The sequence below is a fragment of the Cornus florida genome, unplaced genomic scaffold, assembly GCF_030987335.1.
Source record: "Cornus florida cultivar Cherokee Brave unplaced genomic scaffold, ASM3098733v1 CherokeeBrave_3.0.0_Hap2_Chr03, whole genome shotgun sequence".
Lineage (NCBI taxonomy): Eukaryota > Viridiplantae > Streptophyta > Magnoliopsida > Cornales > Cornaceae > Cornus > Cornus florida.
This window is the reverse complement of record NW_026775573.1, coordinates 24,557,155-24,624,972: the sequence shown is the minus strand read 5'-3', so window position 1 is coordinate 24,624,972 and position 67,818 is coordinate 24,557,155. Positions and strand designations below refer to the sequence as shown.

The 67,818-nt window shown below is 33.4% G+C and overlaps 3 protein-coding genes across 3 annotated transcripts; 2 read left to right on the top strand and 1 right to left on the bottom strand.

The window, feature by feature from the left end:
* Window positions 1-8,332: 8,332 nt before the first annotated feature.
* Window positions 8,333-15,362, top strand: LOC132299975 (protein DJ-1 homolog C). Its single transcript, XM_059796901.1, has 9 exons — window positions 8,333-8,663; window positions 9,713-9,913; window positions 10,853-11,002; window positions 11,098-11,277; window positions 12,047-12,124; window positions 13,609-13,809; window positions 14,325-14,462; window positions 14,543-14,968; window positions 15,053-15,362. The coding sequence occupies exons 1-8, from the start codon at window positions 8,406-8,408 to the stop codon at window positions 14,753-14,755; spliced, it is 1,419 nt and encodes a 472-aa protein (XP_059652884.1). The 5' UTR covers window positions 8,333-8,405; the 3' UTR covers window positions 14,756-14,968; window positions 15,053-15,362.
* Window positions 15,363-16,334: 972 nt separating this feature from the next.
* On the top strand, window positions 16,335-17,270 carry LOC132298706 (uncharacterized). The gene is made up of 2 exons (XM_059795088.1): window positions 16,335-16,856; window positions 16,962-17,270. Exons 1-2 carry the CDS (start codon window positions 16,376-16,378, stop codon window positions 17,045-17,047), a joined length of 567 nt encoding a protein of 188 aa, XP_059651071.1. The 5' UTR covers window positions 16,335-16,375; the 3' UTR covers window positions 17,048-17,270.
* Window positions 17,271-23,196: 5,926 nt separating this feature from the next.
* Window positions 23,197-26,567, bottom strand: LOC132298705 (phenylcoumaran benzylic ether reductase Betv6-like). Its single transcript, XM_059795087.1, has 5 exons — window positions 26,343-26,567; window positions 25,914-26,048; window positions 24,450-24,687; window positions 23,606-23,809; window positions 23,197-23,500 (listed from the first exon to the last, which is right to left on the bottom strand). Exons 1-5 carry the CDS (start codon window positions 26,523-26,525, stop codon window positions 23,334-23,336), a joined length of 927 nt encoding a protein of 308 aa, XP_059651070.1. The 5' UTR covers window positions 26,526-26,567; the 3' UTR covers window positions 23,197-23,333.
* Between the last annotated feature and the right edge of the window lie 41,251 nt (window positions 26,568-67,818).

Genomic DNA, 67,818 nt, shown 5'->3' with positions numbered 1-67,818 from the left:
ACGTAGTCTTTAAACACGGTTCTACAATGACAACCAAACGATCAACAAGAATACATGAAGTAGCTCAATCCACGAGCTACTGTGCTCACACTATTCGTTCGATAGGAACTAAACGTTCAGAAACATAGAAGTGATTAAGCCCCTCACTTATGTGGATCAAAACCTTCCGCAACTCAACATACAACACTGTCCGAACACTTAAACCCGTCAACAATGAAACCAATAAGTCACGCATACATCCACTCCTCAGTGGATGAACGACCACAACACGAATCTAGATGTACAACTACTTCCCAAAATAGGATCATATCTATCGTGCTCAATTACATACAATAAGAACTCATATACATGCTTTTAATTATAATTACACTTAACAATTAAGCACGTAGTCAACTCAGCATTCATTCATCAACAATAACAATTAACAATTAAACATGTAGCAAATCAAGTATGCTTTAGACAAATTTAATTATATAAGTAGCTGCACAAATACATTTAACATTAACAGTTGATCATGTTTTTCCATTCAACAATTAATAAACTTAATAGGCAATGAATACGGAGACATATACCAAACATAGTAACATGTAAGCACATAAGCACATAGCAATAAGTCATGTTTTTGAACCAAAAAGTAATAATCACATAAGCATGCAATGTCGTCAAACCCAATTCTAACTCTTCTAGGTCAACCCTACCCGTCATCCTTAGGCTTTCGAACCTAAAGCTCTGATACCATTTTGTAACGACCCAACTCCTCATGGATCTGGATCATTAAACGGGTCCTTGCCCGTTTCATAAACCTCCGAGGGTAATACGGTCATTTCACGTTAAATTTAAATATCAAGCTCCAAAAAGGACAAAATAGTAATTTGCCATAATTCAATAAATTGAGACTCCGAGGGTAAAATGGTCATTTATTTACATCACATAATAATTAAAATAAGATCCGGGGTAAAATAGTCTTTTCAATGGTCAAAACATAATTATTGCATTTATTTGGGTCATAAAAAAATTACGTGTAACCTCACTTGGGTACCAAAGTGTAATTTAAGAATTTAAAATAGCAATTACATACGAAACAGAAACATACGAAACAGATACCGGTCGACGTATAAGCTTCATACGTCGACTGGTTTGGGACATGAACAGTAATAACACACACTGCCGAGATACCGGTCAACGTGTGGGATGTACACGTCGACTGGTTTAAGAAGTGTATAGTGACAACCTCTCTGCCAGGATACCGGTCGACCGGTTCACGCTACACGTCGACTGGTTCACGCTACACGTCGACTGATTTCGGGTTAAATACACTCAGTTACTTACTGTCCAAGGGAGACCAATATACATCTACATTTAATAACCAACCACTAACGCCACTACTCTCACGTACCAATTTATATACATTTCAAAACCTAATGCAACACCAACCATCACGTTGTTAACGTAATGTGCCGCACGTTACTTAAAATACACGCAAATTGATTTTGAGTGAGTAAAACTTAATTTCATTTTCCAAGGACCATATACAAAATGAATCCAATCATTTAACTTGTTGCAAAAATAATACATATTGATAACAAAATTTTTGTAGGATACATAACACGTTCCAATACATCATTTAAAGATCGAATTACATAAGTCTCATTTTATACAAATTTCAAAGGAATTAAATACAAGAGTAAGGCCTCTATGGCCAAAATTTACATAGCTTTGGTATAAATAAAAGTGAAGTCCTATCTACATTGATATCCATGGATGTACATCAATTACCGGCTCATCTCCAAGTCTCTGAAAAATGTTAATATTGATAGGGTGAGCTCAACAGCTCAGTAGAGTAAAGCCTAAATCACATTCCTAAAAATCCTGTGAGCCACAATCAAAGAATGGGATTCAAAGAAAAGGGATCACGGGATTAAATCATTTCAACATTCATGAAATTCATAATTTACATTTAAATTATCCTATCAAACATCCAAACATATAAATTGATAACATAAATTATACTTTCACATTTTCTCATAAAAAAGTGGCATACTTGGCACATATACAAGAAACCATCATTTCCTCATTCTTCAACAATTAATTCATCACAATTCATGCATAACATCACAACCAATTTTTTTTTAAAAATAAGCATGCTTCACAACCTTAAAATTATCATGCAAGGAGGCATATAGAAACTCACCAAAACCATAGGAATTTGTAAGTTAGACTCCCCCTACCTCAAGATAGAAACTCAAGCTCTAAGCTCCAAGCTCCCAACTCAAATCCTTCCAAAAGCTTGTAACATCGGTACCAAAATGTAGCCGTTGCAATGGTCTACGATTTGCTAACAATGGCTTAAACCAAATCCTCTCTAGCATGAACAAATTTTAGAGAGAAGGAAGAGAGATATAGAGAGGGAAAGAAGAAAATAGAGGAAGAGAGCTTGTGGGTTGGTCCGAAAATGAGGGGAAGAAAGAAAGAAATGGGCCAAAAGCAGACACCTCATTGTCTCTAGAATTCTCTAGGCTATTCCATGAGTCAAAATGACAACAATGCCCCTTGAACTTCTTTGTAACTTCAATCTTGCCATAAAATACCTCCTTCCATAAAATACCACTAATACAACATACATACATGTATAAATATACACATACACATATGAAATGGCGACAATGCCCCTCACTTAAGGTGAGAAAACCGAGAGAAGTTCCCGAGTCCGAAAATAGTGCCGACCTTCAAAAATTCTAAGAATGACACCATCGCTTCTAATTGACTTAAAATGATTAAAAATACACTTCTAAAACCCTCAACTCAACAATTGACCAAAACGCCCCTCGGGCCCACGTGGCATGTAAAACGAGGCAAGGATTAAAATAATCTAGAGAAATCAAATAAATTTAGAAATAAAAAAATAGGAAAAATCAGTAACGTTACAGCACGATTCTGTATTGTTAAGCAGAGCTTCCACTTGGGTTGGGCTGATCTTAATCCCTCTGTTGTTGACCACGTGGCCAAGGAACTGCCCTGATCCCACGCCGAACGAGCACTTTATCGGATTTAACCTCATTCCATACCTTCTTAATACATTGAACACTTCTTGCAAATGCTTCAAATGATGTCCCTTCTGCTTGCTCTTTATCACCATATCGTCGATGTATGCCTCCACTGTTTTGCCGATTTGCTCCTTAAAAATTTTGCTAACCAACCTTTGGTACGTAGCCCTAGCATTTTTTAATCCGAACGGCATGACCTTGTAACAATAGATCCCTCGTTCGGTGACAAAAGAAGTCTTTTCTTCATCGTTCGGATCCATAGGAATTTGATTATAGCCTAAATAAGCATTAAGAAAAGTTAATCGCTCATATCCTGTTGTAGCGTCCACCATTTGATTAATCTTCGAAAGTGGAAAGCTATCCTTCGGGCAGGCCTTATTTAGATTTGTGAAGTCAATGCAAACTCTCCATTTTCCATTCTTCTTCTGTACTACAACCACATTTGACAACCAGCTCGGGTATTGCATTTCTCGAATGAACCCAGCCTCCATCAATCGGTTTACCTCCTCAGCAATGATTTGGTTGTGTTCCGGGGCAAACCTCATTTACTTCTGCTTCACAGGCCTGACGTTCGGATCAACATTAAAGGAGTGACAAGAGACAGAAGGGTCAATCCCTAGCATGTCTGAATGGCTCCAAGCGAACACATCTGCATTTTGAGAAAGGAAATCAATTAACTGGCGTTTTTCCTCATCTGAAAGTCGCGATCCTACTTTTGTGGTTCGGTCTGGCCTCAAATGATCAATTTGAACTTCATGCAGAGGCTCTTCGGTCAGCATCAACAGATCGGATGGGAGCCTTGCCTTTTCCTGCGGCCTTCAGGGTCACTGAATAGCATTCCTTTGCTGCAACCTGATCCCCATGGATATCAATCACTTTGCTCCCGTCTGGGCTTAGGCACCTCATCACTAGGTGTAGGGTTGATGGGACTCCTTGTACCCTATGGATCCATCCTCTCCTCATCAACAAATTGTAGGAGGGATAGATCTCTACCACCACAAAACTTTCGACCAAGTCCCTCTCAGCTGCTCAGACCACCAATTCCACTGTGCCGATTGGTTCGACTCGTTTGTCATCAAACCCCAACAACGGATTTCCAGTAGACTTGAGCTCCTCTGGCTTAATTTCAAGCCGATCAAAAGTGACTATAGGCATGATATTCGCATTGCTACCCGGATTTACAAGCACTCTGCGTACCAAGCATTCTGCCACTGTCAAACTGACAACCAAGGGATCCTCGTGCGGAATCTGAACTCGCATCAGGTCTGCCCTATCGAACCTTATCTGCATGGCCGAACTCTGTTGGTGCAAGGTGTTGACACTGCCTACTCGCCTCTTCATTTGCGCTTGGCGGAGGCGTGTTCGGAATAATTCCTCGGATTCTACGGTTTGCTCGGGTCGGCCATGGATTGCATTGATAATCCGTACGGGCTGAGCGTTATGGTGGTTCGGTTTTTGGTTTCTCTTGACCTGCTCAGCTGGACGACTTTGCTCTTGCGCCGGTCCTTAAACATACCCTGCAAACTCTCCCCTAGCGATCAGTATCTCCACTTGTCTCCTTAAGTTCCTGCATTCATTAGTCTGATGACCAAAATCACTATGAAAAGCACAATGTTTGGATTGATCCCGCTGCTTAAGCGGTTGTCTAATTGGCAAGGGAGGGTGAAACTTTTTTTTGTTCTCTTGATAGCCTTGTGAGTGTGACTTTGAGTGGAGTAATCAGGTCATCCTCCCTAGGCATCTTCTCTGCCTTCCAGGAGGTCTGACATTGCGTAGGAACTTGCTTCTGCCGTATTTTCGCTTTGGACTTCTCTTCCGTAGAGACGATGGATGTCTTCCTAGCGTTAGCTGTTTCTTCCTCTTCCAAGCGTACGAAACCATCAGCCCTCTCATTCAGCTCGTCCATTGTCTTCAGCGTGTTTACCACCAGACTGGTATGGAACGGTGTCCCTCGGGTTATAGCTAACTTGAACGCCTGAACTGTTGTGGAAGGATGGCACTCTATCACCATGCTCTTGGTTAGGTTAAACCTGCTAATAAAAGCTTGGAGATGCTCGTCGTCATGCTGTTTCATGGTGAACAAGCTGGAGATATCTTTTGTCGGGCGTTTATTCCCATAGTATTGGCTTATGAATCAATCACACAAACTACGGAAGCTGTCTACCGAGCCCCTCGGCAGGTTCTTAAACCAATTGAATGCTGGTCCAGCTAAGCTTGTAGGAAAACACTTGCATATCAAATGATCATTTTCTGTGTTCAGTGCTATCTTCAATTGAATATGATAGACATGATCAATCGGATCGGTCGTTCCGTCGAATAGAATAAAAATAGTCATGGAAAACTTCCTCGGGCTCGGAGCATTCAGGATTTCATCGGTGAACGGCAAATCAACCGTCCGCGCTGTCGAACGGAGGGCTTCATTCTCTCTTTCAAACCTTGTGACAACTCTTTGATCTGTAGATCTTCTTTTCGAACTCCTATAATCATATGTGCCCATTGAAGGCCGATAAGGTGGATCAATCGACCTTTCCTCCGTGAACCACGGCGAATTAACCTTGTGACAATCAAACTCCATATCCTGTTCGTGACTGTGCCTTTCCTGATGCGGATTGAAAGCTATATTGTCATCCCGCCTGATATGCTCACGATGAGGATCAAGATGTACAGATCCTTCTCGATCCTCAGCTCGACGAGTGTTTGGCAGTAAATTTTCCATCCTAACCTCCTCGCGGTGGAGATTGGCGTGGTTATCTCCTTCTTGCTCACCTTGATATGCGTCATCAGGTCGCACGCCTCTTTCACCTACCGGAGGTGGTCGCGTCGCAACTGGAACCTCTCGACGTTCCATTCCGGCTCTCAACTCTGCATTTTCTTTTCTCAGTGCCTCGATCATGTTCATCAGTTCATCAAGCTTCATCTGCTGGTTATTCTCCACTGGATTCGAACTCTCTTCGCCGATCATCATTCCAGATCGTAGCAAAGTCATCAACCGCAAATTTCTAATCAGATCTGAGTTTTGCCAATGCTGACGCTCTAGATCTGGATTGTAGTATAGCTGAATTCTGATCGTGAGCAACCAGATCTGAATTGCTTCGGCAACGAACTTGCCAAATTCGGCACTTTCAGCGACTCTTGACCGCACAACTCTCCAAAACGAGCACAAAGCAGAAATGTGTAGATTAAACGCCGATTTCTCTGGTCACAATTTCACCGACCTTAATTCTGCCTTCAACGATCAGGCTTCATCCTCAAGCGTTATACCATTAGATCAAATCAATCTGAGTGAATCATCAATGAATCCTCTTCGATTCCCACAAACGGCGCCATTGAAGATGCATGAATTTTATCTCTCTAAATTGACAAAATTTCATTACACTTCAAAAGTTTTCTCCCCCTATTCCTCCTTTCTCCTTTCTATTTATAGACCATTTGCATTATTCTAGAGCCTTCTTAACTAACTTCCACCGCTGGGCCTATCCTCAAGGTTCAGTGGTTATGGGCCTGAATCCTCTTTGTTGAAGGCCTTTTCTAATCAGTCCAATACACCCGGTCTGCTTTGTGGACGTCAAGATTGGGCCCTTGTAAATTATTAGGCCCATACTTTGTTATGTGAGTTGGATCTGGCCCAAGCCGTCTTTGGCATCCTTAAATATTAAATTTTTATTTATTTATCTAAACTCAAGTTTGTAGGAATCATTGCTAGATGGAAAGAAAAAAAATTTAATTACATTAGTGATACTATATCATTTAATTAACAACCGACAAATTAGATTTGACACAGTCATACTTCTTCGCTCAAGCATATGCATATGTGTGTTTTCCTTTCTTCTTAGGCAATGGATACGCGTTTACTTCAATGGTCTTTTTGGAAGGAACAAGAAAAGGAAAAAATGATGAATTTTTTATTTATTTATTTTTTTTTTCACCCCGACAATAATAAAAACAGTCATACAGTATCTACAAAGAGTGCCATAAATGATCGTACCAACACAAACAAATCATGAAGTAAGAGAATAAAACTGAAGAACAAGCTCTAGATTTGCTAAAAAATAACGCACCAGCGGAAACCACCAGAGGAAGAAAGCAGTAATGGGAGTGACCCACAGGTCAGGCCATCGTCAAGGCAACTGCTCCAAGGCTGCATTCACAAGGCGCCGCCAACAGAGAAGAAACCCCCAAACCTCGCACAAGAGGAAGGAACAATAAAACTCTCACAGAGACAAGAACCACAAAACCCACATAGAGGCGGGAAAAAGTGGTGAATGAACCATCTTTCTTGTTTCACAAATTTTCGTCGGAAGATACAAAGGAAGAAATGCAGGACTGTTACAAAAAAATTTTAAATTATAATATTACCCTTCATAAATATTTCCAATATTAGCAATTCCGCTTTTCCATTCTCTTATGACAAACAAAGATCTTTAACTCATTCAATCATTCCATTTTCCTTTTCTAAGATGTCTCGTATATCTATCTTTTCTTCTCTTTCTTTAATTTGTTTACGGAGAATAAAAGTAACATATTTATATTGAGTCACTTCATGGATTTTATATGATATATTTTATTGGTGGTGACATAACATCAATAAAATTACATGGTATTATTATTGCCAATAAACTAGACTTTTTATTTTTATTTTACTAAATAAGAATGTGTAATGCACCTGATTAATTTTGTTTAAATAAATTAATAGTGTAAAAACACAATTACTTCAACAAAGCAAAACTTATTAATATGAGGTTTTATTTAAGGGATAAAGGCTCCAGCTGGTATCTCATCTATTTTTCAAGATAAAATGTGAAGAATCCATGCTAATATATCATTGATAATTTTACTTACTTTCTATGAAATTTATCAATATTTTACATAAACCCTTTCATGTTTTATAATTTCACTTACCTTTACTAGTCTAACCATTTTTTCCTTTTTAATGTCTCAAAGGAAAATGAGGAAGTAAATAAGATTGTGAAAATATTATTATTGTAATTTTTTATTTTCTTTTTGTCTCATTACACCTTTTACAATTTAAAAAAGAAGTTACATTACACCTTTATTCCGAAATATTGTACAACTTCTCCTTTAGGTGATACTCCTTCCGATTCCACCAAAAAATGTTCGTTTTTTGGAATCTAATTCTTTAAGATGGTGACTTTTAGTGTTTTTATTTATTTATTTATTATATTGATAGCAAATAATGCAATAATGTATTTTTTATAAATTCAATGCAATACCGTTAAATTGGTATTAAAAAAATTAAAAAGTATTTCAATTTAAAGGATCCTATATCCCAATCCCACAGTCCCAAAACCTCACTACAAACACTGCATAATTGCCCAAACTGAACTGATTTAGGAACGAACAATGAAGTCTCTACAGTTACTTGTCTCACCACATCCTCTCAACCTCTCTTCTCCAATGGCCGTCTCTGCTTCAAATCTTCACTTCTCAACCTTCGCAATCATGCCCATCGCTCAACAGCGTAAAACACCCATTTCAAAACGGTCTTCAAAGCTCACCAAAACCCTATCACCAACACCACCACCAACAGCAATTTCAACTACAGAAACATCCACTTCCACAACAACAACGACAGCTACCAGTTCTCTCTCTCCCAAAAAGGTATTTCTAATTCCACTTCTATATCCTCCCTTCCTTGGATGTGTTAAACCCCTAAACCCTTTGTTTGGTTTCCTAGAAAATTGACGAAAAGGAAACGAAAACTCAACATGTTTTGTGTTGTTTTAATTGCTCAATACGTGACTAGCTCAACTCAACCATGTCAGAATGATAAATTCAGCTAAGCTATGTCAATTGTCATACATATACATATAAATTTGTTGTTTTTCTATATTTTCCAGGGATTTCAAGGTGGTCTTTCTAATTCCACTTCTATATCCCTCCCTTCATTGGACATCGTAAAGCCCAAAACCCTTTGTTTGGTTTCCTAGAAATTTGAGGAAAAGGAAGCCAAACCCCAACATTTTTTTTTGTGTTGTTTCTAATTGCTCAATACTTGACTAGCTCAACTCAACCATGCCAAAGGAAGCCAAAACTCAACATTTTTTTTTTTTTTTTGTTGTTTCTAATTGCTCAATACTTGACTAGCTCAACTCAGCCATGCCAAAATTGTTATGCTTTATTTTTCTTTTATTCTGTTTGATTCTTGAAAATTTGATAAACTCAGCTCAGCTATGTCAATTGTCATACACAATTACACACACTCCAAAACCCTATCTTCAACACCGCCACTACCAACAATTGCAACTATAGAAACATCCACTTCCACAGCAGCCACAAAAACAACAACCACCAGTTCTCTCTCTCCCAAGAAGGTCTTCTAATTCCAGTTCTATATCCTCCCTTCATTGGATGTCTTAAACCCCTAAACCCTTTGTTTGGTTTCCTAGAAAATTGAGGAAAAGGAAACGAAAACTCTTAACATGTTTTGTGTTGTTTTAATTGCTCAATACTTGACTAGCTCAACTCAACCATGCCAAAATCGTTATATTTTCTTTTATGTTGTTTGATTCTTGAAACATTGAGAAACCCAGCTCAGTTGTGTCAATTGTCATACATGCACAAATAAATTTATTGTTCTTCAATATTATCGAAATTTAAGAGAATTGTGGCAAAATTGGGGTTTAGTTGTGCTGTTTCTTTGTGTGCAGGTTCTGGTTCCGATTGGGTTTGGTACGGAAGAAATGGAAGCTGTGATATTGGTTGATGTTCTGCGGCGAGCTGGTGCAGAGGTGACTGTGGCGTCGGTTGAGCGGCAGCTAGAAATTGAAGCTTCTGGTGGCATTAGACTGGTTGCTGATACATCCATTTCCACATGTTCAGATGAAATTTTTGACCTTGTTGCGTTACCGGTTAGTTATTATAGCCTTCTGGGCCCTTGAATTCTGTTTGATATAGTTTTGCTTTACTTTGCAATGACTACTCATCACAGAAATTGTGACAACGTCCTTGATTTTAATTCAAATATAACTCATACCTCACCCTGATATTATTATAAAAAATAAATGACAACCCAAACTTATGGTACATAATTTCCAAACTAAATCTCAGTATCCCAAGTGTAAAGAACTATTCCTGAATGATATTGATCAATATTCCTGAAGTGTTCCACATGGTTACATGGTTAGAAAGAAATTCAGGTGCAATATGGTTTTTCCAAAAACCCCATTGGTTTGCCAGCAATGGTTTACTGGATGTCACGGTTGTGAAAGTCTCAAGTGTCTTTTGTGAGGGAGATATCACCAGGTGTCATCTTTACGTTTGAATTGAAAGCTCCTTATAAAATTATAAAGCAAAACTTCTTGAGGCTATGGCGCGGTAGCTGTTGATTATAGTCCACAGTGTTGGCAGTTATATTTTTTGTAAGCAGCTTGTGAGTACGAGGTTACCAAAAATAATTCTTAATGTTTAACTCCCGATTTTTGTCATTTATATGTTTTCTCATGCTGCTAGTGTAAATATAGAGAGATAGTTAGTGCTAGCAGAAATCCGGAAAAATCTAACTCTTGCAAATAAGTTTTATGGAATTCGCTATATGTCCAAAGGACCATTTTTTATGGTATTCCAACTCAATCTTGACTCTTGAGTGCCAAACATTCCAGCGCGAAATGATTCCCATGTGGGTCATATATAATATGTTATCATCTATGGGACAGTCTATTACTATCCATCCTCTACTCCACCAATCTGATGAAGTTCTTTCCCTTTTGCACGCTAGTTGGTGGTTCTTCATATACATTTATTTTGGATATTTCACTTATTCAGTTGTGATGTCATTTTCATTTGTCTAGGGAGGAATGCCTGGATCTGCACGCTTAAGAGATTGCAAAGTTCTTCGTGAAATTACAAGCAAACAAGCTGAGGGAAAAAGGTTATATGGTGCAATCTGTGCTGCTCCAGCAGTCACACTTTTGCCATGGGGACTTATCAGGAGAAAACAGGTACCTGGCATTGGAATTTTTGGATAAATTTTGACGACTTTGTACATATACATTCACATTAAACTGGCTAACTAGGATGTAGTATGTCCTGCAAGACGACTTGTCACCCTGCATTCATGGACAAGCTTCCACATTTTTGGGCTGTTAAATCAAACATCCAAGTTTCAGGAGAGCTTACAACAAGCCGTGGCCCTGGTACTTCTTTTGAGTTTGCTGTAACACTAGTGGACCAACTGTTTGGGGAGTCTGTTGCCAAGGAGGTTGGAGAATTGTTGGTAAGACATTTATTGCATGTTGTGGTTGTATTTAGTTGAGAAAATACTTTGTTGTGAGTTGGGAATAATGTTACTGTTTTTCCTATAGAGAAATATGGTATCTATTGAGTCATCAATTGTTTTAAAAAATGTCTCTTCCTAGACAAAACACCATGACTCATTAGCTTACTCATTACTAGTTTGGTGGTAGTCCTTTAAATTGTTTTCGTCCAAGTTAAAGTACATGTATGTATTATGGTCTATAGATTTTGTTCACATATTGAGGTTCCTAATATTCTAAAGTTCCCATAATGATCTGAGAGCCAGAAATGCTGTCTTTCAAAACCCTAGATTTTGTTAATTGATTCTGTTGATTATGAAATTACTAGTAACAATAGTAATAATTTATTTTTCTTGTATAAACATGTTCATTGTAATTTAAAGAAAGCAGTACGGAGGGACGTGGAGTATGAAAAATATCCAAGTATACCTCAGTATTCATAATAAAGAGAGGGAAATATTTAACACAAGTCTATACTTTCAAAAATCCCCTGTTATTATTTGTCTTGACTTAAGAGATTATTCATGATTTAAAGCAGGTGACATACTAACGAAAAATAAAAAATAAAAAAAGGAAATTGATGAAAGTTCTTTGTGACCTTAATACCATATAGTACGGTAAAGTATCTGCTATCAAGAAACTGATGTAAGTTAATATTTGATTTCTGTTTAATAATAAATCTACTTGCTTTCATCTTGTCAATTTCCTCTTTATTTTTTTTTTGGTCAGCTTATGAAAACTGCTCTTGACAATCCTAGAAAAGAAGAATTCAATGAAGTTGAGTGGGCAATCGGTCATAATCCTCATGTAAGTACTAAGTAGTTTCTCTTTTTCCACGCTGCTTGGTTATTTACTGCTATTAGTGTTGTGACTCGATGTCTTAAAGCTCCTCTATCCTCAACCATCTCTGATTGACGTGCAGCTGGTATGATATACATTTTTTGGTGTACTTTGAAGTATGATTTTTTCCATAGCTTTTTTCTTGAATGCACATATCTTGTCAACCATTTCTAGGTACTTGCAAACATTTTAATTCAATTGATTTTAGGGGTATTCTATTTCTTTTCCTCTTCCTGCTGCTGCTATTCTACTATTACCTTGACTTTGTGAATATATATAAGTTTAATTTTCTCTTCTTCCTAGAAATGTACTTAACTTTTATTTTTGTTTTTGTATACACGGAGTTCTTGGCATCTTTGCTTGACTCCAACAAAGACCATTTATCTGGTGCACTGGTGCTTAAAGGAAGTTCTCATGCAGTTCTAGTTCTGCTTATGATTTACTCGGTAGAAGACTTTTTAGTTTATAGTCAAGTGAACAAATCTTTCATTTGAATACTTGTTTGCTAATAAACTATTGTGGGGTTTTTGATATTGATCATCTTTCTAATTAAAGGCTGAGCTTCAGAAGATGTTTATTTGCGGTCCCCTTGCTTGAGGTGCAATAACAGGCATCATGTTAACATATGATAGGATTCTTTCATGGCTTGTTCTCCATTAAATAGTATCTGTTGTTTGCAAGGACTGGAAGTTTCTTGTTTAAGGGTCGTGTCCTGGAGTCATTTTTTTTGGAACTGGAATATCATCCAGTTTCTGCTTATGGTATAAATACGTTGGGATTTTTACTTGGGAATTGGGCTTTATGTTTTTTGAACATTTCTATATCATCTCAGTAGTTTTTGTTTTAGAGATTTTCTTTATTCCCAATTCTTGGTCTGAAATGTGGGAGCTCTGAGCTTGAATGATTTCCAACAAAAAAAAAAATCTCATATTGTTTTAATGCAAACGCTTCCAGTTGGCTGTGCCTCCCTTCTTATTTCATGTCCCTCCAACTCTCTCTCCCCCCACCCCCAACATCTATATACATGCACCTCTTTGAACAATTGGTTTTGTCAAACTTCCTTGTATCCTGCAACTCAACCATTTCCAACAAGTTGTTTGGCACAAATTTTTATGTCATTTTATTTGGGATTATTTACAGGTAAGAAAGAATTAAGGTTCAATGATGAGTAGTAATTCAAATTCAAATTTCTCCATACCCTACACAAAATTGCAATAGGAGGGGGAAAAAAAAAAAAAAACAGAAGGTTAGAAAAAAATGAGGCAAAGGATAGAGTAGTAGAGCAATATTGTGTCAGATTACTTGTCTTCTTGTAGTTGGATCTCCAAGTCTTTGGAATGCTCCAATTCATGACAATCCAAATCTGGGTCAATACTGGGAAAAACATTTCTGAATTTGTTTTTTATTAATACAGAATTCATGAATCATTCTCTTACTTCACCAACTCGCAGGTTCTCATTCCAGTTGCAAATGGTTCTGAAGAAATTGAAGTAGTAACAATTGTAGATATTCTACGGCGGGCAAAAGTGGATGTTGTGGTTGCTTCAGTTGAAAAATCCACACAGATATTGGCATCCCAAGGCACAAAAATTGTTGCAGACAAGTCAATTGATAGTGCTTCTGAATCAATATATGATTTGATCATCCTACCGGTAAGACAACAAAATTGGCTTATAAATAAAACAATCTGCTTATATTGTGTTCTTTGGCTTTTATCTTAGTGTTGATACTGTTTTAAAGGCTGGTGCTAAGACTTGAACATTTACTGTGATATCAGTTTTGAGAGTGTGGAGGTGTGCCTAGGGGGTCACTCCTACCCAAATGGTTGGGATACCCCTTGATATTGAACCTCATCAAATCGAAGAGTCTTCAAATTATAATATCAGGGTCAGCTTAACTAGAGTTTTATGTTAAATTGCTGTATTACCAGTCAACCATTTGATAAGTGGGTGGACCTACCAGTGCTGTTGTAACCTCATATCTTAGATGCGTGGCACAAATGGTCCTCCATGAATATTTGTTAGTGTCGCTCGTCTATAGAATTTTATTCTAATGTAATACAAATTGTTAGGTGCACCAGAGTTGTGTTAGTACTTCTCAAATTTGTTCATTTTGTGCTTGCTCACTGCTTGAGCCTTGAAGTCAATAAGAATTTACCTAATTGCAGGGAGGAATTGCTGGAGCAGAGCGGTTACACAGATCCAAGGTTCTAAAGAAGTTGCTTAAAGAACAAGAATCAGCTGGAAGAGCATATGGAGCAATCTGCTCTTCACCAGCAGTACTGCATAAACAAGGGTTGCTCAAGGTAAGTTGAAACAAGTTGATGCCTGCTTACTTTATTAACTGTGGGACATTAACATTTATTATTCCTCGACAAAAAAACAGGACAGGAGAGCCACCGCTCATCCCTCTGTCATGAGCAAGCTCACCAATGAGGTAGTTGATGGTGCCCGAGTAGTTATTGATGGTAAAATTATCACAAGCAAGGGACTCGCGACTGCAACAGATTTTGCATTGGCTATTGTGAGCAAGGTTTTTGGTCATGCAAGGGCAAGGAGTGTAGCAGAAGGACTGGTGTTTGAATACACCAGGAGCTAGACTTAGCATGCAATTGAAATGTATACGAAGCACCCAATGCTGTGATAAGTAGAGCTATATTCCCCAAATGAAACCAGTCAGGAGACATTTTTCTACCAAAATTTCACCATTGGTAGCTGATAAGTAGTCTTGTGACACGGCTGGTTAACCCATTCCTGATCCCGATTGTAAGGGGGCAATCGAGCATCTTGGGATTTCTGCAGCCTAACTGAAGTAGGTGTTTCAATGTTATACAGGATGGCATTGGTATAAAATGGTTCAACATCTTCATCATTAAATGTATGTCTCTTGTTGCAGGTCCGAGTATGGAGTTTGGACTGGATGATCAGGATTGAAGCTGATTTTGTTGCATCTTCGTCTTGTTTGAGCTTTTAAATCAATGGAATGAAGATGGCGAGGGCGGTGAGGGCAAGATGGTGGTTATACTTTTGTATTATTGGTTGCCTTTTACTCAACATTTGATTTATAGACTCGGGGTATGAAATCTTCATTATATGTTTGGAACTAAAATTCTTCAGATTTTAAATTTAAGGCGCTGATTTGGTGCTCTCAACAGTGTTATAAATGAGATATTTTATATGCATTGATTCACTTTATTTATTTTCAATTCGTATGCATTGATTTGATTACATGTCTTCTATCGGCTGCACATATTCTTGAGACCAATAATCCAACCAGGCGACAACTCATGCAACTGTGTGAAAAGCACCAAGTTCTCTCTTTTGTGTACCTGTCAAGCAACTACAGGCAGATACATACTTGGCGCCAAAGAAAGATGTTTTTTAATGCTAAAGTCAAATGCCTAAAAGGCCCTCCTATATATATATATATAGATAGATTGATAGATAGGTAAAAAGGTATAATATACGCCGGCATTATCTAGTGAACTTATTGGTAGAGCTCGGAGCTCTTTGAGGCGTCATTCGTGTTTGAGTTACCTCTCTTCCTAATTTATCAAGATAAAAAAAGTAAGAAATAACATAATTACACACCCCTCTTTATCCAAAATTTACACTGACCTTCTATATTAAACAAATTTATTGAGGGATGTTCAAGAAATGTGATTTCACTCTTTTCCTTTTCATTTTTCACTTGACAGTTATTATATTATTCTAGTTCAAAAGTAGGTTTAAAATAAAAAGAAAAGAATAAATTTAGTTATAGTTTGATTTTGTTGTTGTAAATAGATTATGTCGTTTGAATTTGTTAGTTGTTAAAAATGGTGAAATTTGTTAAGGAGAGAGTATTTACACGAGTGAAAATCCACGTAATTTTTAATTCAATTAGAAGAGAGCCATGTATTTATGTTCGTGTTCAATTTAACTCCCTAACCGTGGTTTAAAAAAAAAAAAAAAAATTATAAATAAACTTAAATATGTGATTTAATTTAACTGGACCAAGTGGACATCCTCGTCTAGAACCATCTAATACATAAAATAATAATAAAATACTTGCCTGTAAAAGGATTTGGAGTGGATAAATATCCAAAAGGCCCTTCCATTTTTCTCCTATTCCTTGTTGGAGGTGGGCCCTAGCCAGCCTGTACCACCATAACGGTTCTCCTGTATTGCAACTACAAGTTGTCCCACTTTGCATAAACAAAAGCTTCTATATACTTCTATGACGTGTCAAAACAGGACTCAGAGTCCAAACGAGACTTTAAAAAGACCTTCCCGCCGCATTCTCCGACTCAGACAGCGACATTTCTCAGCCGCAGACGGCGGCGAGTGCGGTGGTGCTTCAACCATGTCGGAATCCAAAGCTCCGCCGCGTCCGCTCTACAAGCACAATTCGTGGTCCCCGGACACGCAGCGGGAGGAGGTGTGGTCGAGGCGGAAGAGAATTCACCGCCTGCGACGCGGACGCAGCATGAGCGTTACGGACGAGGACTTGGAAGAACTCAGGGCGTGCTTCGAACTCGGGTTCGGGTTCGACACCGATTCGCCCGAGATCGATCCGAAACTCTCCGATGCGTTCCCTGCTCTGGAGCTTTACTACAGCAAAACACTGTCCAGGTCATCATCGTCGTCTTCCACAACGACGACTTCTGATTGCGATTCGTCATCGTCGATTGTGAGCCCTAGCACTATATTCGATTCAGGTACATATCAGCTTTGATCCTTTTTTTTTTTTTTTGGATCCAATGGTGGTGGTTTTATTGATTAATAATTAGTGTTTATTTATTTAATTTGGAATATGTGTGAAGGTGATGATCAGGAGATGGTGAAGACGAAATTGAGACAGTGGGCCCAGATGGTTGCTTGTTCGGTGCGGCAATCCTCACCAAATTAATTGATTTTTTTTTTTTTAATGATATTTTTGTCATATTTTATTTTATTTTATTTGACTAAATTGCTTTAAAAAATTCAATGTCCCTTTTAGAATAGTAATCAGTCAAATTTGCCCATGATTAAGTTTGTCAAATATTCAATGAAAGGAAGAAATTTACATATCAGGAATTTTTTTGAAAAATCTTTAAAAATTTACATGTTTGTATTGGATATGCTATTGGATGATTCGTAGCTTTATTATACATTCCTTATTCATTGCAGGTTAATTATTGGACTGGCCGTTTTTAATCATTTGGAACAATTTGAATACAAATAAGAAATTAAATTGCGTTTGAAACAATTTTTTGGTGTTGTGTCGGGAATAGTTGGAATTTAAGATAGTATAGTCCGAGTAAAATTGGCCATTAATGAATAGATATTTTTTATATTTAGAGTGCATTGACCAATTAAATATAAAAAATCTAACAATTCTGACAAATGCAGGTATCATTATTCTTTTTTAAAACAATAAATTTTATCATTTGAAATCGCATAGAATATCTAACCTTTTTTTATATTTTTAAACAGTTAATTTGAACTAAGTTTGACCATTTTTCGTGGGAATTCAAAATAATAAATTTTTGAAGTTGAAATCGGTCGAAAATCTAAGCTTCTCTTTAAATTTTTCATTGCTTCAATGTAAGCAATTAGAAATACTCCTGCTTTTGTCTTTACACGTGCTTTTGTCTTTACGGGTGCTTTGCACTTAAAGTAAAATTTAATTTAAATCAATCTTTATCAAAGTAATTAAATAATTATAAATTTTAAAATATCCATGAACAAAAAATTTACACAAGGTGAAAGAGATAATAATAATAATTTTTAATTAAACTTTACAATAGAAATTCAATTATTGATAGGTGTAGTTTTATATAAACTCTTTTAAAAACTTATTTTACACTAATTAATAAATATTATGATTTTAATTAGGGTTGGGCTTGGGTTCAGGTACTAGCAAACTGAGTAAATTTGAACCCGAATTATAATATTATTTTACTATATATTTTTAATTTTAAATACATTATATATAATATTTAAATTACGATTTCTATTTTTCTTTTCAACTTCATTGGTAAAATCTTAACTTATTTTATGTTAATATTTAAGATAATTTATTTTCTAAGAATTTATTTGTAATTTGTTCAAAATTTATAAAATGTCTTTATTTATTTATTTATTTTTTGTTTAAGAGTAATATAATTTAAAATTAATTCAAGATCATATTAAATTTTTGGTGTGAAGATTAGCTATATAAGTAACTCGAATTCACCTCCAATTTTTAACATGGAATTTAAGCCCGAGTTACAAACCCGAATTTAAAAGTAGAATGATGTATTAGACTCGGTTGAGTAGTTAGGGTTGTGTTGGGCTTTGGTTTAGTATTTCATATGGTAAGTTGGACTCAAGTTATACCTTAAATCCACCCAACTCGTCCAAGTTGTAGCCCTAGTTTGAGTAGATTAAAATGAAAAATTCATAATTCAAATAAATCCATTCATAAGTTAAATGGTAATAAGGTACTTTTAATTTGATTTGGGGTATCATTGTTCAATTTACCAAATTGGGGATGTCATTGTTCAAAAAGTGCCTGAGTTATATTTACCTGTCTTTAATCCAAACCTGAAGTGTGAGTGCAATTTACCTTAAAATATTGAACATCACTGCATTTATTTATTAATTTTATGTAAGTAATAGATGTTGTTTGAAAATTCTGAACCAATTAAGCACTTAAGCAATTAAGTGCTTTTAATAATGCAATTTGAATAAGGTAAGCAAATGGAGTAAAATTTCAAATGATAGAGACATCACTCATCACTGAATGTTTAACGCTCAAGATTCAAAAAATATTATCACTCAAAAACTTCAGGGTCTCAAGTTCGACTCTTAAAATTTTCAGTACTTAATTTTTAACTGTATCAAATAGCACTCACACATGTTTTTGCCCATCACTTCGAAAAATAGAGGTAATAATCCACCATAGCTTGGTGGTGGTATCAGTGTTTATTGACGGTGATAGGAAAAAAAGTATAATTAATTCTCTAAATTCAATAGTAAATAATCACTTAGTTATTTTTTGATAACTCAATTCAGTACTTAATTTTGAGAGAATTAAATCTGTTTGATAATGCAATTTGAATAAAATTAAAAAGGGTAAGCGCCAACTTAAAATATGGTATGCTAATATTTTAAGTTGCAAGAACATGACATCGCTTATCACTGAAACTGAACACTGAAACTGAAATTGAATGTTGACCCGGACCAAAAAGTATGTGAGACGGGGTGATTTTTAATAGAAAATTGTTGAAGGGGCAATAGTGAAATTTTTCTTTAATTTCAGTGGGAACAAACTCAAAATTTTGTAAGTATATAATTAAAAGAAAAAAATAGTAAAATTTGTGGATATAATAGCAAAAAGAAAAAATTTCAATGGTGACCCCTACTTAGCTTATCGCACGTCAGCTGACCGGTTTAAAAAATATAAAAAAAAATATATATTTTTTAATTACCACTCAGGCACAAATTCAACTCTTTAAATTCTCGTACACGATTTTCAGTCTTGTCATTCTATAAGAAAAATGATTTGAAGGCATGTTAGTTTAGCTACTTTAGCACACTGTCGAAGTGAATTAATTAAGACCATTAATTTACTTTGACAAAATTGGTCAAACTAATAATATTGTGATTCTAAGTATAAAAGTTACTGTGCCCATGATGAAAAAGCTCCATATTTTTGTAAAAACCTATTAGATATTTTCTTTTTATGAATGAATAAAGTTTGGGGGAAACAAAGTGAATTCAATGTGTGTGTGTGTGTAAATATTTATGAGATTCCTTAAACCTTGCATTCATTTTAACTAAGAAACAGTTTGGTAATTATCACATTAACATCCATTTAAAACTTAAGTATACATAGTTTTTACATATTTTTCTTTCGCTTTTAAGCTTGGCACAACAAATATTCCATTTCCATTTTGATATGAACTAAAATCTGAAGCTCAATTCAGTTTGGTGATTTCAGCCACCGAACACCAACAGTAGAAATTGTAAGATCCATGCCACTGAAACGAATAATGTAAATTCTTTTGAGCTATATTTGATTACATAAAATTGGAGTTTTGGACTTGAAATGGGTGAAATAGAAGAAAATTTTAGTTCAATTTTTTAAGTTATTTTTCTCTAATTCCATCAATTCAAATTCTAAAGATCCAATTCCGAACATAGCCTCGATTCATTTTCTCTGAAAACAAATGGATAGTAAATTTCCAATAAAATTTAAGATGATCTTGAGAGCAGAAAGATCGCGTTAAATGTGATCTTCTGAAAAGCTAAAACTTCTTGAGGCTTCTTGAGGTTTAAGTCCATAAAACTTCTTCATTGGATCTTAAATTTGAAAAATGGTAATTTCAAATCAATTGGTTATGCATTGGCTTCTCAACTCTTTAGAAGAGTAGAGCTTCACTTTCATATTTGTTATATAATTGATCAATTATAAGAATAGGTCTAGTCATTCACTGTAACTATTCGGTGCAATAATCACTTTCCTTTTATGAATTGACAATAAATTTTCTAGAATAAAAATTTTATACCCATAATACTTGCCTACTCACGACTAGAAAGTTTATAATTACCACTAATGTGACGCAATACTAAATTAACAAATGTCTCTAATATTTAAAATAACATGCAACGATTTTTTGTGATTTTCAAAGCAAAGATTGAGGCGGCATGATTATTTACTTATGCTATTGTAAAAAAGAATTCTATTGCTGATTTTTGGATTCCACTATGGCCTTTATCAAGCAAAATGAACCATGAATTTCTTGATATATATATATATATATAATAGTTAAATTGTTAGTTTATTATAGATACAAATGGTGTTGCCTGTACTAAATTTTATCATTTGGGTGACTTTTGGTTGTTCCTTGTTTGTATGCTCGTGTTTTGGGTTGATTTCTTTATGTTATATTAGTTGTTAATTCGTGATTAGTTGTTAATTCGTGTGTCCAAATAAAAAATCATGGCTTCTACAAATATAGTAGCGTGAGAAAGAATCATAATTTGATTTGAATTTTATTGGTTTAACTTGATAACTAATTAATTTTTTTTAATTTTATTTTGTATAAATACTTGTCACTTTAATATTGAACCAAATCAGTAGTAAGTACGTCCGTTTAAGAAGAAGAAGTTCGCATAGATGGTCCATAGAAAGTTGGCATAGATTGTCTTAGATTTTTGTTTTCTTTAACAATTGTGTAATTTTACAATTTAAGTCTAGAATCTCTTAATTATTATTATTTTTTTCCCCGGAAACGTTAAACAACTGAAATATATGACCAATAATTGTTCGATAGCTTACACTAGTACAGTTGTACACATAGATTGTCATAATTTTGTTTCCTTCAACAATTGTGTAGAATTCCATAATATACTATAAAATTCTCTAGAATTCAAGTTTATAATCTTATAATTTTTTAATCCCACTTGTACAAATAAATCGTAATGGTCTTGTACAAATAAATCGTGAGAACTCATTTACTATCAAGTGTTTCTTTTACTTTTTTATAATCTATTTGACTACAACTTAAAACCATCATACTTCTGCCCTCAACGGGAATTGAACTGCCGGCCTTCTAATGCTATTCGTTTACAAGAATGTCGAATTCTTCGGTGAGAATAAGGTGCTATTTGATAAATTTCAAAATTAAATACTGAAAATGTTAAAGAATTGAATTTGAAGTACTGAAGTTTTTAAGTCATAATTAAAAATAAATAATTTTTGATATTTTTATGAATTTTCAACATTCAGCATGTGCTGTTAACTCGGAATTACGGTTGATTTAGCAAATGAAAATTGTAGTTCTGACCTTTATTGATAACTTTGGTAGATTTTTCCTGAGTTTATGATTTCTTTCAACATTTGATCATTCATTGTACTTGTTACAGAGCCCTAGCTGTTATCACTTTTGAGAGCAAAATTTTGCTTTGTCCCATTTGAACTATTGATGTGTTATAATTAATGACATATTTATCGTAACCATTTCTCATTAAATTTGTCATTTCTTATTAATTATTATCTTTTCTCTTATCTAAACATTAATTATACTCTCTACTTTAATTTTATTATTATTATTAACTTTCTTTTTAATTAAATCCTTTTTCTTTCTGAACCAAAAAAAACTATTATCAACTTTCCTTTTAATCAAATCCTTTTTCTTTTTGTACAAAAAAAAAACTAAAACTGATTGCAATGCCTACCACATCACTATCGCCAGCGTGGATCTAATGCGCCCCACATTACTATCGTCTAGAATGTATGTCCTACACTATAAATGTCTTTGTTGTGGTGTCACTTAATATATATATTTGATAAGTAATGGTGTCACTTAAATTGTTAATCCATTTTAAGTCGCTTAAAACACAATTAGTTTGATAAGTGCTTAATCTGTGGCCAAAATGATAATCAAAAGTCCCAAATAAATTGTCTTATTCAAAAAAGGCTTCTTGTTCTTTGAAGCTCATCCTTTTCATCATAAATGATCGGTTTGCACCAAAATGACGTGGACCAATAGGGAAATCCCAATTCATTGGGCCTTACAATACAATAAAATAGAAAACCCTAACGGCGCCATATTCTAGGAGCCCAAAATATGTGATTGAATAAATCCTCCTCTATTTGTTGTGAGTCAGGACTCCTTATCCTTCCCCTTCTTCAAACTCCGATTCGTGCGTCACTCACCTTATATTTTATGATCATTGATTTCCACCCAGATCTGTAAATAATAGTCTGTGAATGGTTTGTAAGGTCATCATCACCCAGTGTGGACTCTGTTTAGGAGAGTCCACAGACTAGATATGGATTTAACTTTTGGTTTCTTTACACACACTGATTTTTCTTGGGATCTATATCTGGACCATGTCCTTGCACTTGGGAATCCAAACATTGTACCATTGCACAGCGCTATGGCCTTTATTTTTTCACAAGACACAGCTGTAGTGAATTCCCTCATTTGCGCACACACACACACACACAACAAATACATAATATTGGAACAAGAGTAATGACAATAAGAGAGTTGTTGAACGACTTAAATTTGATGTTTCTTTATTTGAGCAGAAAACCCTTCTCGTATATGATAGTAAAAGAGCACAAGCAATACTCATGAGAAACATTCTATATGGAACCTCCGAATAGTAAACATTCAGTTTGTTATTTTAGTACCGAGAAGAGCAGAAGTTTGAATCCCTCAAACAAATTGAGCAAGGTACTCCTCCACACTGGTGTATTTGACATCCGGATAAAGCTCGGAAGCCTCAACCCCAAAGGATGGTTCAATCTCGAAGTTGGTTTGATCTCCCATCACAAAAACCGAGTGGTTGATTGCTAACACAACATTGATCGGAATGGGGGACTCTGCAAGGAATTAGCCAATGTCAACCACTTTGCAAATGAATCAGATGCTAGATTACTTCAGTTAGTTTTAGTACAAGCTTTTGCTAAAGAAGATGTACTACTGACCTTGGATGTCCTTGAGAATTTTCTCTTCCGGAACATAGATTTTTTCAAGGGTTTTGCCAATCTTTTTCTCCCAAAGGGAGACAAGCTCGCTGAACGAGTAAATATTTTTGGAAGGCCTGAGGTAGAGGATCTTGTTCAATGTTCTCGGATCATCCACAGCTTTGATGGTGAAGGTGCCAATGTCGTGTTCCTCGCTGAATATTGCTATTAGTCAAAAACAAGAAATTTGACGAAATAAGAATCAAGACTTCTGTACTATGTTTCCTCACATAATATAACAATAAATCAACCAAGAATGAAGAAAAAGATTAAGAATGTACCCTGTTTTTCTTACATGTGAACAGCTTAGCTCGGACTATTTCAGTTTTAATCCCGGCATAAAATGCAGATAGGTGCAGAATGAGTATGGAAAGGATATATGCTAACTTCATCTTAACCTAACGGGCTGTTAAACGAACAAGGACTAAGCACAAGTGTCTGCTACTGCATTTGGAGGTAAACACATTGTAACTCGTTTATCGATGCAAAACGTTACTCCAGATTGCTCGAGTCTAGTCTAAAACTGGACACAAGTTGAATGCCTGTTCTCATTTTAAGCACAAGCTTATGATATATGCATTTCTGTGTAGCGTGGATGCTTATATTTAAGCACCAGCTTGTGATATGTGTGTACATATATGTATGTAACTATGTACAAGCTTGTTGTTCCTGGAAAACCTAATCATATCATGTTCACATAAAAATACTATTTGCCGAGCTTTGGATTCCGTGGAAAGAGATTATTAATGTGAAGTTGATAGTTCGGGGGAAAAAAAAGAAAAGAATTTGTAGAAATTTTCAATACCTCTGGGATTTCCATCCCCTAAGATGATTACTTTATCTCTAGGCGGAGCAGTAACTCCAGGCTGCACCAATGTAGGGAGGAAATAGCCCGCGAAGCAGTTTGAAGCCACAAAGGTGTGGGGAATTCCCTCAGCCTCAATAGCTCGGCGGATTTGGGCCTTCACTGAAAATGCAGTTTTTGCAGGCTCAACACCATGAACATGGTCCACATCGTTCCCAAATTCCGAAGGGAAGAATCTCTGAATAATTCAAGAAAATTATTAGAAAGTCCAGCCTCTACGCGGTGCTCCATGAAACTAACATCTTATGTTAATGAGAAAGTTGTCCATTACGATGTTGCAAGAACATAAAAAATTTTAAAAAAAAAATTTTAAAAATTTTCTGTTCTGAAACTAAAATATTGCAGATTAGGAAATTTAGAAAGTATTATAAAAATAATAATAGCGAGTCCCACTCACATTATTACAAGATTTCGGAATTACTCATATGAATCTTGAAATAATATTTAAAATTTATTGAAGAAAAGAATGGATGAGATTATTAAAGACAATGAAAAACAAGAGAGCATTTGATCTGATACTAGCTTAGAGATCTTCTACATCAAAATGTATTCCATTTAATGTCTTTCTTTCTCAACCAAATCTTGTGAAATGGATGAACTTAGTTACAAATGATTGTAATCCTTCTTGATATGCATCCATTTCAATTTAAAAATTCTACTTTGCTTGCTGTTTGAAAAAGGGGGAAAAAAAAAAAAAGCATTGAAAGGGGTTCCAATTTTCGAATATAACAATCTAGGTTAGTTCACTTAAATTATTGATTTTGACTTGATAGATTTAGCTTGGATCCTCTCAAACCAAATATCTTTCCTAAACTTTCCATACATCAGTCATGTGGCCTAGATTATGTCACATCATCATTTGGTCGAAGTCTACCACTTACAAATTTAGTTGTAACAGAATTCCAACTAACGTGGCGCAATATATACCACACGATTAAGGTATACAAGTTGGCCGGAGAGGATTGGATTCACATTTTCAAATATGACCCACATAATAAAACAAAATCATAAAAAGAAAACTACTCATAGAATGTATATACATACACCCACAAACCAATATAATTGTGTAGCTCTTCACACATCATAAAGAGCAAAAACAGTTTGATACAACTAAATAATTTTGTTCCGGAACGCGTAGGACCAAAAGCCTCCAATTGATTTCTTCTTTAGAATATAAGCCAATTATGAAGTTATCATTGTTTTGCGCAAAAATCAATTAAAATAAGGAGTAAACAAACACATGATTTTAAATTCCTTTTAGGAGATAGAATTAATAGGCACAGCCTTTGTGGATATGGGTTGTGTTTTTGCTTGTAGAAATGCTAATTTTTTGTAATTAATCTGAAAAATTAACTGCAAAGTGAAGAATGAATGCTATATATATACACACACACATATACGAACCTTGATATTACCAGCTTCTTTAATGGCAGCAATGATCTTCACCTGATCCGCCAACTGCATGTGGCCTACCGTTGATATCACCACATCCACCTGCTTTATCGCCTTCACTAAGCTCTCGTGATCATACAGATCTCCCTGTTCCGTACAAAACATTATAAACATACATACATTTAAAAATTAAGTACCGAAAATGTAACGGTCATTTCAAAGATTCAAATTGAGTTATCAAATAGAATCAGAATATTTGAATTAGGTTATCAAATACACTTAATTGAATAAATACTTGATCCGTTCAGAATTATTACTGAATTGTGTTATCAAACAACATTATTCGTAAATGTATATATACATATACTATAATACATACATTTATACACAAATATCTATCTATATATGTGTGTGTGTGTTTGGAGAAATGAGTGTTCTTACATATAGCAAAGTGACGCCGGAATTCTTGAAGGTCTCGACGAGTTTCCCCTTAATAGGGTCGGAAACTGTGCTTTCTCTGACCAAAGCGAAGGTGGGGTGGCCGGCCTTTGCGCTCGCTCCCACGATGAATTTTCCGATGTAACCTGTTCCTCCTATGATCAGAATCTTGCTTTTCTCTGCCATTGAAATTTTCCGGGAAAAAACACGAAACTTTCCGGGATATGTTAGTTGAAGCAGAGTTAGGAGAGTGTTGCAATTTTTATAAGTTGATAGGAAGGCCAGCGGGACTTTTGTAGAAGAATTGGGAAGGCATAAAGTTACAGAAATGACCTTCTTTCTTTGATCAAATTACTTCCAAAACTTTAATCTTTCGAAAAATATTAGTTAGGGCGCACCTTCTAGAAGAAAAATAAAATATCCTCACTCATGCAGGTTTAATTTGGCAGGGATTTTTGATTGGATGACACTGTTCACCACAATACAACATTGCCCCCGAGGCATTGACCTTATTAATATAATTATCCTTATCAAAATCAGTACTAAAATGTGTTAGTATTATTTATAAAGGTATCCAATACGTAACTCCCGAGAAAATACTTTAGTAAAGTATTTGTAACGCATCACGTTATCGTTGTAACCACTACCATGAATAATTTCTTATAGTTAGCATATTTATTAGTGGTGACAATTCATATAACTAGCCGAACGGACCAGGGCATCTGATTGGCCTGCCAAATTAGTCAAAAATAAATTAAAAATTCCATGAATCAACAAAAAAAAAAAGGGGGATTGAATTTGATATCACCCGATCTACAATGCAAAATGGAAAAATGAATATCAATATCCGAAAATAAGAACAAAGGAAAGTCGTGAATGAAGCATAGATCTAGCTATAAATGCCGGGATCTAGAGATCACAAAACAAAGGGAGATCAATTTTTGGTACACAAAGAGGCTCTACCTAAGGAAAGCACAATGATTTGGCATATATGGAAAATCAATCTTCAATTCCCCGATGATGACAATTCAAAAGAAAGTAATTACTTGGGAAAGAGAAAAAAAATTTCTAGACCAAATTCAAAGAAGACTGAGTGATGAAAATGTTACCCCCTGGAGATTTATTTTAAATTTTGGTCTGTTTTAACTCTCCAATCCGACCTAAAGATGGGAAATTTTTTTTGCCATCAATCAAAACATATATATATATATATATATATACACACACACATATATATTGCATAAATTGGAGTTTCCCTTTTATGATGGACAATGAAAATCTTTCAATATTGCTGGCCAAAAAAAAAAAAAAAGATTCAACTTGCTAAACTTTGTGTCGGTAACTAAAAAGTGAAGGGAAGGTATACACTCCTTGCCATGGTTAAAGGGAAGCATGTGTGAAGTGGGTTTCTTTACATTTTCATACAAATGAGAAAGGAATCAAGCAACGTAGCATACATTTAAAAAGGCCAAAATGAATTTGAGCCAAAAAGGAAAGGATTGAGACTGGGGAGAACCAAGAAGTCAAATAATTAAAATGCCAACTCTATTTTGGTCCATTGCTGCCATGTTATTGCGTAATTCAAGTAGAGGAAAATCACAAAGCTCTGTCTTGACGCATCAACTGATTTGCTTCCTTTTGGAGATAAAATTGGAAGGGAATTTTTGGAGTTTCCATTTTGTTGACGTAAACTATATGTTGTTGAAAAATAAAAAAAAAGTCAACATGTTTGATGCTCCTTGAAAACTCATTTCGTATGAATATGATGCCCATATGGTAAAAGAAGGTATTGGGTCGGATAGTTTCCATGGAAAGCCAGTTGACAGAAGGTTCCAAGCCCATTAGATCCAAGACCAGCATTCTCTAACTTGGGTGGGCTCAAATTATTCCACAAAAGGGTAATGGCTGAAAGTGAATTACTTTGGGGGTCACACCAAAGAGATACATTTGGTCGAGATAGGACTTAAGATACATCGGCGAACCAACAAATATCGTCAAACTCTGAAGTGGGGACAATTTGTAGACGCTTAAAATTTGTAATGGTTTAATCACCGTCCAATTAGTCAATAAGTCAAATATTTCTTGATTAATTAAATTCTACAAATACGAGTTCCGTCAATGGACACGTGTCAAAATCTTAAAGGTACAGACCTTTAAAGAAAATGACAGTTTAATTCAAATTCAATTTAAATTGATTTCCATGTAAAAGGAAATAAATCCTTTATTTATGAAAAAATCGCACAATATTGGGGAGTTTCCAAATTGAACAACCCACTGGCCTATAAAGACAAGGTCACCCCTCACATTTTGAGGACAAACAGAGTCTGGCTCAATAAAAACTCCGAAGCAATAAAAACTCCGAAGTTTCTGAAGAAGAAGAAGAACAACAAACGTGCTACACCTGCGCCGTTCTTCATCAAGACCCTTTAACATTCAAAGATTCTAAAGAACAACAAGCACACAAGTGTCATTCTCCTTCAAAGACTTTCAAATCCACCATTCAAGATCAAGCCTCACAAATCCACCATTCAAGATCAAGCCTCACCGGCCCTCGTTCAGAAATCCACTTGAGTTTTCTTCAATTTTGAAGAACTCAAATACAGTTCAATCACCGGCCTAAGATCAAGCTTCTGAAGCCCTTGCGCCGACGTTCCAAGGAAATTCAATCAAAGGGAGATTCTATACAGTAATAGAATCGCCAAATAGAGAACTGTACTAATTTATTTTATAATATTATTTAATAAAATTATTGTTATCGCATTTATTTTCGTTCCTGAATTTCCGGAATCAAAATTTGTGTGTACACAGAGTTATCCGGATGCACGCAAAGTCAAAAATGTATTACTTCCTTTGTTTAATGTTCTAGTGAAATTTTTGAAAAAGATAGAGCTACTCGATCAGGAGTTGAAACTACAAAAGAGAAAAATCGTCGTTGGGCAACAGAAGGAAAGTCGTTGGGCAACAGAAGGAAAAGACAAAGTATTGACGAAATAGATGAAACGGTTGTAAGAAATGAGATCAATCTTGAGAATTTAGAGGAAATTGAATGTGTAAGCGTTCGACAGTCATGAACTACATATGTGCTTTTTGTATCTGCATCTTCCTCGTAGAGTAGTAAAATTAAACGAAAGGTAAAATTAAACAAAAGATTTCAAAATATAATGAGTTGAACCAGAATATTAGTGACATTACTGACTCACTAACTCAAATTGCAAATGCATTAGATAGATCTAATATTGTGGTTGAGAAAGGTAGACGTCGATTCTATTATGGTGAAGAAATGTATTCGGAATTAAAGAAGATGGACGAAGTTGATAATGCCTTCCTTTTTTCTGCTTACGACTTTCTTATTTCGGATCCCCTTGCGACTGAAGGATTTTTTGGGTGCCCGGATGAGATGCGTATAACTTGGTTGTCTTGTAAACGCTTTCTTAGGCTTAGTTTACTTTTAAGTATGTTGGTGATGGTAGTTGAATAAGTTATTTATTATTATTTTTTTTAACAATAAATAATTGTTCTTTTTTGTTTGTTGATTTGTTGAATAATTTTCATGTTTAGTGTTCTATCAGGTAGTCCTTCCCGTTGTTTGTCTCCTTGATGTAACTCTAGAATATATTTTATAATAAAATAAATATTTCATTTATTATTTAAACAAGGACAAAAATGATATAGTATTATTTTTATTCCAAATCTCATTTTAAATCCATTTTGTTCCAAACATATAAATGAAATATTTTAATTCCAATTTCAATTCCAACTCATTTTCCTTTTCCTTTTCCAAATCTCAAGGCTCCGTTTGGTTAGATAGAAATAAGCGAGAAAAGAAAATAAATGGAAAATGAAAAAAAAGTGAAGTAAATGAAAAAAAAAGTTATTTTCTATGAAACATTTGGTTAGCATGAAAATTTATTCAGGAAAATTGTATGAAAATATTAGCTTGTTAGTTTAGATAGCATGAAAATGAAAAGAAAGTGATTGTGCATACCAAAATTACCTTTATGATTTCAAATACTAAAAAAATAAATAAATTTGTGTTTGATGATGTTTATTTTATTCAAAGTTTTAATAAAATGATGAATTATTAAATTTTAATAATATAATTATTTATATTGTTTAAATTAAAACAATACTTCAAGACTTCTTAGGTAGAACTGTAGAAGCAGAACTATCTATTCATTTAAGAGAAATAACGAAGCTTAAAAATAAAAAAAAAATAAAATTTTTTTTTTAAAAATTTGGGCTCATGGGCTTCCAACCAAGAACACAAAAAGAGAAATATATATATATTATTCTCTATCTATATAATAGAGGTGTATAATATATATAATACAATGTATACATTTGGAACCCAAAAAAAAAAAAAAAAAATTCGTCCAAATAGTATTGCAAGAGAACATGTTTAGAGAGAAGTTGTCTTCTAGAGTCCACTAAAATATAAATTGTTAAAGAACTTGCCTCTAGTAGAAAAGAAACTCAGTTAGAAAATAAAGAAATTAATTATTTTACATGGTTCAGATATTGGATAAAATAGGAACTTCAAATAAAAAGAAGCAGTTTTCACGAGAAAATATTATTTCCCTGTGTTTTGTGTGAGAAAAGGTTTGGGAGAAAGTAGCCTAATGTGGGAAAGTATTTTTTCTATTACGATTCTTTTTCCATCTATCCAAACTCTAAAAAAATTTAAAATTTTTTTCTTTCCTTTCTTTTCTAGTTGATTCCATCAAACCAAACGAAGCCCAATAGAATGGGCTGCAAACAGAGCCTAAAGGTACTTGAGAGAGCAAGACGGAGCCATTGAGGTCGTTTTTTAGGTTTTGACTTTTCCTTTTTTTTTTTTTTTTTTTTTCTTTCCTTCCTATTTGCAAATACTATAGACAACGTTTGTTTTTGGTTTTCACTTTTCACAGATCTCTAAACAAAATTTGATTATTTTATTTATTTATTTATTATTAATTTTTTTTTTCGAATGGTTAAGCAACTGACATATATGAAAGATAATTACATTAATTGGGCCTTTGGCCAAAAAAAGGAGTGCTCTGGACAAGAGCACTCCTTAAAAAAAGCAAAAAATCTGATTTTTGAAAAAAAATTTCCTAGCCAAATGTGCCCTTAATTTGCTTTATGGGTTACAGTCTTTATGTTATACAGTACTTTGGGCCAAGATAAAAATAAAAATAAAAATGGCCCGTAATGGCAGGCTCTCAGTCGCTATATGGGTCGCCATTTTTGCCTACTCATTCCTCAATCCAAATAACATGGCCCAATTTTACAACCCACAATGAAACAAACTGGCTCGTCAAAATAGGCCCAAATCGCTTAAAAAGCCATAGTTGGACTTGTGCTCTTAGTAACAATGAAACAAATTGGGTCGTCGAAATTTATATATATTATATATATTTGATTATATTATTATAAAAAATAAAATATTTTTAGGGCAAATTTTTTATTTTATTTTTTTTATTATTATTTTTTTTTTTTACCTTGGCAAGAAAACAAGCTAAATGCCATACGACATCTACAGACAAGAACATCAGCCAAAGACATAAATCCAAAGATACATTTAACATCAACAATCACCCAACCAACCAAATTTAACTAACACCTCTTATAATCAAGATCACAGTCTTGACAAACCAAGAAAAAGGTGTCAGTCGATAACTAACATCACAAACAAAGAAAGATACACCGCCAGACACAACCTCTCAGAGATAAAAATGTACCGCCATACACAAACTTCCAAAGGACGCAAATACCTGGCCCACCAGAAATGAAAAAAATAGCTGACATCGAAAAACAGATATCGGCACCGCCTAGCACAGATACATAGCATAGCCAATGACCTAGCCCACCAACAACCAAAAGAACGCGGGGAAAATAATATCACCACACGTCAGCTATGACGGCAAAATTTCACCAGCCGAATACCCAACAGCCGACTACCAAAGCCGACCCACCGAGAAACCGTACAGCACAACAGCGCAAGCATCGTAGACTCCGGACACCGGTATGAAGCTCATATCATGCAACTCCACCCCCCATAGCAAAGCATGTGGCGGCCAAACAAGTTGTCCTTCAACACCCCACCACGATCCAAAGGCCAAGCCGACCAGGTGAGATACAGAACTAACATTGGATCGGCCCGCCATAGAAACCTAGAGAGAAGAACCTTTCTAATAGAAAGAGGAGGGGGATGATAAGCACCAAAAACTAAAAGCCAAAAAACACAGAACAAACATTAGAGTGAAACATGAAACAAAGGCGAATATAACAATACTCGGGTGAGATACAGAACTAACAATGGATCGGCCCGCTATAGAAACTCAGAGAAAGGAACCTTTTTCATAGAAAGAGGAGGGGGAAGATAAGCGCCTAAAACTAAAGGCCAAAAAACACAGAACAAACATTAGAGTGAAACATGAAACAAATGTGAATATAACAATACTCGGATCAAACGGAAAGATCGACAAAAGGCTGGTAGCGATTTTGTCAAAGCGCAAAAACCCCAATTTTACGAATCCTCGCTCACATATGCTCCATCAGCTGAACAACCTACAAGAGCTCCTGACTGGATAAGGGAAGGAATCCATCGGTTGCGTTAAGCCAGAGAGACGTACCGCAAACACCACTGGTGTACCTTGATAATCGTGCACAAAAGCAACAGTGGCGGCCTCCGACAGATCCTATTGCGACAAAGAAAAGGAGACTGCAACAAATCCAAAGGGATCGGATGGAAACACAGCACAGAGGCCCCCGATTCAACAGATCTAAGCAAAAGAAAACACAAAAGGAAAAAGGAAACAAAAAGGGAGAAATCGACGATCGACAAGGATCAATCGCAGAAACACAACAGGAAACAAAGGAACCGGGAAAAAGGAAACAAAAGGGGAGAAATCGACGATCAACAAAGATCAACCGCAGAAATAAGAGGGGTTGGAACACTCCGACAAGCAGAGGAATTCCTACTGAAGAGGAGGGCTCCTACGAAGAGGAGAGATCAATATCCCATTGCCACCAAAGATTTTTATTTTTATTTTTATTTATTTTAGGGCAAATCATTTCAGCCTAAAAAAAAACCTCCATCTCTATTCTCTCTGAACTTCCCCCCCCCCTTCCCCTCTCTCTCTTTTTCCAACTGCAAACTACAAAATCTACAAGAATCAGAAGTTCAAAACCCATATATTTCAGTTTTATCTATTTGTCTGCAAGAATCAAAAGTTCAAAACCCATATCGGCATATCATTTCAGATTGTTCAAAAAATCAAAACCCAGATCAGCATATCATTTCAGATTGTTTAAAAAATCAAAACCCAGATCTTTCAGTTTCCATCGCCCGCTGTTCCAGTTCGGGTTCACCGTTCGCAAGCTTCAGCTGTTGTCTCTCAACTTTTAAGCTTGCCCCCTCTCTTTGTGCAACTGCTAAATTGTATGTATGGGTTTTGTTTTAATTTTTTTTTTCTAAATCAATTAGTCAAGGTCTATAAGATTGTAATTCTTGTTTTACAAATCAATCAATCATGGTCTGTAAGAGGGGCGGTGGCGGCAACGGCAGTAGAGGGGACGGCGGAGAGAAAAAGAGAAAGAAGAGAGAGGAGAAAAAAAAAAATTTAAATTTTTTTTTTAAAATTTTGGGTTTCGGGTTAGGTTCGGGTTAAACCGAGCCCAACTCGAATATGTCTGGGTTTTGACAAAACCCAACCCGAACATGAACCGATTTGTGAATTTAAAGTCCGAATTTCAAAATTTCGGGTTGGGCTGGGTTAGCCCTCCCAAGTTACAGCCCTAATTACAAATGATAAGTTTGATTATTTCTAACTTCAATTTTTTTTTTTTAGAAGGGTAAGCTTGTATAAATGTGAAAATATGTACATTGTTCATGAATGTACACAGCGAGCCCTAGGTACAAAGATTACCATAGGACACCAAACATAGTAACAAAACTTAATCAAATATATTAACAACTAAGTACAACCCAGGGGACGAATTTGTAGAGCTTGAAATGATCATTCATCCATCCATGAGGTACGCTCTAAAACAAAGGGGGAATGTGATACCCCTTGGATCTGAGACACTGGTTGATCAGGCCCAGGCCCAAACCCGAGAGATATCAAACAATTAATATTTTAAAACGAACACAGATTACAAAAAAAATTAAATTTAAGAAATAAAAGTTTAAAGTTGAATGAAATCTAAAAATATAATCCTTTAAAAATTAAATACTTAAAATCCCAAATAATAAAGATTAAATAATCCAACTCCAAAACCTCCAAGGGTATAACTCGGGAATCTATCAAGTGGACCCCTAATAAGAAAAACCAAACTGAAATATAAAACTAGAAGAAATTCATAATTAAATCATGGAGAGAGATCCTACGTCATCGGAAGAATGAGTGATAGTCTCTGCTCAGCATGAACAAACTCAAGCATGGAACTGACATACACTTGAAAAATAGGAGTGGGTCAGGCCCACGAACAAGTTCTATCATATTACAATCCAAGCAGAGACTCGATACGTATATACACTCTAACCAACTCAACAATAACTATATAATCCGTGTATATATATATATCCACACTATGGACTCTCACTGGACTATGATGCGGGTTTCAACCTGAATAGAAGACAACATGCAAAACGCACCTGAATGGGCATGACTACCTAAGCCTAACAGGGTATACCTCAACCAACATAGCCAGCTACACGTCTTACTGCATATACGCTCCCTAACCGTCGACTCTGAGACTCAAGCTCATGTCACGGTACCATAATAATATATTTAAAATTCGTTCATATCCATCCATAAGAAATCCAGTAAGTCGTTCAGCTTATTCAACCGCACAGACTTAAGTCGTTCAACTTATTCAACCGCACAAACTTAACAAGAATAGCAAGTAATCCAGTAAGTCATTTAGCTTGTGCAGCTTCTTTGACTTAAATATAAGTAGGATTTATTTTATAATCCATTCCCTTATTCCGTATAGGTAGGATATAGCAATTTTGAGCCAATCCAAACCAAGTATGTCACCGTCCCATACCGGTGCATACAATTCAATCCATCCAGCAGTTGATAGAATAAATAAAAATATAACTATCAACCAATCCATACATTCCACAATTGACAATAAAACATTACGTACAAATATCAATTGTTCCATATTAAGCGTGATAAAATAATTGTCAATTAACAGGCTTAATCCATACTACTCCGAAATGTCCATTAATTGATACTACAGGTTATACATGTAAACCAATTAATTCTAATCAACCATAACAGAATATAAATGTTCACAGGTTTATTTTTAGTAATTCTGGAACGTGACTAATTGTAAATCATCACTAAGAATTTTAATACCAAAGCTTAAATATCTTGCAGTTCCTCCCATCCAAACTGTAAACCAACTTAGGGCCAAATAAGCATACTAAACCATATAAATCCACACGCTTATTTTATAACACTGGGACAGGTTTAATTGAGAATTTTATTGCTAAGAACTGCTATTCCAAGTGTTAATCAATTCTGTATCCTTTCATAACAAAAATATAGTAAACTGATTAATTAAGCATTGTCCATTGTCGCATTAAAACAAAGTTGTTTTATTTTGCATAAATTTTCTCTCATAGATTTTAATCAATCTTAGAACATCTCCAAACACCCCAATATAGCTTATTCCAGAATCTGAAAATCCCAAAATCCAAGTCCCGTAGCCCAAACAGTCGTAGAAAAAAGGATAAAACCGAAACCTGACGAAAGAGCCTGCTCTACAAAAGAAAGAGCCTGCTCTTTTAAACTTAGAGCCAGCTCTTTTAATCTTAGAGCCTGCTCCAAGACCCCTAAGAGCCGGCTCTTTGGTTCTAAGAGCTTGCTCTTTGATTCCAAGAGCCTGCTCTTTCAACCTGTGAGCCGTCTCTCTTCCTGTTCTTCATCTTTTTCAACTCCGGTGAGTTTCTGATGAATTGTTTGCAATTCCTAAGGTTCTTAAGTGTTTTAAATTAAGTTCCCATGTGTTCCAAAATTCATTAAATCCTTTGTTCAATTACCAAAATCAGTTAAAACATGAGTTTTGTAAACAGGATTTAATACGCGTAATTTAATCATGCCTAAACATCAACTGATGTAGCAAATAAGTCTTGCAACCTAACTTAATTCCAGTGTTCCCCAACATGTTATAGAACCAATTAAATACATAATTCATCAATTTACATGACTCAAAACAGAAGCTACGTAAAGACAAATTTAAAACAAATAACACAGACTTGTAAACACATCCAGTTTTTAAAACAACAGAGACATGGAACATTCAGTTTAATTTCAATCCTTATTGATTTCCTGGAGTTGAATTAGACATGCAAAGAACATGAGGCAAAGGGAAGGAGTTAGGATTAGAACTTGCCTTTAGGTCTCAGTTTGAAACCTTGCACCGTTGCTTCCTAAATTCTCCGACGAACTTCGACTACTGTAAACCTTCCTTTGTTCTCTCTCTGCCTCCATAGATGTGTTTAGGTTCTAAAACCCTAGGTAGAACCTTATTACGTATATTTATAGGTTTATACAAAACCTAAATTCGATCCAAACCCTACAATGAATCCTAATCGGCCCATAGAAAACCTAAGTTATACTTTCCGTCGGCTACCAATACGGGACTCCTAAAACATACGTCAAAACCTACTTGCATAAAAAAAAAAAACATTTAACTCATTTATATATATATAAAAAAAACAGCTAGTAAAACCACGTTAAATAATTAAAACATTCAATTAAAATAAATACCACGATTTAGTTAAACAAAGCAATTAAATAAATAATAATCAAGTAATTCACAATTAAGTCAAATATCAGGCAAGTAATTCAAACAAATTCAAATATTCAAATAAACAAGCAATTAAACAATTTAAAATATTAAAAATGCAATTAAATAATTAAGTAAAATACCAGGACTACCCTTTTTAAAATTAGGGGTATTACAGGGAAGGATGACCTAATCAATGAGGAACCATGATATCCGACTAGCTTTTGGAACAACCCTGCAAAAATAGTAGTTGTAGATCCTCAATTGCACCAATATCTCTCATCTTTGTACCATCCCTCGGTTTGATTGAGGCAAACCTAGCCCTTACAAAACTCTTGATTAAGCTAATAATGTGTTGTAAAGATGACGACATGTTTCTGAAGGCCCTTGAATTCCTCTCTTGCCAAATAAAATAAATGGCAGCAGAAAAGAGGAGCTTATGAGTGATGAAGTGTTTATGAGTTCATATGCTTGAACATCATTCAATGAGATCCTTCCAACAGTTTTGCAAAATGTAAAACCCTAAAGAGAATTGAATAAACTCCCAAATTCTGTTACTGAATTTGTATTTTAAGAAAATATGGTCTAATGATTCCCCTTCAGAGAGACAAAGATAACAAACATTTGTATAATGCTTGGTATCTAGAGCGTAGAATCTCTCCTTTACAGCAAACCATGTAATGTGTCCATGTTTTGGGATGTGGTACTTGAACTATATCAAGTGATGGCATGAAAAAAGCAAAGAGGGAGGTGAGAAATATTTCATTGTTGAACTAAGTGAGAAGTTCCTTGATGAGGATGGGAAGCATTCAATCATAACAGGATCATTTGATGGGGCTGGTAGACTTTGAAGTTGAGTAGCAAAGGACTTAGATTGGAAAAAGGAATATGCTGAAGAGAGCTTGGAATTGACCACTGAAAATTGGAAATTAGGTTGTTAACTTTGACTTGAGTGTACAGTTGAAGAATTTTCACTTCAGTAAGGCCTAGTAGTGGTGAGATCGGTCCATCTGGTAATCAGTAGTCCAGCCACATCATTGTGTCCATCCCAATCCCTACCTAAGTCACACAGAGCAGGAGCGAAAGCGAGAGCACAAAAACGTCAAAGTCTAAATTTTTTGAAAGTGGAAACATCTTGAGAGCGTTTGTATATAAGGTTTAAATAAAATTATATCAGGTCATGACATATATATTTTATATTTTCTAATTTATTTAAATCCATATGCAAATATATTCATTATTATTTATTCCATTAATAATATATATGTAATAAATAAACTAACTTTCTAGTATTTTGTAATATTCTCCAATTGGGAAGTTTTTTAGTGGTATATTTTCAAACATGTATAATACACACACACACACACACACACACACTAGAAAATGATCACGTGCATTACACGTAAATAAAAATCTATATTGAATAAATAATTGGTATTATATATCTACTTTGAAATTAGATTTACTAAGTCCTAAGTGCACGACTTTACTTATTCAGTAAAACAAAAGGTAAAATAACCAAGTTGTATAAATGAAATTTTTGGGGGGGGAAAATGAATAAACATTCCAAGCCCACAAACAAGAAGAAGGAGAGAGAGAGAGCAAAAGAAATTACTAAGGTTGTAAGGTTATAAAAACAAAATACCTAAATCATTTACTTGGGTTATACCCAAATGAACATTCAGAGGCATATTAGCACAACTAAAGAATGAGAACATCATGAATAGTTCTGAATTATGGTCAACAAACTTCACATAATTAAGAAACATAATAGGAAAAAAAATTCAAACATTGTATCCTCAAAAACAAAAATATAAATAATACAAAATATAGATTGAAACATACCTTAAGCCAAAATAGGCCTTGAGTTATGCGCTTCAACCAAATACTGACTTTTGAAGTAGAGTTAGATAGTAAATGTTGAAAGAAGAGATGGGTATAAGTAGCAAGAGGGTAGAAGAAGCGAGAAATGTAGAATGAGAAAGGCAAGATCCAATTTGCCGATTATATATAAGGCTATTCAGACACCAACAACCGAGTAGACATGAAAGAAGAAGACGTGTCAGTTTGATTGCTATTGTTTCAAAACAATGGAAAAAAATGATTTTTTTTTTTTTTTTTTTAATTTTTTTAAAAGAAGAAGGGGGATCAAAAAAAAAACAGCCGAGTAAACATGAAAGAAGAAGATGCGTCAATTTGAACAATTGAAAAAAAGGAATTTTTATTTTTTATTTTTTTATTTTAAGAAGAAAGGGAACATAAAGAAAAACTGTTTTGTTTTTTAAAATTTCTTAAAATAAAACTGACGTCGTCTTAAGCAAAGTATGTACTGAGGAAGCTGTGAAAACCGAAAACAACATATACGATTTTTAAAATGGAAACAACGCTTATAAAATATTGAAATAAAGTATATATTATTATTATTACCAAAAAGTGTAAAGGAAAACTGTTTTGTTTTTTTAAAATTTTAAATTTAAAACTGATGGTATAAAATAAATTTATTTGTCTTTAATATATATTTTTTCTAAATAATTGTATTACCATTTACAATTTTTTTAAGAGCACAAACTTCTTCGCGACTAGCAAATGAGTACATCGTCTTTCCAAACGCTACATTGTTGTGTACAAGTTGCAATAGTTAGGAGCATTCTTTTTTAATTTAAAATTAAATAATTAGTAAATGATAAGTATTTTACAAAAATAAAAATAAAAAAATCACAATTTTCCATTAGAAGATAACTTTTAAAGATTTATTAGTTTAGAGTTAAGGAAAGAGGAAACAAATAATACAACTGGAGTGGAGAGACATGTTACAAACAGAAAAGGTCAATTAAATATTTATAGAGTATTTTGAGTAAGTGTCTAACTCTTTGAATAAATCTTACATGAGTTATAAGAATAAATATTAGTATTCAAGTAAAATCAAGTGTAAGAAGAATTTTCGTTAATTAAGAAGTCTTGGAAAATAGAGATGGACTCAGTGTCTACTTTACTTGTAGTATGGACAAAGATGGAATGAGGAGCGCATTTTTTTTGTTTTTTAAAAATTCTTAAAATAAACTTGATGGCGTCTTAAGAAACGTAAGTAATGAGGAAAACTGTGTTACGGAAAACTGTGTATACAACGCTTATAAAAGATTGGAAAAAGTGTATATAAAAATGAAAAATAGAGACTCGAAACAACGCTTTATAGGACTGTGTAACCAAAAATTACGTATACGCAACGCTTTATAGGACTGTGTAATCGAAAACTATTTAAAATCGAGACGACGCTTATAAAATATTGAAAAAAGTGTGAAAATCGAGACAACACTTTTAAAATTAAAATAGAAAGTGTGAAAATCGAGATGACGCTTTAAAAATTAAAAATAAAAAGTGTGAAAATCAAGATGACAGTTATAAAATATTGAAAAAAGTGTATATAAAAATTAAAAATAGAATACACTTTTATAGGGTAAATAGATATATGTGGTAGTATAGCAATGCCATAATTAATGTATATTTTGAGTAATAGTGTAAATAATAAATGCATATAAGGTAATATAGGTATTCCGTATTATTGGAACTCTAACAAATTTAGTTGTATAAAGTGAATTTGTATAGAAATCGAGAATTAGGAAAACAAATTCGCGAATTGCAAAAATTGAATTCGTGGATTTAATGCGAATTCGCTCCCAAATTGCAAATTCTCATGCGGAGCTTGAGAGCGGGGCCTTTTTGGTTGAATTGTGCGACTAAGGTCCCTACTATGTGTCTAATTAAACATCTAGCCTTGTCTCTCACCTTTTAACAGTTTCCTCCAAAAACCTGGGCTCAAAGCAGATGCCTTGACTGTCCAAATCCATTTAGCATTGATGAGATAACTGTGAGTCCACGCTACCCAAAGGCTTTCTTTCCTAGCACCGAGCCTCCAAATATGCTTGAGGCAAGAAATTCTGTTAGCAAGCTTAAGACATGGAAAACCAATACCACCATTGTCTTTTGGCCTACAAATTGCAGACCATGCTACCTAAGCACAACTCCTCTTCATTTCTATCCCTGACCAGTAAAAACTACTTAAGATTTGGTTGATTTGATCAATCACTTTCAATGGAAGGACAAAAGCTTTAGTCCAATAAGCTTGTATAGAGCAGAGAATTGATTTGATAAGCACAGCTCTATGATAAAAACCTAGAGGTCCACATACATATTTTTGTTGTAATTTTTTGCACAAGAGTCTGACAATCAGTAACATTAATTGATGATGAGGAAAGAGGTAAGCTAATATAAGTTATAGGGAGCACACCAGCCTCAAATTGTAAAAATGCCATTATATCAGCTTTGGTTTGACCATTGACACCAGAGAAAAAAGCTTGACTTTTGGAGAAGTTGATTGATAATCTAGAGAATGTGAGGAATTTACTGAGTGCAGTATGAAGAACATGGACATAAACACAATTTCCAAATGAAAATAGTAACAAATCATCAGCAAATGCTAGGTGTGAAATACCAGGCTTACTACACTCCTAATGATATTTAAAACTTGGTGTATGAGAGATTTCTTTGGCAAGTGATAGAGAAAACACCTCCATAGCAAGAACAAAAAGGAGATGGAATCCGCTGCCTAATACCTCTTTTGTCCTTAAAGAATCCAAACAACTTACCATTTAGGGAAATTGAATAAGAGGGTGTAGTGATACATTGAGAAATCCAATGAGAATTGGTCAGGAAATCCAAACAGATAAAGAGTGTCCAAGATGAAGTGAAGTGAATCAAATGCCTTTTTAAAATCAATTTTGAGTGTACAACAAGGTGAGTGGTTGGATCTATGGTACCCATTAAGTAGTTCATGGGCTAAAAGTATGTTATGAGTGATTTGTCTATTCTTTAGAAAAGCATTATATGAGGGATTAATGATTGCAGGAAGAGCAATGCCGAGATTTGCTGCAAGTAACTTCGAGATGCATTTGTATCACAAGTTACAACATGATATAGGTCTAAAGTCATTAATAGTAGTGGGGGTTGGGAATTTTAGGTACAAGAGCAATGTAAAAGCAACTGATTTCAGAAAGCATTGAAATGAAAAAATCCTTAATTGCTGAAAATTATCCTTATTGATGATGAGGAAAGAGGTAAGCTAATATAATATTATTGAGTATAACTGAAAATTACTAAAATAATAAATTTTTTTTTTTAATTTTAATAATAATAAAAAATATTATATTTATTCTTCGAGTATAATTGAAAAATAATAAAATATCATTTTCAATTTTACTATTAGAATATAATCAAAATATATTTTTTAATATTATTTACTATTTGAGTGTAATTGAAAAATAATAAAATAATATTTTATTTACTATTCGAGTATAATTGGAAAATAATAAAATAATATTTTTAATTTATTATTAGTGAATAAAATTTTATTTACTATTCTGGTATAATTACAAAATAATAAAATAATTTTTTATTTACTTTTCGAGTATAATAATATATATATTTTTTTATTTATTTAGTATTCAAGTATAATTGAAAAAATAATATAACGACATATCTCTAATTGTGAAAAATAATAAAATAATAAATAACAGTGTTTGAAAACTAAAGCTTCATTTTGTAGGTATGGGACTTGTAAAAGAAATGGCAACAAATTTTTAAAAATTTTAAAATGTAAAAAGTCAAAATATAATTACCAAACCGACTTTGTTGCAGTTTTTAAAACAAAATGAAAATCATAACAGAAAAGCAAAACTGAAAACTTTACCTGGTTATATAGTTCATAGATTTAAAGTTTTCTATTTTATTTATTTTTATATACATTGAGTTTTGAATTTGAATATTTTTGCTCATTACCTTCTCAATATATTTAAAAATTAAATTTATTTAAAAGCCAGATCCTGTCTTTGAGAACCTCTTTCTTTTGATCTCATTCTTACAATTTTTTTTTTTATCCAATAATATTTATAATATTGTAATTTATAGAGAATAAAATTGTAATTTAAAATCCAATAATTTAAGATAATATTTAATTTAACATTTCTATAATAGTTCATTTGTTTTTCCTCTTTTTGTGCGTCGGAAAATGAAAATTTGTAAAAGATGAAGGAAGAGTTGAATAAGTGATGTCGTGATTGAATCTTAGTCACAAGATCATCTGCAATGAACAAGTTGCAGGTTTTTTTATTTTTTATTTTTTATTTAACCAAAGTTTAAAAATCAAAATTATTCTCAAGCAGATCCTGTGCTTCAAAATTTCTTTTTTGGAGCTCAATCTTATGGTTCATATTAAATTATGTTATTTTTTTAAACTATTACTATTTTTTAAATTTTAAAATTATAAGTGAAAATAGAATAAGAGATTTCGTGATTGAAAATTTGAATATGAAATATCTCATATTATTATTATTATTATTATTAAATTTAGCACATTTATTGGGACTTTCCAAATAAATACTCTTACCATTTGGTCTATAAATTCGAGGCTACTCAAAAGAGATCTCGTGGCAGGAACGATCCTAGGTTACAAAACTACCTTTTTTTTTATTTTATTTTTTATTTTTTATTATTATTATTTTTTTCATGAATGTTACTAGAATTAATGTTATTTGAATGATGACTATATTTCGTGTTTGCTTGAATTCTCTGTTTCACACCGAGATTTGAATAAAAGTATGTGTTAGGTTTCATAAATTTGGTTTATTTACAGAGTTGTATAAGTTCTAGGTTTACAAACAATTTTGGGCTTATAGACTGATAAATTCACGTCTGCTTCTATATATATATATATATATATATATATATATTCCATATGGTGCTTTCGGTTCTGATGTGGCCAGCTTTTGTTCAGGTGACCTCTTTCTTGGTTGGATTACAATGGCACTATTTGAAGGAAAATCTGGTTCAAAGCATCAGTTGAAGGAAATAACCATTGAAGAATTACACTCTGATGATGATGATAACACTCAGAAGCTTCCTATCTCAACTGAAAAACCGATTATTACTTTCCCCAGTGAAAATGATAGTGGTACCTAGTGTTTTTTGCATATAATTAATCCCATGCAGCTTTGTTTTGAATCTATATATATATATATATATATATATATATATATATATATATATATATATATTGTATTTGATGCTAATAAGTAGAACATTTTGTGGTTCATTCCACAGGGAGCTTCCAAGGATTCGAAAATGGTGGATTGGAAGGAATTCATCACACCAGACTCACCAGTGATGGAGTAAGCATCTTTTTTCTGATTAGTGTAAATTGACTATTTCAAAGTCGCTTAATTTTTACAATGTTGACCTAATTTATAAAATCTGGTTCAAAGCGTCAGTTGAAGGAAATAACCATTGAAGAATTACACTCTGATGATGATGATAACACTCACAAGCTTCCTATCTCAACTGAAAAACCCATTATTACTTTCCCCAGTGAAAATGATAGTGGTACTTGGTGTTTTTTGCATTTAATTAATCCTATGCACCATTTAATTCGAAAATGGCGGATTGGAAGGAATTCATCACACCAGACTCACCAGTGATGGAGTAAGCATCTTATTTGTGATAAGTGTAAATTGACTAGTTCAAAGTCGCTTAATTTTTACAATGTTGAGTTGAATTATTTGACCAAATTTATAAAATATGGCCTGTGTTGAAAATTCAAGATTAGTTTCTTTTACTATATATTTTTGCATTTTGGAATGTTAGGATGTCCCCATGCCCCTGATGTTTGTGTGTGTGACCGTGTGTGTAACATATTTTCCGATATTGCTTTAAAATGGAAGAAGGTCTGTTGGTTGGTCGGTGATGTGGTAAAATCTCGTAGTTCCATGGATGAGAACTTGAGCTTGATTTGAGGAACCACACTGGGTACTGATTTTGATTTAGAAATTCAACTGAAAAAGGAACCGAACAAGGGTTGCCATCGACATTGGGAAATTAGGGGAGAAGTCTTTACTCAGAGCATGACTAGTGTTGCTTATGCAGGGCCATACCCTAACCACGAAGCACAGTCCAGGGTGCAAATCCGATATATGTCTGTGTTTAGAAGAAGATCCTCATGAAGGTTTGTTTCCTTGTGTAAACTTTAGAATTGACATTGTTACGTTTTCTTAGATTTCATTGCCTTTGCTCAAGAAACTGTAAGGTGTTGTCATTACTTCGATGACATGTTCAAAATTTTTGCCGATGCAGGTAGCTTTTCCATCTGGTACATATAAATTAGTATATCATTCAGTTTGCTTGAGATTTTAGGCAACCATTGCTTGTGCTTCTGAGAATTTGGTGTCTTTGTTTTGTGTTCTTTGATGGGAATGGCAAATTGATTATTATTTTTGTACTTGTTTATTTTATAAGCTTCAAAATGATTGTAGGTGTTTAAAACTGATGTATGTCAAAATAATATACCTTGCACATACTTATTATAATGATCATTCCCAATTTTTGCTGTTTTATGATAATGTATGATCAATCGCAATGTGGCAATTGTGCTTGGTTACTTGATGAGTTGATAATTATAATAGATGGACGCAATAGTAAGGTTCCTTTAGCCATACTTTTATTGGGTAATATGTACTTTTGTTGAACACAATAATTTTAAGTGAACGCGTATGTGCTGGGTGAACCCTGTTCACTAAAGGGGCATAATGTTGCACAAAAGAACGTGGTTTATTGATGATCCTGTGTGGTTCCCTTCCTTGCAGTACTACAACATTTATGCTCCGTTTGGTGGGGGCAACACCTTACTTTCTTTGTCAAGAGAGAAGAGGGGAGAGATTAATGATTGTGGGTTTATCTAATAATTATAGAGGGTAGTATTGTAATTTAAAATTTTCTATTCTTTTCCTTCCTGTCTTTTGTCCAATTTTGGATGGATGAAAATTTGTGAAGCAGAAATGATGACCCATTCATCCTCTTTTCTCTTCCCTATTGTCTCCTCTCTACCAAACAAAGGAAGTTTATATTTTCCTTCCTATTTGCTTTCCACCCCTCTTCCTTCTTTCCTATCAAACAGAGCATTAGATTCTTTGGTGTAACTAAAGCTTAGGTGTTAGCTAGAGTGAAATGGTGAGAAATACTCCTTATAACCAAAGATAAATAATTGAGACAGTGCTTAACTGAGATTCGAATTCCTAACCTCTTTTTGGAAAGTAGGGGTCTTCTACCACTAGGTTACAGGCTTGTTGATTCTTTTTCTTTCTTTCCATTTTTCCTTTTATGTTGCACGCCCTTTCCTTATGGTTATAGTATATGTGACTATAACATATGCTCATTGGAGCTGCAACTATTTTTGAATTCCATAGCCAGTTTAATTAAGTTATTGCCATGTCAGACAACTTCTTGCCTTCTTGAGCCTAGGCTGGGTAGTGACAACCTTGCATTCACGGGATAATGCTACAAAATAAATTGCTCGTCTTTTGGGCAGTTTCTTAATTCTTACATTTGTTGCATAATTAGTTAGGTCCTTAGGCAGTCTAGTCAGTGTGCCTTGTTGAAAGTGGTTTGGCCTCGCAAAATTTCTTTAGCTGAGTAATTGTTTTGGTCAAGAATCATCCAAATTATCTAATCTCTATCATCATCTATGTATACTACTATTTAAAGTGTATATAATTTATTTTTTTATATATGCATTTTATACATTTCTTATTCAACTTTTGTTTTTATATACACTTTCTTTTATTTCAAGAGTCACACCTCGTCTGTTGCCCCTCTATTTTTTGAACTTTTTTTTTTTTTATTGTATTTATTTAATTTGGTCGACTCTTTTCATATTCTTTCTATTTGTTTTTTTTGTTTTTTCGTTTTTTTTATTTTATTATATTCGTTTATATAATTTGCATCAATAATGTTTTTGTTGGAAACGAGAGCATTAAAAACATAAACTTTGGATGAGATTTGGAATAGACTCCGCTAATAATTTTTTGCGGATCTCTAGACGAGCACATTTTTCTCCGTAAAGATATTTACTTTCTCAAATCCGTTTCCGGGTGAATGAGAAATTAGCTCCAAAGTGTGGTATTTTGATAAGCTTAAATGAGTATGCAAAATGTGGGAAGTGTTTGTCCCACATGAAAAAAAAATGTTGAAACAAATTGAAATTTAAATAAGCTGAGTTTAGGATTTGGGCTTAGGCTTGGGCCTAATTGTAAAGTCCAGATTATTCTTTTTTGGAATTTTTGATTGGGACTAATTTTAGACTGGGCTTATTTAAATAGGTTTCACAAATGGGTGGGTTTTTTGGGTGGTTGGTTTTTTGAATTAAAAAAAAAAACTACTTTTTAGTTTTTCAAAAAGGTTGCACCTTTTAAATTAAAAAACCATATTTTAGTTTTTCTAAAGAGTTACACCTTTTAAATTAAAAAACCACTTTTTAGTTTTTTTCAAAGGGTTACACCTTTTTCCGAACCATCATAACCCATGGTTGCACCCACTCGAAAAGGCACATTGCAACCTATTAGAATGGATGTGTCTATTAGTGAACAGATACTATGTGAACCATTGCAACCTATTGGAATAGATGTGTCTAGTGGTGAACAGACACCATGTGAACCATTGCAACCTGTTGCAATAGTTGTGTCCAATAATGAAGAGATACACCCCATCCAAAAAGACATTTTTATTTCTATAAATATCTCCCTTTGGATCATTTGCAAGTTGTTCATTTTCATTTTCTTCTATCTCCCTCTCTAGACTTGAACCCAACCCAAGTGGGTTCAAACCATAGGTTAAGTGGTCCGAACCACTTAGACCCTAATCCAATTTCATCGACCCATATTAAGATTGGTTCGAACCATTTGATTCGAATTGCACCCAATTCAGCATTTATATAGCATAGATGCATTTTTGAGTCAGAGAGAGTATTACACGGAAAAGGTTCGCCGTATCCACGAGTTTGTAGTGCTGCTACTGGTGGATGTAGACCGTTGTATCTTGGGAGATAGACGCCACTGAGTCCGTTAGCACCATAACGAGGCGAATCTGTCTTAAGGACATAGTATCCAATACTAGCCTCGGTCCAGGTTCTTTATTTATAATTATTATTTCATTAATTTATTTTGCATATTTAATTAAATATAGAGTTGCATATTTAATTAATGATTTCTTAGTATATTGTTAATTATCTCATGACATATTAGTATAAGGTTTGTTATATCTTAAATGTCACATGAAGCATATATTTTACCAACAATCTTAAGACAGATTCATTCCTTGCGTAGATTTTATTATATGTTTCTATTTAAGATATAAACAAGTAGATATTATACTAATAGTTGAGATATGATAAAATAATGTTATATACATTATTATATGATAATATGTTAAATATTAATGCATTTAATATTTTGTGAAATTAAAGCATGTTATATAAGTAGATTATTGAATTATTCAATATTGATTGAATTATTTAATTCTGTAATATGATATTATGAAGTATATGACATTACCTTAAACATGTACCAACTAGAGGTGGAAAAAGGTACTTTGTTACTTTTATTAATGGTTGCACAAGATACCGTTATGTGTATTTGCCACGAAGTAAAGATGAAACCTTAGAAATGTGACATTATATGAATTATGGAAAGGTTGAAAACCTTTCTGTAAATTCTTAAAAGTGTGGGGGTGTCTATTTAAGGTTGCAGATCCTACTCTTATGAAAGGTTAGAGTGGTCCTAAAATGTGACAACCTTGTAGGTGATTGTGTCGTGGACGGGTGCAAGAAACACTAACAGGCTACCACACTAGGCGAGCTACAAGTGCACAGTCCCCACACATAAAACCTTTGATACGTTATGCTCATAACAGTATAGCATATCATTTCCTTGCGCATAAATCATACAATGAAAATAAAGATGAGCTTAGAGGTAATAAAAAGGCTAGAATGTCTAAATCTTTTATTCCTGATTTTTTAGCATGTTTATTGGAGAATAAGCTACAAAGCTTTAAGGAAGCAAATTCTTCTCTTGATTATTATTATTTCTTATATTAATTATGTGATATAATTAATCATGTGATATAATATGAAACTATATTGTTATGTAAGTTTAATATTATTTTTATAAATGTTTACTTTCATTTGATACTATAATATTGAACTATGTAGTTGAATTACTTAAGTGTATTGTAATTCAAATTTACAACATAATTTATTTAATATGTGATATTATTGAATTTTGTATGAATGGACTAGTCCACTTATGTCAACTCTTTTGATAGTCAAAGGAAAACGATCTATACTAGTGTTTAAGACATTTATAGCTGTAAATGGGCTGAATCAGAGAAAATTTTTCAATAACTCGAAAGAATTTAATGGAAAATGTTATGGATACACTAAGCAAGTACACCTAGACAAGCTAAATCAAGTTAGTTAGCTCTAATATACAATTTAGCTAAAAACTAAAATGTTATTGAGTTACAAACTAGTTAGCTTAGGTATAAGATAAAATGATTAATGAGGTGCACAAAACCTAAGAGGAAGATGAAAAACTATCAGTTGGTTCTAGCTCTTAACTTGATAGTAAAAAAACATGAGGGTGGTGAGTAGCCATTTTAGCCATAAGCTAGTTGAGTTATACATCATATCTGCTCATATAGGAAGGAATAATACTACTTGTAAAGTAGTAGTTTTTGAAGAATATTCTTCAAAACAAATTACTCTACTACCAAGATAGATCACTTAGATAAGTGTGTACTAAAGCTATGAGCTACTAGAATTGCTAGCTAAACAAACTTAACTTCAAGTTAGAGGTAATAACTAAAAAGTGGGTGCTCGTCATAACTTAGTAGTGAGATATGAGAAGAGCGTGTAATAATACTTGAGAAGTGAGTGCTCACTCTGTGGTGATTGTATCCAAAACTTAAATACTAAGATAATTATTTGCTTAAATGATTGAGTTATGTGGTGTGTGACACATGAAAGGTTATGACATGTTAATATGACATGAATAACTCAATTCATAAATACAAGAGATGTAGAAGCAAATATTAATTAAAGCCTATATCTCTAGCATTAATTCATAGTAACGTCAGTGACATATTATAAAAACAAGCTAGAGATAAAGTGAATACATATGCACTAGAAACTGTTAGACATGCTTGTTAAAAAACGAATATAGAACCTTGGAAAGGTAAACGAGGTGAAATATTTAATATATGGTATTTCAAGAGTTGGAAAACCATAAGAAATATATCATATATAAAATTTCAGGATTATCCTAAAGTTGTGGGGGGATATTGTCCATAGATAAAATTTGCTATGAGTTACCTCACCAAATAAAAAATAGTTATAAATGTAGGGTTCTTAATCCTAAGAAATTTTGGATAGAACCAAAAATCATTTATAGTATTATAACAATAGTGCATGTTGTTTTCTATGAGGAAAATATTATGGAACAACAAGAAAAGTTCTTTTTCCAGCGGAAGAGCTGAGTTATTTGTTCTAGTTGAAGAGTAAATGCAAGCTTATAAGTCCTTAAATGGATTAAAGTTAGTACCAAGACAATGACATAAATGTGATGTATAAGTCATTGTATACCTTAAAAAAAAAAAATTAATGATATACTAATTATTATATTTGATATGAAAGATTTAACATCTAATAACATAATATATTCTCAATAGAGTGAGATTGAGATAATACTAGTTATGATAACAAAAGCCTAGCTAACTTTTGTATATGTAAATCTCAAATATAAATACTAGTCAAAGTATATCATTAGTTGAGATTGCAAGGCATCTTAATAACTGTGTTTAATTGCACATTTTCAATCCAGGATCGGTTCACTGAAAAATAATAAATTGGGTAGTTGAGATACACCCTAAAACCAATATATCGAGGTATGTAACTAAATTGGAGGTGTAACAGTGATGCAATTTGGATATGGGATATTAAAGACTTCAAATCCAAGAGTGGATATGTCTTTTACATTAAAGGTGTAGTTGTATATTCTTAATATAACTCAAAATTAGAAACTTTGAATAAATCAAATAGGAAAGTCAATAGACTTCACCTAGAGGACATTTCAATGTAAGTCTACACCTGTGCCACTAAAGAAAATGATATTGCTAACAATAAGCAATTTTAGGACACAAAGTATACAGTTGCTCTCACCTGGAGAAATCTCTGCAGAGTGTAATATTTCTAAACACAACCTTGTGGCCACATATAAAATTGAGGGTTGTACTAGAGAGCAATTGTACAGATCATCGAGGGGAATGGGATTAAAAGCCGAAAGCTAACAAGTCACCTTAATGGAAACCCAACCTAGTTGACTGGAGATCCCAAGATCTAGGTTCAAAGGGACAACAGAAATTCTGAGTGACTCACCAGAAGCACTGGGAAGATATAAATCTTCTACCCATTTCTATGATGAGACAGTGCTACCTACAGCGATGATTAGGATAAGCTATGCTTTTAATGACTCTTATACCTTGAAAATTCAAGTGGGGTATGATAGGATACTCTTTATAAGAAGTCACCTATATGAGTGTGAAGTGGGGCCGCTTCTATGAGAACTATAAAGGCTAAGTTTTCTGGAGCACTCATTGAATACCAGGACTTGTTCAGGGCCAAAATGAACACAATAATGAGAACCAACTTTGTGAGGAAAGCTACTGTGTGTTTGTTATTGTCTTGGTTTACACAAACGGCTGAACAGTTCAAGACATCGCGTTCACTGGTTAGCCAGTAAATCCGATAGCAATACACTAGGGAAGGTTTAAAGCCAAAAGCTACCTATCCTGATGCAGTATCTTTCCGATTATACTCTCTCTAGTGTATGCATGATCATCTTTTACATTTTACGCAAATTTCCATTCATGTGGGGGATTGTTGGAAACAGGGGCATTAAAAACATAAACTTTGGATGAGATTTGGAATAGACTCCGCTAATAATTTTTTGCAGATCTCTAGACGAGCACATTTCTCTCCGTAAGGATATTTACTTTCTCAAATCCATTTCCGGGTGAATGAGAAATTAGTTCCAAAGTGTGGTGTTTTGATAAGCTTAAATGAGTATGCAAAATGTGGGAAGTGTTTGTCCCACATGAAAAAAAAAATGTTGAAACAAATTGAAATTTAAATAAGCTGAGTTTAGGATTTGGGCTTGGGCTTGGGCCTAATTATAAAGTCCAGATTATTCTTTTTTGGAATTTTTGATTGGGACTAATTTTAGACTGGGCTTATTTAAATAGGTTTCACAAATGGGTGGGTTTTTTGGGTGGTTGATTTTTTGAATAAAAAAAAACTACTTTTTAGTTTTTCTAAAAGGTTACACCTTTTAAATTAAAAAACCATATTTTAGTTTTTCTAAAGGGTTACACCTTTTAAATTAAAAAACTACTTTTTAGTTTTTTTCAAAGGGTTACACCTTTTTCCGAACCATCATAACCCATGGTTGCATCCACTCGGAAAGGCACATTGCAACCTATTGGAATGGATGTGTCTATTGGTGAACAGACACCATGTGAACCATTGCAACCTATTGGAATAGATGTGTCTAGTGGTGAACAAACACCATGTGAACCATTGCAACCTATTGCAATGGTTATGTCCAATAATGAAGAGATACACCCCATCCGAAAAGACATTTCTGTTTCTATAAATACCCCCCTTTGGATCATTTGCAAGTTATTCATTTTCATTTTCTTCTATCTCCTTCTCTAGACTTAAACCTAACCCAAGTGGGTTCAAACCATAGGTTAAGTGGTCCGAACCACTTAGACCCTAATCCAATTTCATCGAGCCATATTAAGATTGGTCCGAACCATTTGATTCGAATTGCACCCAATTCAGCATTTATATAGCATAGATGCATTTTTGAGTTGGAGAGAGTATTACACGGAAAAGGTTCGCCGTATCCACGAGTTTGTAGTGCTGCTACTGGTGGATGTAGACCGTTGTATCCTGGGAGATAGACCCCACTGAGTCCGTTAGCACCATAGTGGGGCGAATCTGTCTTAAGGACATAGTATCCAATACTAGCCTCGGTCCAAGTTTTGTTATTTATAATTATTATTTTATTAATTTATTTTGCATATTTAATTAAATATAAAGTTGCATATTTAATTAATGATTTCTTAGTATATTGTTAATTATCTCATGACATATTAGTATAAGGTTTGTTATATCTTAAATGTCACATGAAGCATATATTTTACCAATAGTTTTTGTGTAAGAAATGCATCTATTTTTACTACTATTTAAAGTGTATATAATTTATTTTTTTATATATGCATTTTATACATTTTTTATTCAACTTTTGTTTTTATATACACTTCCATATATTTCAAGAGTCACACCTAGTCTGTTGCCCCTCTATTTTTTAAACTTTTTTTTATTGTATTTATTTAATTTGGTTGACTCTTTTCATATTCTCTCTTTTTGTTTTTCTTTTTTTCTTTATTTTTTATTGATTATATTCGTTTATATAATTTGCATCAATAATGTTTTTGTGTAAGAAATGCATCTATTTTTAGATAATTCATAATATTTTTTTGATGGAGTCCTACATTAATTGACGTCAATTTAGTGAAATATTTTATCTATGTGCATAGCACGTGCATTTTGCTTACTACGTAAAAAATACCAAGCAACGATTTTACATGGTACCATCCACAACTGGAGAAGCCTTAATTTAATTATTTGGAATCAGCACATGATTATTGCCATAATGTTTTAGGTAGAGTAATTACTTGGTTGTTTTAGCTTTGATCTGCATTATTCTTCTTAGATTTCTCTTCCCCTTTTACTTCATTCAAAATCAAGTTATGATATATTATCACATATAAAAGTTCTCTCGACAAATTTTTCTTTTTTCTGTGGTCTAGAGAAAAATCTCCATTTCTAATTCCTCCATTTGTACCATTTCTTGTCTTGTGTTATGTCAGATTTTGTCTCATTTCTGCTTTGCACTCTCTGCATGCTCACGGTTTTAAAAACCGCTTCTACATATATAGGAAACATTCCCCTTGAAAGTTTCAGCAACTCTTCTCCACACACCCATGAAATTGACGTGGGACATCACAACCACCCCTTGGGATCCATCCACGCTGGCTATGTTACTCGGATTCGGGTACGAGTGTCGTATACTAGCGTGTTAAATCGGTGGCAATATCTATACTTTCACCTAATTATAAACTTAACATCAAATGAAACAATAATCTCTCTGTCCCTACCAATAAGTTTTAGAACACCCTTGTTAGAATTTAGGTTCTTAAGAGAGAGAGAGAGTCATCCTACTTATGAGATAAGGTAAATTTATGGTTAATAATTGAGCATGGTGAAAATTCCCATCTTAGAGCTGCTCTAATGTTGTTGCATCTTGTAATTAGAATTTGGAAATAAACTATGTGCTGTGAGTATTAATTTGGTATTATAGCATCGAGTTATACTTATAAGATAGCTTTATATAATTTAGCATGGTGAAAAGTCCCATCTTAAAGCTGTTCTGACGTTGTTGCATCTTGTCTGTTAGAATGTACTCAGGAAAAAAATTATTTGCTTTGATTATTAATTTGGTATTATAGCATCAAGTATTAGTATAACTCTAAATTTAGAAAGAAAACAAAAATCTGGATCCGAATCCGATCCTACAGTCATACTACAAATTCTCTCCTTCAGTTTGATTGGTATCATTGATTGTAGGATTGAGAAACTCTTTATCCTCTTTGATAGATTTTTATGAGTGGCGATATCTCTGCTTTCCCAAATGATAAACCTAAGGTCAAATGAAACAGTAATCTGTCTGTCTTATCCATTAAGTTTTAGCGCTCCCTTGTTTGAGAATGGTGAGAATTCCCGTTTGAAAGCTGCCTTGATGTTGTTGCAGCTTGCAAGTAGAACTCGGAAACAAACTCTGTGCTTTGATTCTTAATTTTGTATTATAGCATCAAGTAGTATTTTAACTTTGGCAAAAAAAAAGCCATCTCCTGCGAAGGATTCTCTTAAATGCAAGATTATTTTCTGCAGTATTAATTTGTTTCTCAAAAAAAAAAAAAAAAAAAAAAGTAAAATGTATTTGCTGCAATGGAATATCCCATAGCCCATTTTAATCACTCAGCTGTATTCCCAGTTTATTGCTCGGGTCCGCTTGTTTATATAGTTTGAAACTAGGTCACCTATTCTTTGTAATTTGAAACTTGGATTCGACTTTCTAGCAGCCGAGTTTTGAAGGGCTGATTCTGCTTTACAGGCTTTTGATGTGATGTGGCTCTAAGAACTGTATTAACGGTGTTGCTTACTAATTTTTTCCCAATGTGTGTGTAGCAGCTGGACGCGGTGTATTTCAAGGAGCGTACCTGCCTTTGGACAAGGAAGGAGTGAAACCATATACTACTCTTTCTTCTGAGCAGAAAGCCAAGAAAAAAAACCGATACTAAGTGGTTGAACTTTGGTGATATTTGTGTTTTTCTGATCTGACTTATAAATATTGGGTAGTGAAAAGCATCTCCTGCTTAGGGTTTGCCATCTAAATTTCTTATGTAATGCCATGTTGAACAACGAAAACCTTTATAGGTACCTTCAATACTGAACTGGTAACATGCATGTGTCTGCTGGGCACGCGTATGTTGCTAACTTTGTTCCATGATACGAGGTTTCCAATTTCTTTATGCATCTCAACGATCAAAGGAGAACGTTTGAATAATTCATATTAAACATGTCAAGCACGTCTCGTTCATCTGTTTGATATAGTGCAGGTCTTGGGTGTCCATTTCTTTTCAGAGGTAAAATTCACATGACAAAATAGTACAAGAAAGAAGACATCTTCAAATTGTTTGTCATAGGATTACCTTTTGTCCAGCCCAGAGAACTCTCATACAAAGTAGGGGACAATTTAACCACCCAACCATAACGTATGGTGAAGAAAATCCATTCCAACATGGTAGCAAACAAAAGCCACCACTCAATGATTATGTGTCAACTCATGATTGGCCGGATAAATGATTTTAGGACCATGTAATAAATTTTTCCAATGTAATATGTATATAAAAAATAAAAAAAAAAATAAAAAATTACACCTTGCAAACTGTACAAAATACTGAACCAAGCGTTTTTTGTACAGTTATTTTACATGACAAAATAGACTAAAGAAGACATCTGGTGTGTTTTGAAACTTTGTAGGTTCAACTTTTGTACAGCCCAAAGAACATGCATACAAAATAGCGACATTTTGAAGAAAATCCATTCCATCATAGTAGTAGTAGTATCAAACAAAAGTCACCACTTAAGGTATGCTGCTTTGATGTATGACGGTCCCACTTTCAAGAACCACGCTCCATCTCAACCTATTTTAAAAAAAATAAATTTAAAGTTATAACTTTTAAAATAGGAAAGAAATAGAAGTTAAATGAATGTTTAGTTTACACATTTTTATTTATTTTTCACGTGACAAGATCTACCATGATCCTTTACCATTCCGGCAGTACCTTCACACCTTTTAGTTTATAAATAACATTATAGGGAAATTGAAACTCTTTTTTAATTTTTTTTTCTTAATAAAAATAACGGTTTAAAATGTATATAAATATTATTAAGTAAATATTATTCTTCTTCTTTCTTCAAGTCTTTGCTGTTATATTTTATATATTCAGTTTTTGCTGGCTTTCATTTGCAGTTAGTCATTATCAACGGAGTCAAATACTTTTTATTTTTTCTTTTTGATAAGATGTGAATATCAAGTTTTCAATTTCCTCAAAATTTTATTTTTGCTGTTTACTTTACTTTCCCTCATATGGGAAATATTGACTCTTGTAACAAAAAGTTTATAACAAATTTGATTTTGCTATTGTTAAGATTAGCATTAAAGTGAATTTATTGCCGTTTTAGTTGTAAGGTGCTTAGCTCAAGAGATTTCACCTTATTTTTTGTTAACTGATTCTAATATATATAATAGTGTGTATATGCATCAGTGCTATGTTTAAGAGAAAATTTGAATAGACTAATTTGTAAATTAAATCTATGATGTTTCCCTTTCCTATCCAATAAATCAAATCAGAAAATAAATTATGATTCCAACGCAGCGGTTGACTAGACCATCGTTTATTTTGACACTGGCACCTCCATACAACCCTCTAGCAAAACATACTTATGAGTATCATTATATATAAAATAAAATAAAATTAAATTAAATTAAACAAAATAAAGCTATCATACACCAAAAGAACGTGGATTAGGTGGACCAGCGTAAAATAGTTGGGGCAGCGGCACATTCAAAATCCATGTTCAATTGCTCCCGAGAGACGGTCAATTGATCCATACTTCCACACATATTTTAGACTACAATATTCCTAACAAAATATAAGAAACAAAATACATTGTTACGGATGGGGATTAAACTAAGAACTAATTAAAGGAAGAATAGAACAATATATATATATATTCAACCACCTCCAATTCGTGTTGCTCAAGTTGATCCATTTCTTGTTTTGAGAGAGAGAGAGAGAGAGAAGGTTTGAACATGGATTGAAGGAGGTTTGGGATTTTAGAGGCAAGTTCTTCTACTCATCTCCTTTGACTACATGTTCAATACATGCTATTCTAGGATAATTAAATAGTAACAACGACCATGTTTGCCTGCTTAAACAGATTAAAAACAATGTGTATGTCTATGCGTATGAAATTGCTTAATTTTGAATCTTGTTGCATGATAACTTGTTTTAATTTGTTCTATTAATGCATAATGGATGTAAATAAATATTTGAAATTGATTGAGACTTAGTACAGAACATTAGGACCCTCAACGGAGGAGAATAGAGCAAGCAAAAGTCGGTGGAGCTAGAGAAGATGAAGGGCCGCAGGAATCGGTCTATCGGTTTGGGACACACGTCGATTGGTTTGAGGAATCCAGTAAACTGGTTTGGTCCACTGAAGGGATTTTTATGGGATTTCGTGCCAAGGAGTTGTTCGGGTCAATTTTAATCATTTTAAATGGCTGTAAATGACTCGATAAAAGACTGGAATGCATAATATACATTAATATGCTAAGTTTAGACAATATGAAATTTTAAATAACTTCTAAGTTGTTTAATGGATGATTTTATTGTTTTAAACTGTTTAAACAATTAAATGGAAAATGATCTTAATCATGTTTATGGATGTTTATGCAATTTAATTGAGATACAGGTAAATTACTTGTGATTTAAGTTAACTGCATGCTACTTAGAATTATTTATATTGCTTAATTAAATGCAATGGATATCTATATGATTATTATCATATTTTTTTCGAATTATTTGATGTACATAAGTGCTCATATCATTTATTGGATTGGAAACCATTATTAGGATATGGTAATGGATTAACGCACCATTGTAAGGATTTCGGGGCATATTAATGGATGGGCTGGCTAATAAGTTTAGTCTCATCTCTTCATGTCAGGTCACAGAACCATGTGGATGACGTGTCATTGAAAGAATATGGCAGATAGTTTTTTTATTGTTATGGATAGGATATAAATTTATATACATGGATATATGCCACGATATGAGTTTGAGATTTCAAGATCAGTGGTTATAAAGCATATATTGCCTTGGGGATGCTTAGCTAAATATAGTAGATTGTTGTGTGCCCTAGTAAATCATAATACTCATGCCCACCTTGTGTGGGTTTTGAATGTTGCCTACTATCTGATTGAGTCTGCCCTATAGTCCAATGAAAGTCCTTTAGTGTGTATTTATGTATATATACGGACTACGTAGATCTTATATGAGCTCCCTAAGATGTATTCGTGTATCAGGTCTCTTTTTAGGATGTAGTAAGATGTAGTAGAAAATGATGTGTTCATAGGTCTGACCCACTATTACTTTTCAGGGGTGTACAGATTATTCATGCAGAGCAGAGAAGAAAAGGACTTGTTCGTGAATGTGACCCAGTATTGTTCATGCAGAGCAGAGACCAGTCTTTATCACTCTTCCGATTATTTACGTAGGATTCTACTTTATGTTTTCGGTTTTCAGTTTAGATAGTTGTTCTGATTATTATTCTAATTGGGATTTTTATTAGGGGTTCACAATATGGATTCCCGAGTTGTATTAGTACCAGAGTATTTGGATTTAATTGAGGATTTTTATTAATGGGATTTTATTCTTAGAGGATTTATTTAATTATTATTATTTTAATCTTTTGTAATCTGTATACGTTTATTACCTAATTGTCTTGGATATCCCTCGGTGTCGTGCGCGGACCTAATCAATTCGTGTTTCGGAAACGAGGGATTTATTACTTATTCATCACTAAACAACCTATAATTGTTGTCCTTACAAGGAGCGCATTCAAAACCTATTATTATACCCCGCTTAAATGAAAGTTTCTATAAAAAAATTCAGTAGTGGACGTAATCCATTCTTCTTATACATTGTAATGTAAAATATTGAAAATAATTAATCAAAATAAAATAAAGATAAAAAAATAAAAAATAAAAATAAAACTCAATAATAAACATTACCTTGGCCATCATCCAATCACAAAAATAATTAGACATATTATAAATCTAGCATTAATCTCATATTTTATGAGATAATTGAATATCAAGGTTCCAATTATAGCAGAGAATTCATCAGTAATCCTATGGTTTTCTTGAGTCATGACGACCTTTAATGATACCACCACGTGGAGTCCAAAAACCCGTCACATAGAGAAATATCTGACCATCTCTGGAAAAACATGTGTATTAGAGGTGCCAAAGTTTAACGCGACCAGCTAACACGACACAAGTTAAACGGATTTGGATTGACTTTAAACAGGTTCGAGTAATAAACGAGTCGACACTATTAACCCGTTTAATTAATCATGTCGTGATTGGGTTAAGGGATTCAACCCGTATAATCCGTTTACACCAGTTTAACTATACGTGTCATAAGCAAATTTTTATTTAAATTCCAAAATAAGTATCTATACTTGTATCTTATAATTTATTCTTTTGTACATTAGAGATTATTTAGTAATTTAGTTCGGTTGAAACTTATATTATTCTAGTATTTAATGTTTGATAGAGTATTATTAATAATTTAAATAATAAAATATTTAATTTTATTAAACAAGTCATTAAACGAATTACACGTGTAACCCGTTTAATAAACAGGTCGAGTTAGAATATTTTGAATATTTCGAATGTATATACATACTTTTCCAAAGATGTTCACATACTTTCTGGGTCTATAACATGCTATTTATTTATTCCATTTCAGGGATATTTTAGAGTATTTTGGATATATATACATGCTTTTTCAGAGAGTCAGATATTGTATATACATCTAAAATAGTCTAAAATAACCTACTTTTTATTTATTCCATTGAGAATTTTTATTAATGGAATTTTATTCTTGAAGGATTTAGTGTTAAAGGATTCAACCCGTATAATCCGTTTACACCCGTTTAACTATACGTGCCATAAGCAAATTTTTATTTAAATTCCAAAATAAGTATCTATACTTGTATCTTATAATTTATTCTTTTATAGATTAGAGATTATTTAGTAATTTAGTTGGATTGAAACTTATATTATTCTAGTATTTAATGTTTGATAGAGTATTATTAATAATTTAAATAATAAAATATTTAATTTCATTAAACAAGTCATTAAACGAATTACACGTGTAACCCGTTTAATAAACAAGTCGGGTTAGAATATTTTGAATATTTCGAATGTATATACATACTTTTCCAGAGATGTTTACATACTTTCTGGGTCTATAACATGCTATTTATTTATTCCATTTTAGGGATATTTTAGAATATTTTGGATATATATACATACTTTTTCAAAGAGTCAGATATTGTATATACATCTAAAATAGTCTAAAATAACATACTTTTTATTTATTCCATTGAGAATTTTTATTAATGGAATTTTATTCTTGAAGGATTTATTTAATTATTATTTTAGTTTTATTTTTGTTTTCTTTCAGCTTTATTCTTTATTCTTTATTTACTTTTGTAATATGTGTCGTTTATTACCTAATTGTCTTGGATATCCCTCGACGTCGTGCGCAGACTTGATCAACCCGTATTCCGAAAACAAGGAATATTACAAAGCTTCCATTTCATCGGTGAACAACCTATTGTTGGTATCCTTATAAGAATCGCATTCAAAACCTATGCTTAAATGAAAGTTTCTGTACAAAGACACGACACGATTACGACCTGTGAACACGAATTGCCACCCCTAATGTATAATACTCTAAATTAACATGTTTTTCCAGAGATGTTCAGATATTTTCTGAGTCTATAACATGCTATTTATTTAATCCATTTCAGGGATATTTTAGAGTATATACATGTTTTTTTAAAGATGGTCAGATATTGTATATACATCCAAAATACTCTAAAATAACATGCTTTTTAATTATTCCATTTCAATGATATTTTAGAGTATTTTAAATGCATATACATGTTTTTTCAGAGATGGTCAGATATTTTTCAGGTCTATAACATGCTATTTATTTATTCCATTTCAAAGACATTTAAGAGTAATTTGGATGTATATACATGTTTTTCCAGATATGATCAGGATATTGTATATGCATCCAAAATACTTTAAAATAACATACTTTTTATTTATTCCATTTCAGGGATATTTTAGAATATTTTGGATGTATATACATATTTTTTCAGAGATGGTCAAAAAATATCCGGGTCTAAGGTTCCTATTTGCGTTTGTGTTAATAGTGGTAGATTCGTTACTTTTCTGATTTCTCTATTTGACGGTCTTAAACTCCACATAATGGTAGCACTAAAAATCGTCATTGTCCAAGAAAACTTTAGTATTACTGATGAAATCTCTACTACAATTGTAACCCTATTATTCAATTATTTCATAAATTATGAACTTAATGCTAGATTTAGAATGTCTAATTATTTTTTTGATTGGGATGATAACAAGATAATATTTATTATTGATTTTTAATTTATTTTTTTCATTTTTTCTTCTTTTCTTTATGTTTATTTTTTCTTGATTAATTACTTTCAATATTTTACATTACAGTGCACAAGAAGAGTGGATTACGCCTACTATCGAATCTTTGTACAAAATTTTTCATTTAAGTTAATAAGAGCAATAGGCTGTTCACCAATGAAATGGAAGCTTGGATGTATAATCCCAAGACAACCATGAAAAGTTGCAAAGGCGCTCCGATGAACCAGAGATCCAACATGCAACCATCAACGACAGATATACAACAGGTGCAACCATTAAGAGAGATCCAACAGCTGCAACCATTGTCACAGATCCAACCCATGGAACCAACTCTTCTAATAAGTGGCATCATCCCCTCAGCATCCAATAGGACCACCACCATCTCCACTAGATTTCGTGGGGAAGGCGTTGCTCCTAGACTAACTAATATTTCTCCGAGGCTACTACAATTTCCTAGACTAACTGTTCACCGATGAAATGGAATCTAGAATTATACAATCCCAGGACAACCCTTAAGAGTTGCAAAGGCACTCCGATGAACCATTGTCAGAGATTCAACAGGTGCAACCATCGGTAGAGATCTAACAGCAGCAACCATCAACACAGATCCAACCAGTGGAACCAACTCTTCCAATAAGTGTAGCATCATCCCCTCAGCATCCAGTAAGACAGCCACCATCTCCACTAGATTTCAAGGGAGAAGTAGTTGTGCCTAGACTAACTAATATTTCTCTGAGGGTATTACGATCTCAAAGTCTTAGGCTGCCTATGTACTCTCCTAGACTAGGTGCAAGAAGTTCAACATTCGGCGGCAACGTAATTTCCAAGATGTGGAAATTCATTACAAGTAGCCCCTAGGAAGGTGACGCTAGCAGCATAAGAAACATTTAAGTGTTGTAACTTTTGAATAGTATAAGGTCAGAGAGGGAAAAGTCGTCCTGGTTGTCGTCTGATAGTAAAAGTGTTGATCAAGAGAAGAAGAAAATTGTTTGCTGGTAGCAGTACTAGGAACTTCACGTTTCTCAGTACTTGATATTTTTCCAGCACTAATTTTCTCCTTCTCTTGATCAACACTTTTACCATCAGATGACAACCAGGAAGACTTTTCCCTCTCTGACCTTATCTTTCCATTGCCAATATTTTTGTCCTTGTGCCTGCTTATCAGGAACATTAACAGTTTTAGGCTTTGCTAACCCATCATCAGTCTTCTCATTCCCCCGGTTAGCCATATCGGCCTTTGAGAAGGTAGTTTCTTGATCATCAATATTGCTAGCTTGAGGTTGTATTATAATAGCAAAGACTTAAAAGAAAGACTTAAAAGAAAGAAGAAAAGCAATTAATGAAAATTTCTTGAATATAGTAGAATCACACAACGAAAAAGAAGAAAAAATGACCTGAAATCTCTTGAACTAAAATAACAAAATCAAATTTGTTATTAAGACTTTTTGCCACAAGAGTCAATATTTCACATATGACGGAAAGCAAAGTAACTTGCAAAAATAAAATTTTAACGTTTTATTATTCTTACATCATGAGTCTTGATATATTAGCCAACTAAATATTCCTCTATTAACTTTGTTTAGATAAAAAAATAAATACAAAAACAACTTACATTAATTAATCTTTTCCCAAACTATTCAATCCATAGAAATTAAACCTATATTAAAAGGACAAAATTTTAACATGCCAGGGAATTTAAGAGAAATATGAAAACTTGACTCAGATAGTTATTAGTATTTACAATATTCACATCATATCAAAAAGAGAAATATGAAAACTTGACTCAGATAGTTATTAGTATTTACAATATTCACATCATATCAAAAAGAAAAAAAGGTATTTGATTTTATAAAAATAAATAAAAGGCCAAAAGAGATGAAGAAAATTTCCATCCATGTCAATGTAACTTATTACCAAAATAGATAACAAATAAAAATAACCTCCACATACCTGTTCCATGTGACCTTGTGGAGAGTAGTAAACTCTTTCTCCTTCACGAGGAAGAGTGTCAAGGGGTCCAGCACAAGCATGCCACAATTCCTTGTACAAAGCATCACCTATAAAAAAATATACATAAAAGTAATTAAAGAGGAAATTAGATCAGAGAAGAAACAATCATAAACATACACTTATGATTTGGATTTCTTCAGCTCTCTGGACAAATGAATAATGTGACCTAAAGTTCTGTTTGGTTGCCAAGAGAAAAAGCCTTCACTCTGTATCTCTCTCTCCTGTATACTTGATAGTGTTACGCAACTATCCACTTGTATAGAATTCACAAGGCAAAAGTTGCACTTATTATCATTCTCTTACATCATGAGTCATGTTATATTAGCCAACTAAATACTGCTCTATTAACTTTGTTTAAATAAAAAATAAATACAGAAACAACTTACATTAATTAATCTTTTCCGAAACTACTCAACCCATAGGAATTAAACCTATATTAAAAGGACAAAATTTTAACTTGCCAGGGAATTTAGGAGAAGTATGAAAACTTGACTCACATAATTATAAGTATTTACAATATTCACATCTTATCAAAAAGAAGAAAAAAAAAAAATATATATATATATATATATATATATAAAGGTCATAAAAAATTTCACCAAATAGGATTTAGTTTGCAAAACAAGAATTGGAGAGCTTGATTAGTTGATTTAGATAAATAATTAAAACAAAACCCATACATACAAGTTAGCAGTTGCAGAGAGAGAGAGATGGGGACAAGCTTGGGAGTTGAGAGACAGCGGCTGAAGCTTGCAAACGGCAAACCCGGACTGGAACAGCGGGCGATGGAAACTGAAAGATATGGGTTTTGATTTTTTGAACAATCTGAAATGATATGCCGATATGGGTTTTGATATAGGTAATAGGTTTTGAACTTCTGATTCTCGTAGATTTTGTAGTTGCAGAGAGAGAGAGAGAGAGAGAGAGAGAAAGGGGGCAAGTTCAGATTTGAGAACGAGAACAGAGATGGAGGCGATTGGGGAGGCTGAAATGAGAGGCCCGGGGCCTTTAAAATCCTAGTGTGAATGGCAGTGTCATGTGTAGTCTATAAAATATTTCCGTTCTTATTCTTTTTCATTTACGCACACAAACCTATCCTCCCAAAACTTTCTGTCTTAGGATTTGACAATAACTAGAGTTGTTGAAAGTTAAATGCCAATATCAATGCTCGCTTTGTGGATGAATAACATCTTTATTAAACTGTCTTCTTACTTTTAAAATTTTTTTATTAAGGCTGAGTTGTCAAGTCAAATGTCCTATTACTATTTATCAGCTTACCCATTACTCTCAACCAGCTTTATATAAAGCTGTCAGATTGACCATTGACGGCTTAACTTAAACAAATGAAATGGGTTATTTTTTAATTAATGTCAGACCATTGATGTGCCCTCAAAGAACTAGGTCTTGGAGCCAGCAAAAATGTCACGCCATCTGAAGCAGCCTTTTCGAATTTTGACTCCTTACAAACGCTGCATCAATTTTTTGAAGACCTATAATTTTAAGAGTCATGTCACAAATTTTTACTTTCTAAAAACATACGCTCTATCAAACGTTCTGAATTTTTACGCTAAAATAATAATAATAATAATAAATTAAAATTAATTTTTTTTTAATTTTTTACTTTTTTAATTTCTTTTAAACGATTATATTTTTTACTGTTATATTTTTAACGACTATATTACAAAATAAGGATTAAAAATAATGAATTAGAATAAGAAAATAAGGATTACAATTTAAAGCAAAAAAATAATAAAACAAAAATAAATTTTAAGGAAAAAATAAATTAAAAAAAAAAACAAAAGCTTTTTGAATTTATTTTTGTCTCAAATAAATTTTTTTTTTAAGTATTACAAAATGAGGATTAAAAATAATGAATTGGAATAAGAAAATAAGGATTACAATTTAAAGCAAAAATAAATAAAAACAAATTTTAAGAAAAAAAAAAAAAAAAAAAAAAAAACAAAAGCTTTTTGTATTTATTTTTGGCCCAAATAATTTTTTTTTCAATAAATAGTGCCTAAACAATATATTTTTTATTTTAATAAATTTTATTAAAATTTGTTTTTCTAAAAGGAGCTAAAAATAACCTATTTTTAGGTTTTTTTTTTTAAAAAAAAAACAAAATTTAAGGGGAAAAAACAAAAAAAAAACTTTTTTAATTTATTTTTAACCCAAATAAAATTTATTTTTGACAAATAGTGCCTAAACAATATATTTTTTATTTAATGTATTTTATTTTATTTTTTATTTTTTATTTTTAAAAAAAGCTCAAAATAACCTATTTTTAGGTTTTAATTTTTAAAAAAAAAAAAAAAACTGCCAAATAGTGCCTTAAGGATGGTTTTGGACTTTAATTGCTAAATAGTTATTTATATTCTATAATTTATATGGTTTTGGACTTTAATTGCTGAACCGTTATTGTGTTCTGTAATTTAAATGGATGTTATGAATTGTATGCACCGGTATGGGACAGTGGCATACTAGGGATAGTTTAACTCAAAATGCTAAGACCAACCCTATTGGATTAAAGGAAAGGATTGTAAAATATGGAATCCTAATTTTGTTTAAGTCAGATCAATTGAGTAAGTTGAGTGACTACATGGATTAATGGTTATTTGGGGTTAAGTCAGATCGACTAAATAAATTGAGTGACTAACCGGATTGATCTTATGTCAGTTCAATGAGTAATCGAACGACATACTCTGGTTTGGACGGACTTTAAATATGTGATTATGGTACTGTGACACCCTTCGGATCCGAAACACGGGTTGATCAGGCTCAGGCCCGAACCCGAGGGAAATATCAAACAATTAATATTTTAAAACGAATACATAATACAAAATGGAATTAAAGATTAAAGCGGAAAAGAATTCTAATTATAAAATCCTCAAAAGTTGTTATTGATAAAAACCAATAAATCCAAAACCTCCATTTATTTAACAACTCGGGAATCCATCTAATGGACCCCTAATAAAATCCAAAACTGTAAATAAACAACTGAAAATAAAATCCAACTCTAAAACATGGAAAAGAATCCTACGTCGTCGGTGGAGTGAATGACTGTATCTGCTCTGCATAACCAAGCTCTAACCCTAGAACTGACGAGCACCTGAAAAATAAGAGAGTGGGTCAGGCCTACATGCAAGTCCTATCCTACCACGATCCAATCAGAAAACCCGATACGCAGATACATCTTAGATAGCTCAACAATATCTAGAGTAGTCCATATATGTATAAGTACACACTATAGGACGCTCACTAGTCCAATAAGTCTGTCTCAGCCTGAATAAAGATACCATGCAAATCGCACGTAATGTGGTTATGTGTATCTAGACCTACCATGGCACCATAACATAAATATATAAAGTCCGTATCCTCCTAATACAAAATATCATCCATCTGTTATAGTGGCCTGATATATGTATAACATTCCATCCAGAATCCAAAGTGTGTCATTCAAATATTTATCGACCTAACACCAATATGAGTAGGACTTAACCTTTACTGGTTAATCCATACCTTAATCCAGATTAGATAGGACTTAGTATTTGAACTAATCTATACCTAGTATGCCACCGTCTCATACCGGTGCATACAATCCTCCAAATAATATAAGGCCGTATAATTGACATAACAAGAAAAAACACCTATCAATTATACTCTGGAATAAGTATAAACAAAGTCTAATATATGTATGACCAAATTATGCATCCAATATAACATTTAGAAATCCTATTTCGGCCTTTTAAATTGATAAAGTAAGGCTATGCATTTAACTTCTCCAAACAGTA

Excerpts from the sequence above, each read along its gene's own strand:
- LOC132299975 (XM_059796901.1), top strand. The coding sequence starts at position 8,406 with ATGAAGTCTCTACAGTTACTTGTCTCACCACATCCTCTCAACCTCTCT. Across the intron at positions 11,003-11,097 it reads GACTTATCAGGAGAAAACAG|ACGACTTGTCACCCTGCATT; the intron begins GTACCTGGCATT and ends ATGTCCTGCAAG. Across the intron at positions 11,278-12,046 it reads AGGAGGTTGGAGAATTGTTG|CTTATGAAAACTGCTCTTGA; the intron begins GTAAGACATTTA and ends TTTTTTGGTCAG.
- LOC132298706 (XM_059795088.1), top strand. The coding sequence starts at position 16,376 with ATGACGTGTCAAAACAGGACTCAGAGTCCAAACGAGACTTTAAAAAGA. Across the intron at positions 16,857-16,961 it reads TAGCACTATATTCGATTCAG|GTGATGATCAGGAGATGGTG; the intron begins GTACATATCAGC and ends ATATGTGTGAAG.
- LOC132298705 (XM_059795087.1), bottom strand. The coding sequence starts at position 26,525 with ATGGCAGAGAAAAGCAAGATTCTGATCATAGGAGGAACAGGTTACATC. Across the intron at positions 26,049-26,342 it reads CCGGCGTCACTTTGCTATAT|GGAGATCTGTATGATCACGA; the intron begins GTAAGAACACTC and ends TGTACGGAACAG. Across the intron at positions 23,810-24,449 it reads AGGGGATGGAAATCCCAGAG|CAATATTCAGCGAGGAACAC; the intron begins GTATTGAAAATT and ends TTTGACTAATAG.